General features: G+C 41.7%; 4 protein-coding genes and 2 long non-coding RNA genes across 6 annotated transcripts in view; 2 read left to right on the top strand and 4 right to left on the bottom strand.

Annotated features, from left to right (window-relative positions):
- Positions 1-12,626: 12,626 nt before the first annotated feature.
- On the bottom strand, positions 12,627-13,562 carry DEFA12 (Paneth cell-specific alpha-defensin 12). Its single transcript, NM_001166071.1, is given in 2 exon segments — positions 12,627-12,862; positions 13,391-13,562. Coding segments are annotated over 2 exon segments (288 nt in total). The 3' UTR covers positions 12,627-12,746.
- A 9,085-nt stretch (positions 13,563-22,647) lies between these two features.
- DEFA1 (defensin, alpha 1) lies at positions 22,648-23,599 on the bottom strand. Its single transcript, NM_001166088.1, is given in 2 exon segments — positions 22,648-22,889; positions 23,425-23,599. Coding segments are annotated over 2 exon segments (297 nt in total). The 3' UTR covers positions 22,648-22,767.
- Positions 23,600-39,056: 15,457 nt separating this feature from the next.
- DEFA5L (Paneth cell-specific alpha-defensin 5L) lies at positions 39,057-40,012 on the bottom strand. Its single transcript, NM_001166097.1, is given in 2 exon segments — positions 39,057-39,289; positions 39,838-40,012. Coding segments are annotated over 2 exon segments (288 nt in total). The 3' UTR covers positions 39,057-39,176.
- Positions 40,013-49,107: 9,095 nt separating this feature from the next.
- DEFA31L (Paneth cell-specific alpha-defensin 31L) lies at positions 49,108-49,910 on the bottom strand. Its single transcript, NM_001166090.1, has 2 exons — positions 49,739-49,910; positions 49,108-49,347 (listed from the first exon to the last, which is right to left on the bottom strand). Exons 1-2 carry the CDS (start codon positions 49,908-49,910, stop codon positions 49,295-49,297), a joined length of 225 nt encoding a protein of 74 aa, NP_001159562.1. The 3' UTR covers positions 49,108-49,294.
- A 9,171-nt stretch (positions 49,911-59,081) lies between these two features.
- LOC138920990 (uncharacterized) lies at positions 59,082-65,391 on the top strand. Its single transcript, XR_011433107.1, has 3 exons — positions 59,082-59,603; positions 64,371-64,455; positions 65,170-65,391. It is a non-coding gene; the product is annotated as an uncharacterized lncRNA (long non-coding RNA).
- A 5,024-nt stretch (positions 65,392-70,415) lies between these two features.
- The window catches only part of LOC106782675 (uncharacterized), a 5,957-nt gene continuing 4,283 nt past the window's right edge, over positions 70,416-72,089 (top strand). Inside the window, exon 1 of the long non-coding RNA XR_001379934.3 lies at positions 70,416-72,089. This exon is cut by the window's right edge and continues 899 nt beyond it. This is a non-coding gene — a long non-coding RNA (uncharacterized lncRNA).

Below are 72,089 nucleotides of genomic sequence, written 5' to 3'. Positions count from 1 at the left end.
CTGACAGCAACACCTGTGATGAATGCCGCTGAATGCACAGGACATGGAGTGGAGCTCCTAAGACTGGCAGGTCCCCTTCTGCAATAGCAGGACATGCTTATCTGGCCTAGAGGAATAGGCAGCATCAGCCAGCTGCCTTGGGAGGTGGATGAGGGGAGCATATTGGAGAAGTGAAATTTTGAGTTAGAGTAGACATGTGAACAGGTCATCTTAGAGTTGCAGCAATGCTCATTCCATCAGACAACATGAGTTCTGACATGACAATGCCTGCCAGCGAGGACCCGAGCCCTCATAGCCTTGTCTATCTGTGCTCAGGTCTGTAACCATACTTGTCCTCCCAGCCACTGCATCCATACGTTTTCACATATATGCAACTTTTGCCTTTTGCTCTGTATCCAGATATCTCCTGAAATAGATTAAGGTTTAGTCTAGAGGTCAATAAACTATGGCCCTTGAGCCAAGCAGTCCCCCTGACTGTTTCTGTAAAGTTTGATTGGAGCACAGCCAGGCTCATCCATTTCATGTTGTCCTTGGGTGCTCTCCAGTATTTTCCACATGTCCAGAGACTTTTCCACGTGTCATGATGTCAAAGCCCAAGGAAAAAGAAGACCCTTTAGAGATCATACAGGCCAATTGTTTGGGTCAGATGAAGAAACTGAGGCCCTTGAAAGTAAACAGGGAACTCACAGGGGTTGTACCAATCTTGAGACCAGAAGAGTCTCCTGGTTTCTCATTACAAAACTGATGCTGATATCTCTCACAAGAAGCCTCTTGAGCTGAGATTTTATCCTCCACAGAAGAGACAGTGACACCTTGGTCCTCTGCCCACTCCCTCTGGGTTGCACCTTTATCCTGGGGAATGAAGAGTAGGACAGATGTGAGGACAGCAGTGGTCTTCATGGCTGCAAGGGCCTGGAGATCCGGGACTCTGAAAGTGCTGAGGCAGCCCGTGTGACTCTCAGGTCGGGGGGATAAATCATTGTCTTTATATTTCTCTACTAGGAGATGGGAGAATCAAATACCAATCAGTTGGAGACACTGTCAGTACACATTCTGTGATTCCTGGTTCAGAGTCAGAGCCGAGTGGATACGCCATGTGAAATCCCCCTGCTGTTTCGAGGCAATGCTTTGAAGTCTGTCTGTCCTCACAATGGACAGCATTCTGAGGATGCCTTCAATGGGAAGTAGAAATGGTCAGTATGTCAATAGTGGATCCCAGTGCACTCATGTGAACTGTGCTATGACGCAACGGTTCCTCCTTTGATATTTGTCCTGCTTGAGCTGATTTGTACTTTACTTGGTCCTGAATCTGGCTTCATTTTACTTAAAGCATTACCGTATCATCATTCTCACATCTCTAGGTGATGCATGAGTATACTCTCCTCATCTGCTGGAGACCAAATTACAAAGAGTTAGCCCAATATTGTCAGTAGCAGGGAGGGACGTGTGTCTTAATGGCCATAAGCTTTGTTCTGCTTTGTTTTGGCCTACCAGTTTCATAGGAGGTGACCTGACGTAACCCCTAGGTCTAGGCCCTGATAGAACAGAGGGGATCCATGCTCAGGAGACACAAGGAAAGAACCCAGTTCCTCCTGTCTACTGGTGGGAGGAGAGCTCTGACCACAGAGCTCAGGGTAGAGGCAGCAGGACCAGCCTACATTGGGTTGGTTAATTCTTTGATATTGAAAGGACTTTTGCACACAGAAAAACATCTTAGCACTGTTTGCACTAAGTTTAATGCACAATTGATCAATGCTCGTGAAAATCAGTTCTTGAGTAGGAAATATTGATACCAATGTGATAATTTAAATGATCTGAACCATTCTACAATGAATTAATACATTTAGCATGCTTGATTCTTTTCCAACACATCGAATCTCCTCAAGAACAGACAAACATACTCAAGAACAAGGATCACAAACTTGTTCATCCCTTCCACCAGAACCACTAGAAAAGTGCCAATCTCATTGATTTAACTCTGCTTCTCTTTTGTTCTGCTATTCCTACTTCCCAGGATTTTTGTAATCTTCCCAGGCTCAGGAGGGGGTTAATGTGGTTTTACTTCTTATTGTCAAACTTTGACTCTCCATCCGGAAAAGGTGCTTGGTGAGTTTCCAAGTTGACTCAAACCTGAAATACTAGTTTTTATCAGGCTATACTTTTTTCTGCCAATGAAAATGGTTTCTTTTATCATGTCATAGTACTCAAATCTCTGCCTTTGATAGAAATGTTGAGTTTAGTGACTTGCCTTTCTGACAAATAAGGTGTTCTTTAAGTTTTTGCAGGATGGGAAGTGTAGGAATAATTGTGTCGTCATTATGATCAAATATTCACTAGTATCAAATGGTTCACTAGCATTTTTAGAAATATAGCATTTCTTGCTACAATGCTATTAAAATTAGTAGGATTTCATTATAATTAGCAGACTCAATGTTTTGAAGGCATAGAGAGTTCAGATCACATCTTTTGTTGGACATCAGACTAATGTACTTTTTGTGGTCCCTAGGGGGCCCATCTATTTCATTGATCATTGGTCATGACCACTTCTATTGACTCGCTTTTAGGCTCCATTCTATCTGGTCATTAATTGAGACCACTGATGCCAGTCAGTATTTTCAGTCTTTGATAAGTTCTTAGATTTTCCTTGTTTGTGGCTCACTGAAGATTTACTTCACTCTGTCTCATTGATACAGTTAGAAAAAAATATATACATCTGTACTTAGACATCTGTTTAAAATAAGAAAAATATTCCATATATTAATGCCCTTGCACTTCTTGAATTTAAGCAAGAAGTAAACATAGCCCATTGGATCCACTTTCCTTTTTTGTCAAAAACACCTTCTGATGTAAATCATAGTCATTTATATCTTTTGAGCATCATTATTAATGTATTGAATTTTGGAGATTAAAATTGTTGTAATTAACAGTGAGTTTTATTTTTTCTGCTTTTATTGTCGCTGTATGATGCTCAAGTTGTGCAGCACTAGGGTGCAAAGGTCAGTTAATGTAATGAGACCATTCTAGACAAACATCTCTATACAAATTAACCACACAACAAGCCATATTTAAAGTCAAAAAAAAAAAGAGAGGAAAAAATGCCAAACACACTGAGTTCAATTCTTAAAGTTTGTTTTGGAGAGAGAAATAAGAAAAAGGTGCAAAGTACAAAGAGAAACCCTTTTCAGGTCTTCAAATGGAATGCTGTACTGCTTTGGGTTTTAATCCACAAAGCTCAGGGATGACAACAAAGCCTGCAGAGGGCGCCAGAGAAGGTACTCTTGCAAGTCCCAGACTGATGCTCAGGTCAATTTGCAGAAGAAGCCTATGTATAAACACATCTTTTGTTTCTTACGGCCTGTGGAAGGAAGAGGAGAGTCAGGCACAGCCAAGTAAGGAGAGAAAAGTTATGGAGACAACCTCATGGAGATATGGTAAGAGGCAACGTGTCCACTTACAGTAGACAATACTAGTCATGTACGGGTGGAAAGAATTCACCTGTTTGTCATAAATCGTAAGAAATCTTACTGACTATAATTTGGTCATGCGGGATCATAATTTTTCTCTGATCTTACTCTGTCATGAACATGTTATTTCCTCCTCCCCTGGCAATCCACCTCTCAAATTCAAAGTTACCTACTCCTCACCCCACTTCATCCACACACCCAATTTGAGCCTGGCTTCTGTGTCCTGACAAGTCCTTCTAATGAGCCTGCAGATCCCAACAGCATGCTGGCTGGACTCTCACCTGAAGCCTGTTGAGTGGCACGTTCATCCCCCTCAAAGGAGATGATCATGCCCGGAACCTTGGCCCCAGGCTCGTCCTGGGCAGGAAGCTGGTCATCTCTCTCTCCCAGGGGCTTAGCCTGGGCCTGGAAGACCAAGAGGAGAAGAGTAGCAAGGAGGGCGAGGGTCCTCATGGCCGTCAGTCACCTGACTGAGGCCAGGGTCTGATGGGAGAGCAGGAGCCTGAGTGATTGCGGAGCCCAGAGTTCCCTGTATTTAAAGGAGAAGGATTGGAGGAAAGAAGGTGTTGCCCTGAATGTGTGACCAGGTGAGGGTGAGGTGGCCTAAGATCCTCCTGTCACCCTCAGAGTCACTTTGATGTTCTTCTGATCTAGCTGCCCCTCCCTCAGCATGCATCTATTTTCATGGTGTCCATGTTTGTTTTCCATATGTCATGATGGATGTCTGATAGGAACATGATAGCCTTCTCTGTTTCTCATCTGCCTAAATATTTACCAGGGAAAATGTGTGCTTGTTTGTTATAGGGCATCTAAGACATCAAGAGATGCTGGCAAAAGCATCTGAATAAGGGGCCGGCCCTGTGGCTGAGTGCTTAAGTTCATAAGCTCCACTTCTGCCGCCCAGGGTTTCACCAGTTCGTGTCCTGGGTGCGGACATGGCACTGCTCCTCAGGCCACGCTGAAGCAGTGTCCCAAATAGCACAACCAGAGGCAGTCATAGCTAGAATATGCAACTATGTACTGGGGGGCTTTGGGGAGAAAAAAAAAAAGAAGAAGAAGATTAGCAACAGTTGTTAGCTCAGGTGACAATCTTAAAAAAACATCTGAATAAGTGGCTAATGAAGGGCAATAATCAGACACATATGGGATTTCTTACTTGCTACATAGGACATTAGATTGAATTTTCACATTTCTGAGGGAAAATAAGTTGCATGTAGAATTCTATGCTGAAGTAATATATAATACCATTTATAGGGACAACTGGCTTGTTTTTGGATATTCCAGACTCAGGAAATTGCTATACTTGAATCCCTTTGGAAAGTTCTTCCTCAAGAACACACTCCAATAAGAGATAAAGGGATCCAAGTGAGAAGACATAAGAGTAACGAAACAGAGTTGAATACAAAAGACTCAGGACAACTGATTTCTAGTCTGTTTTAATTAATTTTCCATAAATGATTGATAAGACTGTACATCTTAAGGCTGTTTTAAGACAAGATTTTTAAACACAGAAAATAAATTACCATTTGGAATCAAAATTCCCAGGAAATTCAACATGATGTGGGAATTGGTCAAGAATGAAGAGAAGATGGGAATCATGGATAATGACCAACTCAGTATTCATAGGGAATTACTCATTTAAGTATATGTTTAAAAGATGTAATGTTTGTCACTGGAAGGATGTCTCAATAGAATAATGAACAAAATCGACACAATAGAAGGGAGGAAGAAGACAATTTAGTCTTTGTAATTAAGAAAGATGGGGCCACCCCCGTGGCCAAATGGTTAAGTTCGCATGCTTCACTTCAGTGGCCCAGGGTTCTCATCCTGGGCGCGGACATGGCACTGCTCATTAGGCCATGTTGAGGTGGCATCACACCTGCCACAACTAGAGGGATCCACAACTAAAATATACAACTATGTACTGGGGGGATTTGGGGAGAAAAAAAAGAGCAGGGAAATAAAAAACTGAAGAAGAAGATTGATAACAGTTATTAGCTCAGGTGCCAATCTTTAAAAAAACATAAAAGAAAGAAAGAAAGAAAAAGTCAGGAATCAGAACTAGAAGAAAATGCCAGCAAACTGTCAGAAAGGCCATTAGCCCAGCCTGCTTCTTGTTTCTTTTCTGTCCACACTCGCTGATGGAGAGCCCCGGAGGGCAGGGACCCCTCTGCCTAGGCCTTTGTGTGCATCTGGGAAGGTACCTTCCTGCCCCTCAATTTCTTCATCTTCATTGGGTTGTTGTGAGGATAAAACGATAAAGCCATGCAAAGCGCTTAGAGCCTAGCACATGGTAAATCTCCATAAATGCTCTTATTGTCATTTTGTGATTTTCATCATGATCACACGATCATATCAAATGATACATCCTAAGCACTTAGGATAGTGCTTGGTGTAACGTAAGTTCTAAAAACACATCTGCAACACCCATGTGTATTAGCAAATGAACTGGATGACCTTGGACTGAATTTCCCACATCGACGACTTTAGCTTCCACTGTGCAGTCCTCGCTCTGCCTGGGAGCTGTGTAGCACCAGGTTTAATCTCCTCTCTGTTCGCCCTGCCTTTCTCTCTCTCATGGAACATTCCTGAGCTTAGCATGTGGAGTTCCACTATTCCTTCGCAATCAGCATCCTTCTGGCATTTTCTCTCTGAATCTATAGAGAGGACTGCAGGGCAATTTGGGAAAACTTTGCTCCAGTTTTCCCCGTTCTGCGTGGATTCTGGCAGGTGCATGATTACCCAGTGTCCTCATTCATTGGAGGAATTTTGTCTTCAGCTTTTCTTCATCCTTCCTTAGCCCCAAAATCACTTGCGTGAGTGGAAAATCTGGAAACAGCCTGGCTGGTTTAAAAACTCGCATCTAAGCCCCAGAGTTACAGGCAGAGCTCAGCATTGCCTTGAACCAGAACATGCCTGGGAGCCCATTTGTCTGCTGGGTCTTGGCCCCACTCCAACAGCTCACTGCTTAGCCTGGAGTCCAGGGGGACCCTGCCCTCCAGTATCCTTTCCCTAGGCTTCTTTCTGGGAGAAGTATTTCTAGAAAATTCTACCGACATTATGGGAAATTATTGTAGATTTTTAATGTGTTCATACATAGTAATTTGGAAGAAAACACTTCCCTTTTCCTTTTTCTTTTCTTACTGCATCAAGTCAACATGTTCTATTGTCTTTTGACTTCAAACTTGCTGCCATTTCCAATAGAGGCTGAGGAGACGTTTTTCTCGTCTTCACTCTGAGTCTGATCCTGTTCTCCTATCTTCAAGACCAGGACAAACACAGTGCACACATCCACACCACGGAAACCTGCACAGAGAGGTGATGAATTCGCCTGAAACAGGAGTTGAGAATTTAACACGGGAATGAACTTGATCATGCCGAGAAGTATGGTGCAAGGGAAGTACCCTGAAGAAGATACCCAGTGTCTTAAGACGTCAACAGATCTGGTTTGGGAGAAAGGTTTTGTGTCCCAGGCTATTCCAGAGAGCAGATGATGTTGAGAGGTTCCTGTTACTGCTGGTGACTGTCAAGCAGATGGGGAGCAGGGAGGGCAATATGGGTCTTTGTCAATATGAACAGCAGGTGTTGGAGTGGAGCCGCTGGATCAGAGAGTCATCAAAGGTCTGGCCATCAAACGACTAGCCCAGCAGCATGCAGACATCACAGTTCAGGGTGGAGCCGTCTCCGCTGTTGACCACCCTCTGCTCCTGCTGCCCTCAGACTTGTATCCACACAGGGCTGGATGCCTCTCGCTCCCCAGGGAGGCCCAGGCTCCCGTCTCCCTCCTGGGTGCTCTCCCCCGCAGAAGGCTCCCAGCCATGAGGACCCCCTGCCTGTTGGCTTCCTGTGTCTGCTTCATCTTCAGTCGCTTTCTCCCTCCACTCGTCTGAGACACCTCCATGTCTAGCCACACGAGATTTAGGAACCATGGAAAATGATAAATTGTATGTACAGTTTAGTTAAAAAAGCTCTCATGAATTGACTATCTGAAATTTTTTAATCCAATTTTCAAAATTTGGAAATCTATGAAAATACTGCCAGAACAGGCATAGGTGATCAAAATGGATTTGAGAAATTTAATGTATCCTCAATATTTTTCAGAGCCTTCTTTTTATTTTTCTATTTGCTGCTTTATCGCTTCTATTTTCCTTATTACAAAAGCAATTTATTTTTAACATAGAAATGAAATCCAAATATATAGATTAAGAGAGAATTCTCAGAATCATCTGTAACCCAGTTCTTCTGAGAAAACTACAGTTTTGCCTATAGTCGTTGGCCCCTGTTCTGCATTTATTTATTACATTTAAATCAACGTGACATCGTGCTATGAACATTATGTTGTCACCAATGGAGATTTCTCCACTGCATTTTCTCTTATTGGATATTGGGTTTGCATCTTTTTAAAAATTTGCAGTTACTACAGCTAGGACAGGAAAGACTGACTGATAACAAATGAGACACCAAAGAGCAAAGGGGAAATAAAACAGCAAAACACCTCAAAATTCTAATAAACAGACAAAAATAGTTAAAAATTCAGTTAAGCAATAAAACTAGTCAATGGTGCACCAAACTTTATCAAGGCTGGATAAACTAGGGCCTGAGGGCATATTTTCTGACCTAATTGTCATTTGAGCCAACTGTTTTGTTCAGATTGCTTTTGTCTCTCTCTATCTATTTAAGCATGCTGTCTGGTTCCAGCAAGCGAAGTGTCAGTGTGGTGGGAAGACTCATTTTCCATGCAGGGCCCTCCAGCTCCAGAAAGTACAATGTCCCTCTTCTGTGACACATGACACCAAGAGCATGTCTCCTTTCTCCTGCTCCTCATTCATCTCACCCATATAGCCTCAGTAGAACATCTGACATGTTTGTTTGTTTTAGCATAAATCTATGTTATGGGCAAGTTTGGCCTTCTCCAAGAAGCTCTCATTGCATTCATTCCAATTTGGGAGGCCCTGAAGGGAGCTAGGAATGCCCTCGTTGGTATCATAAAAGGAAATAGATCTTCCTCTTCTCCCCATGCAGCCCATGCTTTACAGGAAGGGCAGATAAAAGAAGCCAAAAGCTCCCCTCCACAGTTTCAAGGTGCACTGCAGAGGCTCCCAGCCCAGAGAAGGCAGAGACGATGCCCAGAGGCATGTGGAGGCGGCTCAGGAATGCAAATCACACTATGTGCTTCTCCACCCGCTCTGGGCATGTGCACATGGATAACATCTCACAGAAGTGAGAATCAGTGCCACCCTTGAAGGGGAAAATGAATCATTACATGGCTTAGGATGTGTCTGGAGGGAAATCAGCGTACTCCAGTTGGGGGGATAATAATGTTTATGGTGCCATTTCTTACACACCTACTGCACCTTCTCCCTGGGGCGTGCTCTGAGCTTCACGACATTGCAGGAAGAAGTTGATGATACTCACATATGACACTAGTGTTTGTAGAGAGAACATCTAAATAAATATGCTGCCAATTCTCAGACTTGGAGAATTCAGGAAATCCTGACATCAGGAAATACAGTCAGTATCTGTGTTCCCTAGCAGCAAGTAGCAGGAACCTGGTCACTTAGTGGCTGTCCAGGGCAGGCCCACATTTTGGACAGGCAGGTGTAAAGAAAGGCTCAGATTTCAAGACACAATAGAAAAGATCTGCGAGTGACCTTGAGGACTGGTTTGGTGGCAACCATGACATGACTTTCCGTAAGGCCCGTCTGCAAGTCAAGGAGAGAGGCCTCAGGAGAAACAAACCCTGCAACACTGAATTGTGAAGTTTGAACCTGCAGAACTGTGAGAATAAATTTCTGTTCTTTAGGCCGCCCAGTCTGTGGGATTTTATTACGGCAGCCTTAGAAATCTCATACCAAAAGGTCATAAGATTTTGAGAGCAATGGAGAGCAGTAAAACAAGGTAAGGGGCATGAGTGGGGAGGAGGCAGGCAGTGCACATCTCTGGGAGAAGAGATGGAAAGATAACTGATAATGAATGCATAGATAGAGAGATAGATCAACACACTGACCTTCAGTATTGTTTGTTCATTTATACTGTTTTGAGTCTGAGACCAACATCCTTCTTTGAATTCCCCAAGTATTTACACCCAGCATTTGGTTTAAGACAGTTTTAGTCAGAAATCTGTGGCTGGATTTTACATTAGTCCCAACTGATACACACATCAACCATCAAAAAGCAGAAAGGCAAGCTTGTTGTGAAGACTTTACTTGGGGTGAGGAAAGGAGCTCAGGGACAGACACAGGAGGTACCAACTGGTCCCTCCAGGCCTTTCATCTGGATCTTGAACATTTTCTGTCTCAGCTGAAGAACCTGAGCAACAACAGCACCTGTGATGAAACCACTGAGAGTGGAGGCCCTGGAGAGGTGCTCCTGAGATGGGCAGGGTCCTCTTCAGCAATAGCAACACATGCTTGCCTGGCCTGGAGGAAGAGGGAGCATCAGCCCCATGCCCGGTGGTGGTGGATGGAGGGAGAATCTTGAAGAAGTTAAGTTTTTAGTTAGATCTTGGGTGTCAGCAGGTTCAATCAGAGCTACAGCAAAGCTCACTGCATCAGATCTCGCATGAGTTCTAACTGGTCCATGCCTGCGAGTGAGGACATGAGTCTTCACAGTCCTATCTATCCGAGCTTCCTGCTTTCACCACATTTGTCCTCCCCACCCCTACACCCTTACACATTCACAGACTTGCCCCTCTTGCCCTTCCCTCTGTATCCTGGTATTTCCTGAAATAGACTAAGGTCTAGTCTAGGGGTGACTAAGCCATGGCCAGTGAGCCAATGAGACCCTCCAGTTGTTCCTGTAAAGTTCTGTTGGAATGCAGCCTGCCTTGTCCATTTCTCATTGTCCATGGCTGCTCTCCAGCCTCAGAGACTACTCTGCATGTGTTGTCACCTAAATTCTGTGGGAAAAGAAGTTCCTATAGAGATCATTGAGGCCAAAACTTTCAGTGTTTGGATGAAGAAACTGAGGCCCTGGGAAATAAAATGAGATACTCCCAGGAACATGGTTGGTTGTGCAATTTGAGACTGGAAAAGAGTCTCTTGGTTCCTCCTTAAAAAGTGATGCTGTTATCTCTCACTTGAAGCCTCTTGTGCTGAGTTTTTCTTTCCATGGAAGAAATGGCAGCAACTTTGTCTTCTGTTCCTGGTCCCTCTGGGGCTACAACTTGTCAGCTTTCTCTGTAGGAGATATTGAACAGTTTGGAGGTGGTGGTTTCCAGATCTTGAGACCATGGGATTTGGAGTCAATAGACCCAAGACTAAAGACTTGTCACCATGTACTGGGTCTCCCTTCCTCCTGTCTCAGATCTGATGATCACCTCTCTCCAACCTGATGGTGTGACAGGTGAGGCAGTCAGTGTGAGGCCTGACTCAGTGAAGGGAGTAATGGATATTAACCAGCATAATTGTATTTTCTTGGTTCTAAGATGGTATCAATTGCATAGTTACAGATGCTTATCAACAAGAGCATATGCAAACCCACTATTACATGCTATTTACATGTAGATAAAAGATGCATTTAAAGTTTCAGGCTCATGAAATGTGAAAAGAAAATGTTATAGAAAATATGATGGAAAGAAAATATACTATATAGCCCTTCTGAAGAATGGCAACAAGGTCGGGTTTGGGAGACTTAGAAGATTGTCCAGGAAAACTGAAGGTCCAGTGGGATGGTTACCATTACGTGCTAGCTTGGCTAGGCCAGTGTCCAGATACCAGACCAACCATTACTCTTGGCGTTTCTGTCAGGAATTTTGTCCATGTGATTAATATTTAAATCAGTAGACATTGAGTAAAGCAGATTGCCCTCCAAGAAGTGGGTGGTCCTCACCCAATCAGTTGACGACTTGAATAGGACAAACGCTGCCCTCTCCTGGGCTAGGAGGAATTCTGCTGCACACTGCCTTAAGGCTTCAACTGCAGCACTGACTCTTCCATTGGTCTCCAGCCTGATGGCCCACTCTGCATGTTTTGGACGTGCCAGCCTCCATAATGATAATTCCTTAAAATAAATCTACCTGTATATGCACATCTTATTTGTTCTGTTTCTCTGGCAAATCGGACTGTTACATGTACTTTAGACAGATACCATTGATTTGTGTGGTCACCTGATTTTCTCCAGCAGTGCAGGTCTGGGTGACTAGTCTGACTTTCCACAAGGAAAAGGCGCTTGGTGTGTGTCCAAGATGAAGCATCTGGTTATTATCAGGCACAGACATTTTTTTGTAACAAAAATGGTTTCTTTTACTATGTCACAGTACTCTTAAATCCCTGCCTTTAATAGAAATTGTGAGTTTAGAGACTTTTCTTTCTGACAAATAGTGTTCTTTAAGTTTTTGTACAAAGCTAAGTGTATGAGCAATTGTCTCATCATTATTATGTATTGACTTTGCTCATTAGCATTATTCGACACATAGTATTTTCTGCCGGGATTTTATTAAAATTAGCATGGATTTGTTACAAGGAGTAGACACAATGTCTTTGAAGAGATGGAGAGTTGAGACCAATGCTTTCATTGGACATTGGACTAATTTACCTTTTGGGGTCTAAACGGGGACCAGTTTTTCACTGGTCACTGGGCATGACCACCACTAATGAACAGCTTGTGGACTCCCCTCCTCTCTGGGGGTTAAATGAGGACACTAATGCTGATCACTATATTCTGTCTTTGCTAAGTTCACACGTTTTACCTTGTTTGTGACTCACTGAAGCATTGGTTCACTCTATCTTGTTGATACAGTCAGAAAAATAATAGATATCTGTTCTTAACACATCTGCTTAAAGTAAGAAAAGTATCCATATATATCAATGCCTTCCCACTTTTTAAATTTAAAGAACAAATAAACATAACCCATTGGATTCACCTTTCCTTGAGTCAACAACACCATTTGGTACACTTCATAGTCACTTCCTTCTTTAGAACATCATTATGGATGGATTGAATGTTAGAAATTAAAACTGTTGTAATTAATTATGTTTATGTTGCTGTTTTTGTTATTGCTGTATGAGACTGAAATTGTGCAGCACTGGGATACAAAGTCCAGTTAACTTAAGGTAGACCATCAAAGACAGAATTCTCAATGTAAGTGACCACATAAAAAAGTTAAGTGGAAAGGCAAAAACAAAAAAAATGAGATAGAAGAAAAATGCCAAAACTACCGAGTTTAATGCTGAGAGTTTATTTTGGAAAGAGAAATAAGAAAAGGTACAAGTTATAAAAAAGAAACCCTTTTCCAAGTTATCAAATGGGATCCTTCACTGCTGTGGATCTCAATCCACAACGTCAGCGACGACAGCAGCGCCTACGTTGGAAGCCCTTGCCTTCACAATGCCCAGAGGGACTCTCACCAGAATAGCAGGTGAAGGGTCTGCAGTGGCAGGTGGGTGTTCCCTGAAGTTCTGTGGAAGGAAGGGGTGTCAGACACCACAGAAAGGAGGGAGGGAGGAGAGGCAGAGCCACCTCATAAAGATATACTAAAAGGGGACATGACTATGTATGGTCAACATTACCAAGCATGTTAGGGTGGAGAGAATTCACCTTTTTGTCATAACTCACAAGAATCTTACTGGCTTTGTGTTGATCACGCGGGTTCATAATTTTTCTCTGATCCTCATCTGTCATGTTCTTGCTTATTTCCTGCCCTTCGTAACAATCCACCTCTCAAACTCAGGGTTATCTACTCCTCACCCCAACTCATCCACACACTCATTTTGAGCCTGGCCTCAATGTTCTGAAGCCCTTATAGCAGCCTATTTAATCTCTGCAGCTGCAGCCAGTGGGTTGCACACGCCCATGTTGAGGACTCAAATCTTATTAGGCTCAAAAGGTCTTGAAAACCACTGCCCTCATTTTCTAGTGATGTCCTGGCTAGTTTGTGGTACACTGGGACTGCAGACACCCCTACATACTGCCAGCTGGTTTCTCACCTGCAGCATATGGAGAAGAGGGTTCGTCCCCTGCAAAGGAGATGGTCATGTCCTGGACCTCAGCCCCGGGCTGGTCCTGGGCGGGAACATGGTCAGCTCTCTCTTCAAGGCTCTGAGCCTGGGCATGGAGGACAAGGAGGAGAAGGGAAGCAAGGAGGGCGAGGGTCCTCATGGCTGTGGGTCACCTGGAGGTCAGGGTCTGGATGGTAGAGCAGGAGCCTGAGTGAGTGGAGAGTGCAGAGTCACCTGTATTTATGGGTCTGAGAGGAGGAGGCTGAGAGACAAACAGTGCAATGAGATAAGGGGGGCATTTGCCTGGGGATGGGGCCCAGGTCACTGTGCCCTCAAACCTCTCTGATGTTCCTCTGTTTCAGCAGCTTTCATCAAGCACGAGGCTGTGTGTTTAGTGTGTGCACTTGTTTCAAGTTGATAATGATGATAAGGAGCCTGCTATCTTCCCTGTTTCCCATATGCTTGATTGTTTACATTTTAATGTTCACGAAAGACAAGAAACAGTGCTCTCATTCCAGTTGTTCAGTGAGGAAATGCCTCTTTTTTCCTCAAGATGGGTCCTGCTCATCTCTGGAGGTCTAGACCCTGGGGCAAGACCTGGATCCCAGTGGAGTGGAGGGTTAATGGGTTACAGGATTCAGGGGCATCACTGTCCTAAGAAGGAGCCTTTTGGGGTTCTGGGTTGAGTAGGCTCCTGGATGTGGAGAAGACAATGACGAGCAGGCTCAGGGGAAATGGGCTCAGTGGGATTTCAGGTCACATGTTGGTCAGGCTAAAACCAAAGGACAGATTTATTTCAAGGAGCAGGTGTGATCTAAGCACATCACATAGAATGTACACCAGTTACACTTCTCCACCTTGAGAAATATAAAAAAATATGATATCCCCACATTGCCCTGCTGAAATCTTTGAGTGTTTTTAGTTGACAATATTTTAATTCCTACACAAGAAACATAATTCATAAGGTAGGGGGGTAATGAGCGAAAAATGCCATCTCTCCTCTCCCTGCTCCAGCCCTCAGCCTTCTCCAGGAAACCCCCAGTGTTAACACATTATTTGGTAGTTTGCTTTGCTCCCCTAATGCTCTAGCTTGAACACTTTTATATCAGCACATACAGAACACCATCATTATTTTTAATTTATTTTATATACTAACTTTTTTATGCCATCATTAAACTATTTTCTTGTTGATAAAAAATTGTAAAATTGCTACAATTTGGTCGTTTCTAAACTTTTGCAGTTACAAGGAATGCTGCATTGAGTATCTTTTTGTATAACATCTTGCTGATAAGTGACTACAGCTTTTAGACAAATTTCTAGAAGGAGAAGCTGGGTTGAAGCACATGTCTTATACACTTACAGGTGTTACTCCATTGTTCTCCATGGAGGTTGTCCCAAGAGCACTCACAGAAATACACCAGCCCGGATGCTCCCCATCCACAATGGAGTGTGTTTTAGAAGCCCTAGGATTAGCCGGTTTCCATCATCCTTTCTTCCTGCCTAGGACCTTGTCAGCTATGTGCTCACTAAAAATAAGCCATGTTGCAGACTCTCTTGCAGATCAGAGTGGCCCCTGATGAGAATTCTTACCAACAAAGTCTAAGCCTTAGAAAGGGTAGCTTTTTAAATAGTAAAATAAATTGTTCTTCTTGTTTCATCTCTGTTATTGTGGGATCGTTTTTTGTTTCCTCCCTCTCTCTGATTGGATGGCCAGAGCACTTGGAAGTGCAGAAGCTGTGTTTTGATCATGAAGAGGGCAGTTCCTCCAAATGGGTGCTGGAGCAGGTGCACGTGATACTGGGGACTTGAGGACATAGTTGACCCACCTCATCCCCTCCTGCACCGCCCACTTTCAGATTGTTGTTACTTGGAAAACATGCACTTTTTTCTTTCTAAAGCCACTGTTTGTTGCGTCCTGGTGTTTGTGGGTGAAAGCAGACAAGCACTGCAATGTAAACACAGCATCCATTTCCAATGCCTCTTTATCTCTGATCTTGCTCCCAAGTGACTTGTGCACCCGTGGGGCTATATCTACTTCCCGCTCCAAGAGACTCAGCATCATGCTACCCCACAGGAAGTGCTGAATCTTAAAATGGATCACTGACTTGAAGATGCGGACTTGTTTCTCTTTCTACTACCATGTATTGGAGACTTTGATGGGTTTATTTTGCTAGTCATTATACTGTCAGACAGCCCAATCTATGGACAGGTAGACAATACTTCCAACACCATGTTGTGAGAACAATTAAATCTTTTTACTAAACAATGATTTTACTTGTGAATTCTGGCTGATGATTTCTGGCAATAGCTTCTCTTTTGCAAGTGGAAGAGTATAAAAAAAAAATGAGGTCCCAGGGATCACACATCAAATTCCATATGAGAGGATTTACGAAGACATATGCTAAGGAAAGTCCATAAAAGCTGGTCAAGATCATCAGCCAGCAGATATCTGATGACCGGCAGCCTTCAGGTTCTGGGCTCAGAAGACAAATAACCCCCAACAACTTAGATTAGTCAGCACTCTAGAATTCAGAAAGATAGAGTGCACGGAAAGTAAGTCTATGAGATTTGGTATCACACTGTTGCTTAATCTGTTGTATCTTTGAGTAAAATACTTAACTTCTCTAAGCTTCATTTTCCCATCTACAAAAAAAAGGTTAAAAATAATGTCTAATTAATAAGGTTACTGTGGGAATTATCAGAGTGGATGAAGAGTATTTCGTAATCAATAACTATTAGCTACAGTTAGTTCAGTAAATACTTTTGAGTATCCTGAGAACACTACCCAGCATAGAGTAGTTACTCAATAAATAGCACTTCTGTGAAGTCACACAAGGCTATCTTCATTCCACAATGCATGGAAAGAATATATTAGTACTCTCATTTTGCATAAGAAGATATTGAGACACATAGGATTTTAATGACGTATCAAAGAGTAAACAGCAAGCGCTTATTAGAGCTGCTTTGGAAACCCGGTTCTTCTGTTTACAAAGACCTCAAGCAGTTTGCGGCATTGGTGAGTTCTAATTGAAAAAAGGTCACAATACAAGAAGTGTTTAGACTTAGTGCATTACTTAGGTAAAATGACACCATGGTACAGTAAATGCTTCAAGTCCTGGAAGAAGGAACAGGGTGTGGAGAAGGAGAGAGGCAAGAGAACAATTTCCAGTCTGGAGAATGGAGTGAAGCAAAGTGCCAACAATATTGAACATGGCAGCATGGAGACAGTGATGACTCAGAGAGGAGCTTGTGAGGATGGAGAAATGCAATGAGTTTGGACTAGATATAAGACTGACAAGCTTCTTGGAGACCTTGTAGACAAACCTCTTTATTTGAGGACAAGGACCTAAGGATGGAGGAGGGTAAGTAGAAATCGAGCTGTCACATGAACCCAGGACTTCTGAATCCAGCCAAATTTATACTCTTTCCTCCATTATCTCACGATATGTAAGTAGTTCAGAACTATGCTAGCGGCACCTTAAAATGGGAGTGCAGTAGAGTTGCAGGATAGGAGCCAGCAAGTATTTCTTTCAACATGGACTCTCTGTGATGAATATGATGTTTTGGGAAGATTTTTCTGTGGCATCCATAATGTGGGTTTTCATGACGCCATAGAGTGCTGGATGGATATTCTTCGTGTCCTCTGTTACAATGAGTGATGATGACCTGGCTCACATAGTAGACCCCAGAAAAGTGCTGATGGGGAAGATGTGGCTCAGTGGGGACATCTCCTTTAACTTCCCTTAAGCCAGCAGGATTCTCAGTTTTTGTGGAGCTATTGGTGATTCTGTGATGTTTGTCCAAAGTCAAATAGGAAAATCATTTCATTTGTTGTGGGTTAAAACAACGTAGGGAACTCTTATCCATGGGACAAAAACATCTTCCCTTCCATAGGATCCAGAAGAGTATATATCTCGTACATATCTCTCAGGTCACCAAAACTTTTAAACCAATGTGGGAAGTGTTATTTTGCACAATTATCCTGTCATGTTTCTGAACAATTCTTTTCCTTATCATTTTCTCTTCCGAGTAGACTTCCCCTTCTCTCTCACTCCCTTGTCCACTTGAACACATGAAAACACATTCGTTTCTTTCATCACTAAAGCATATTCTATTCTTTTTCATATCAGACAAGGTTTTCTATTCATGTCTGTACTCAGCACAGGAAGCGGAAATATCTCCTTTATTTAAAGCCGAATCAATCTGAAACACCTCCTCACATCACGGTTTTCTTTGCCTCCTATCACTGTCCTCCCTGATGACTAAGAGGAACAGAAACATCTGCTGGCTTCTGAGTCACCGTGGCAGAATCCTGCCTGCCTGTGGAGACCACATGAGAGGTCCTGAGACTAACGGAGGAGAGGGGCCCAGCTGAGCCTCATGGTTCAAACAGCCCGCCGTTGGGCTGGGCATGTGATTGATACCATCTTTGCTCCTCCAGCCGGACCAACAATTGACCCCAGTAGACATGCAGAAGACTCTCCCAGTCAAGTCATGCCCAATTTCTGACCCAGAAGATTGTAAGATGTAATGAAATGGCTGTTATTTCAGGTTGATAATTTGTGTGGCTTGTTTTTTGGTGCCTGGAAGTGAGGCGCTACTGGAAATAAAACCTCAAAGCTGTGGCATCACTGTAAGGACTGAGCAATGGACAGAAACCTCATCCAAAGACCTGATGGTAGAAGCTGGGAGAGGTTCATGGAGATGTTAGTAAAAGCTTGAAAATAAAGCTGTTTCTCATCTTGAATCATTTGAGGCAAAATTTCATAAAAAAGTAGTGCCACAGGGCAAGATCAAAATGAAAGTATTCTCATCAGATATGACCTCAGGGTAGATCTCATAGCTGTGGCTGTAAGGATGTTTGTGGCAACCTTGGAAAATTAATGCGTTGGTGGAGAAGATGCCTTTCATCTAGACATATGGCTCCTATGAATCTTAATGGCTTTCCAGCACCTTAACCTTCAGCTCAGGAGGGAAGGGCCTGTCTTTGAAGAAGTACGGGGTGACTTTTGTCTAGTAAAGTGGATTATAACTTATACACAGGAAACTCGTCAAGTTGTTAAAGAAATTATACAGATCTGAACTATAGGAGACAGAGCAGTAGAAAGGAAAAGAGGCTTTTGGATGCCCAATGTCCCACAGGTGGGACCCCATCTGAGGAAACAAAGCTGCTGCAAGCACAGAGCCCCTGCTTAGGGAACAGGGAGAATGACTCAGAGGGGAAACTGGAGGCTGAAGGTGTGTTTTTAGATGCTGTGAGGTTTTAAGAGAATTTCAGCAACTTTAGAGAAACTGAGGAGAATGAAAATGGCAGATTTTGTTTGAGGGTTTGGGGCATGTGTTGGTCATGTACCCAGCCAAATTCCTTTTAATTTATGACAACATCTTGCTCAATTAACTTCTTACTCTATATTTCCAGATGACAAAACAGGACATGTCATTGTGTAAGTGTGATACAATTTTTGTTCTGCTTATCATATCTTCGGAGACAAGATCACCCTCATGTTAGTTACAGGCTTCAAGTGGGTCAGATGTAACCCCAGGACTTAGAGTAAGGTGTGTGATTGGGTTCTCTTCCAGGGGAGCACTCCCACACTGTGGGGGTGGAGATAGTGGGTTTTCCATGAGAAAGAAGGTATTGGGACCATCCGAATTAGGGTCTAACAGTGATTATGGTGTTAATACAAGGAATTGACTTCTTGAAAGTAAAGTTGAATTTAATGAAAGCAGAAAGAAAGATGGTTAGTTAGATAGATATATAGAACAGATACATAGACAGACAGAGAATATATAGAGAGATAAATACATAGACACCCAGATAGACAGACAAATAATTGATAGATGGATAGATAGACAGGTAGAACTTCAGTATCATTTGTGCACTTATACCACTCTATGTCTGAGGTCTGCACCACTCTTTGAATTCTCCAAGTATTTAGAGCCAGTATTTTGTTGAAGAGAATTTTCCTCAGAAATCTGTTGCTGGCATTTACATTAGTCCCAACTGATACATGTATCAAACATCCAAAAAGCAGGAATAGAGGCTTATTGTGAAGATTTGGGATTAGGGAAAGAACTGAGGGACAGACCCAGAAGATACTGACTGTTGTCTCCAGGCCTTCAATCTGGATCTTGGGCTTTTTGCTTCTTGGTTGGAGAAACTGAGGGACAACAGTGCCTGTGATGACAAGTACTGTGATGACAGTGCCGGCCCTGGAGCGGAGCTCTTGAGATGGCGGGTTTCTTCCTCAATATCAGGACAGTCTTGCCTGGCCTTGAGGAAAAGAGAGCATCAACCACAGGCCCCGGGAGGATTGGAGAAGTTCAATTTTGAGCTGGAGTAGACACATCAATAGGTCAGATTAGAGCCACAGCAATGCTCATTTCATCAGACCACATGAGTTTCAAATGGACCATGCCTGCCAGCGAGGACCCGAGCCCTCACAGCCTTATCTATCTGAGCTCCATGCTGACACTTGTTCTTGCTGCTACCACATCCATACACATGCATATACTTGCCCATTTTGCCCTTTACTCTGCATCCAGATATCTCCTGAAATAGACTAATTTTTGGTGTAGGAGTCAGTAAACTACGGCCCATGGGCCAAGCAGGCTCTGACCGTTTCTGTAAAGTTCTGCTAGAGGACAGCCAGGCTAGACCATTTCATATTGTCCATGGCTCCTCTCTGCTCTCAAGGACTTTTCTACATGTCATGAAGTCAAAGCCCATGGAAAAAGAAGATGCTTTATAGACTATCAAGGCAAACTCTTTTGGTTTTCAGATAAAGAAACAAGGAACCAAGAGGGTCATAACTGGTTGTATCAATCTTGTTACCAGAACAGTCTCCTGGTTCCTCCTTGTAATAGTGATGCTTACATCTCTAACCTGAAGCCTCTTGAGCTGAGCTTTTATCTTCCACAAGGAGACAGCAATAACTTGATGGTCTGCCAAGTCCGTCCTGGGCTGCAGCCTCATAAGTTGTCTCTGTAATTGGCAGCAACAGGGTCTGGAGGACCAAGAGCAGGACAGCTGTGAGGACAGCAAGGATCATCATGGCTGTGAGGGCCTGGAGATGAGGACCTCCAAAAGCACTGAGGAGGCTGGGATGACCTTGGGGGCAGATCCGTCCTTGTCTTTATGTATGTCTCTTAGGAGATGGGCCAATCAAATATCAATCACTTGTAGACATTCTCAGCACACAGTCTGTCATTCCCTGGCTCAGAGGCAGAGTGGAGTGGGTGAGGCATGTGAAATCCTCTTGCTCTTTCCACACGATACTTTGATGTCTGTCTGATCTGGGGACTCCTGAGAATGGATGGCATTCTCAGGGTGCCCTTGAGTGGGAAGAAGAAATAGCCAATATATTGATTTAAGGTCCCAGTGCACCCGTGTGAGCTGTGCTGTGAGGCAGTGGTTCCTCCTTGGTTGTTTGCTCAGCTTGAGTTGATTGGTACTTTACTTGGTTCCAGATCTGGCTTCATTTTACTTAAAGTAAGGCAGTGTCATCATCCTGACAACTCTCGGTGAGGCACGAGTATCTTCACCCAAGGACCCAACTTCAAAGGGCAGCCTGACATTGTCAGTAGAAAGAGGGGCCTCTGTCTTAAGGCCACATGTTTTCTTTTGCTTCCTTTTTGTCTACTAGTTTTGGAGGAGGTGACCTGATGCACCACCTAGGCCTACGTCAGGATAGCAAGAGCAGAAAGAGTTCCTATTCTGGAGAAGCAAGGAGTGAACTCAGCTTCTGCTGTCTCCTGGTGGGAAGAGAGCTCTGATCTCAGAGATCAGGGAAGAAGAAGCAGGACCAGCCTGCAGTGGGTTGGTCAATTTTCTCTTATAGGAAGGGCTTTTGTGCACAGAGAAAAATCTTACTCTTCTCTGCATTGAGTTTAATGTTCGATCACTGCATTTGAAAACCTGTTCTGGAGTATAAATATTGATGCCAGTGTGACCATTTAAATGATCTGAACTATTCTACATTGAGCTGATACATTTATTATACCTGATTCTTCTCCAACACTTCCAACACCTTCAACAATGCGTAAACATACGCAAGAGCAAGGATCACAAACTTGGTCATCTATTCCACCAAAACTGTTAGAAAAGCGCTGTTCTCATGGATTTCACCTTGTTTCTCCTTTGGTCTGACATTTCTACTACCTAGGATTTTTGTAATCTTCTCAGACACAAGAGGAGGCTCAATGAGGATGCAGATCCTGGTGTCAAACAGCTGACTCTTCCCATGGAAAGGCACTTGCTTGTCTCCACATTGATTCATACCTGAGCTTCTGGTTTTAACAGGCCAAGACTTTGTTGTGTAATAAAGATGTTTTATTTTATCATTTCATGGTACTCTTAAATCCTGCCTTTTATAAAAAATTTGAGTTTAGAGACTTGCCTTTCTGCTACATAAAGTGTTCTTTAAGTTTTTGCGTGACAGTAAGTGTATGAGAAATTGTCTTGTCATTCTGATGTATTGACTTAGTTCATTAGACTACTGTAAACATAGTAATTATTGCTAGAATTTTATTAAAATTAATATTGGCTTATTATAATTAGGAGACTCATTATCTTTGAAGAGTTGGAGAGTTGAGACCAATTCCCTCATTGGACTTTGGCCTATAGACCTTTTGATGTCCAAAGCAGGACCAGTATCTCACTGGTCACTGGACATGACCACCTCGACGGACCAGACTCTGGACTCCATTTCTATGTGGGCTTTAGTTGAGACCACTGATGTTGGTTAATATTTTCTGGTTATAGTAGCATTATTACTTTTTACTGATTTGCAGCTCATGAAGCACTTTTTCACTCTCTGTTTTTGATATGGTTAGGAAAAAATATATCTATACATAACATTCTTGGTTAAAATAAGGAAAATATTCATAGATATCAATGCCTGTTCACTTCTTAAATTTAAGAAACAAGTAAATAAAACCTATTGGATCCACTTTTCTGTGAGTGACAACACCTTCCGGCACTCTTCAATGTCACTTCCCACTTTTGAGTATCATTATGAATGGATCAAATTTATAGATATAAACTTGTTGTAATGAATCATTATTTTCACTTTTGCTGTTTTTGTTATTGCAATATCCTGTTCCAGTTGTGCAGCAGTGTGATGGAAAGAGCAGTAAACTTAAGGAAGACCATTTTGGACAGAATTCTCTACACAAGTGAATCATAGAAATATGCCATATGAAAAGGCAAAGGAAAGGAGAAGAAAAATGCCAAACACACTAAGTTTAATGCTTAAAGTTTATTTTGGAGAAAGAAATATGAAAAGGTAGAAGGTACAAAGAGTAAACCCCTTTCCAGGTTATCAAGCGGAGTCACGCATTGCTCTGAGTCTCAATCCACAAGCTCAGCGACGACAGCAGAGCCTGTATGTGGAGCCTTTTTGGTCTATACACTTCCCAGAGTGGCGCTCACCCCATCTGCAGATCCAGGCACGTCTGCAGGTGCAGGAGGCTGTTCCTATAAGGGCTACAGAAGGAAGAGGAGGATCAGCAAAGGGGAAGGAAGAAGGGAGATAAGGTAGAGCCAGCCTCATGGAGATATACTAAGAGGCGATGTGTGTACTTACAATAGATAATACCAGTCATGTTCGTGTGGAAAGAATTCACCTTTTTGATAATAATTCACATGGAGTCTTACTGGCTTTGTTGGTAACAGAGGATCACAGTTTTTTTCTGATCCTAGTCTATTATGTTCGTGCTTATTTCGTGTCCTCCACAACCACCCACCTCTCAACTCAGGGTTACCTACTCCTCACCCCACCTCCTCCACACACCCAGTTTGAGCCTGGCCTCCACATACTGAGGCCCTTGTAACAGCCTTTTAGTCTCTGCTGATGAGGCTGTTGTGTTGCACATGCCCAAGTTGGACTCAAACCCTTTGGTGCTCAAAGAGCCCTTGAAGAGCCTCTCAATCCAAAAATCTCCAAGTTCTAATGATTTCCTGGCTAGTTTGTGGTACATTGGGACTGCAGACCCCCATAGTAAGCTGTCTGATGTCTCACATTTTGAAGCCTCTCGAGCAGAGCGTTCATCCCCTGCAAAGGAGATGGTTATGTCCTGGGCCTCGGCCCCAGGCTGGTCCTGGGCAGGAACCTGGTCGGCTGTCTCTTCAAGACTCTGAGTCTGGACCTGGAGGGCCAAGAGGAGAAGTGCAGTGAGGAGGGTGAGGGTCCTCATGGCTGTGAGTCACCTGGAGGTCAGGGTCTGAATGGGAGAGCAGGAGTCTGAATGAGTGGGGAGCACAAAGCCACCTGTATTTATAGGTCTTAGAGGAGGAGGCTCAGAGACACACAGCGCAGTGAGAGAAGGGGGGCATTTGCCTGGGGATGGGGCCCAGGCCGCTGTGCCCTCAAGTCTCTCTGATGTTCCTCTGTTTAGATAGCTTTCGTCAAACAAAAGGCTGGGTTTAGTGTTTTCTCTTGTTTAAAGTTTATGATGATGATTTCAAGCCTGATCTATTTTCTGTTTTCCATCTGCTTGATTATTTACCTTTTAGGGCTCAGAAAAGACTAGAAACAATGCTCTCATTTAAGAAGTTCAGGGAACAAATGCCTCTTCTTTTCTAAAGATGGATCCTGCTCATCTCTGGAGGTCTAGACCCTGGGACCAGTCATGGAACCCAGTGGATTAGAGGATTAATGGATTACAGGATATACGGGCGTTACTCCCTTAAGAAGTTGTGTTTTGAGTTTCCAGGGTGAGTAGGCTCCTGGATGTGGTGAGGACAATGACTTAGCAGGCTCAGGGGAAATGACCTCAGTGGGATTCCAGGGGAAGTATTGGTCAGACTAGAGGCAAAGGTCAGATTTATTTCAAGAAGTCAGTGTGATCTAAACACATCACATAGAATGCACACCAGTTACACCTCTCAATTTGGAGAAATATCAAAAACACTGATGTCCCCTATAGCACCTTCCTGAAATATTTCAACTTTTTCATTTAAAATATTTTAATTCCTGCACAAGAAACAAAATCAAAAGGTAGAGGAGTAATGAGTGACAAACACTGTCACTCCTCTCCCTGTCCCAGCCCTCAGCCTTTCTCCAGGAAACCCCCACTGTTAAGACATTATTCTATAGTTTGCTTTACCCAGCTAATGCTTTAGCTTGAACACTTTTATATGAACACATACAGAACTCTATCATGATTATTAATAGCTTTATACTATCTCATTCTTTTTATATGCCATTGTTAAACTCTTTTCTTATTGATGAAATTTGATTATTTCTAAACTTTTGCAGTTACAAGCAACACTGCATTGAGTATCTTTTTATGTACATTATCTTGCTCACAAGTAGCTATATATTTTAGATAAATTTCTAGAAGTAGAATTGCCGTATTAAAGACCATGTCTTATACATTTACAGTTACTCTATCCTCCATGGAGGTTGTCCCAACAGCACTCAGAGTAATTCACCAGCCTGAATGGTCCCCTCTCACAATGGAGTGTGTTGTAGATGCCCTGGGATTAGCCAATTTCCATCATCCTTTCTTCCTGCCTAGGATCTAGGCAGCAATGTGCTCGCTAAAAATAAGTGATGTCCTAGTCTCTCTTGCAGCCCAGATTGGCCAATTACAGATTTGTGACCAATGAAATGTTATCCCTATGAATGGAACCCTTTTTAAATAATGATATAAATGTTTCTTATTGCTTAACCTCCATGTTATGCAACTGTTTCATACTTCCCCCTTCTCTCTGCTTGGATGACAGTAGCACTTGGACTTGCAGCAGGTGTGTCTTGACCCCAAAGAGGACACTTACTTGATGTGGATGCTGGAGCAGGTGCACAGGAGGTGCTGGGTCCTTGAGGTCATAGTTGAACCACCTTCTCCCCTCCCGGACTGCCCACATACAGATTTTTGTGACTTGGGGAAAACAAGCTTTTTTCTTTGTAAAACCCCTGTTTATTGGGTTTCCTGGTGTTTGTGGTTGAAAGCAAGCTGATCCACAGACAGTGAGCCTTTCTGGTCTTTCCCAATCTGATAGGTAAGAATTGAGATCTCAGTGTCTTCTTGGTTTGCGTTTCTCTCGGGAATCAGGGTCCACGTGTTTTCATGTCTTGGAAGTATTTGTCTTTATTTTCTCTGGAATGTCCTTTCTTCTTTGCCTGTATTGGGAAATGGAATTATTGGCCTATTTATTTGTGTTGATTTGTAGGATAGCCTTGTAAATTCAAGAATTAGCTGTGTGGTATAAGTACTGGAAATTGTTTCTGATTTGTCATTTTTGACAAATGTGAGCTTGTCATTTTCACTTTTTCTCTTTTTTGCTGTGCAGAAACTTTGGATTTTTATGTCGTAAAAAATTCTTTCCCACTTAAATTTGTAAAACTCAGTCTTCCATGTGTTAGTGCTTTTTTGGAATGGAAATGACTCCTCATTTCTGGTGCTAGGAGTCAGAGTATCCATCCGACTTGCTGAGCCCTCTTAGGGGAGCCCTACGTTCCCATGGGGGTGATCAGGATCCTTATCATTTTGATGTAAGAATGGTACATATAGACACCCAGAAGTAGAGAGGACAGGTGGACAGGGGTGGGGCTGCTAGATCAGAGGAACATCTACATAACTTTAGAAAACGAGGGAGGCTTTCTATTCTTTCTTCTCCTCTGTCCATCTGTGCTGCAGTATTCCCCAAAGCATAGCCATATATACAAGCGTTGCAATTTAAACACAGCATCCATTTCCAATGGCCCATTATGTCTGCCCTTGTATCCAACCAACTTGTGCACCTATGGGGCTAATTCTCCTTCCTCCTATTAGAAACTCTGCATCCTCCTAACCCAGAGGAGTAGCTGAATCTCATATGGATCACTTCCAGGGGGTGAGGTCTTGTCTCGCCTTCCAGTACCATGCATCCTGGAGACTTTGATGCATTGGTTCTGCCGGTCATTATATTATTGGACAACCCAGTCTATAGACAGATCAAGAGTACTCCCAGCACCTTGTCCTGAGAACAGTGAAATCTTTATTTCACAATTATTGCAAATGTGAATTCTGGCTGACGATGTTTGATAGTATGCTTTCCTTAGCCATCAAAGGGTGAGAAAAACTCAGGTCCCAAGGTCTTCACATCAGATTTCAAAGGAGAGGGTTTACAGAGTCATATACTAAGGTGAGGCTATAAAAGCTGATCAAGTCCATCAGCCAGCAAACATATGGTGACCAGCAGCCTTCAGGTTCTGGATCCAGAAGACAAATAACCCTCCAAAACTTACATTTGATGATGTGTATAGAAACTAACTTTCTGAGATTTAACATCACATTGTTTCCTAATCTCTCATGACTTTGAATGAAATAACTTCTCTAAAATTCGTTTTCCCATCTGCAAAACATAGATAAATAAATGGTTAAATATAACATCTACTTAATAGGGTTATTTGGGGAAATAATTATGAGAGTGGAGGAAGAACACTTAGTAATCAAAAAATATTAGCTAATGTTAGTTCAGTAAATGCTATTCTGTATCCCAAGAATGCTACCTGGCATAAAGTAGTTACTCAATGAACAGCACTTCTGTGAAGAGACACCAGGCTGTCTTCATCCCACTACATGGAAAGAATAAACCATATTTTCACTTTGCGTAAGAAGCTATTGAGACCTATAGGATTTCAATGATGTATCCAAGGGTAAACAGCAAGCACTTACTAGAGCTGGTTTGGAAACCCAGGTCTCCTGTTTACAAAGCCTTCAAGCAGTTTGTGACATTGGTGATTTCTCTATTGATAGGAGGTCACAATATAAGAAGTGTCCCAAGTTGTGCGTTACTTTGGTAAAATGAAGCTGGGGTACGATAAAGCCTTTAAGTCCTGGAAGAAGGAAAAGGGTTTGGGCAAGGAGAGAGGGGAGAGATTCATTTCTGTGTCTGAAGAATGGAGTGAAGAAGGAAAGTGCCGACAACATTCAATATGGCAGCATGGAGGTGGTGATAACTGGGAAAGGACCTTGTGAAGATGGAGAAAAGCAAAGAGTTTGGATTGGATATTAGACTGGGAAGTTTCTTGGAGACCTTGTAGACAAACCTCCTTAACTGAGGATAAGGACCGAAGGATGGGAGAGGGTAAGTAGAAATCGCACTGTCACATGAACCCAGGACTTCTGAATCCAGCCAAGTTTGTGCTTCTTTCTCCATTGTCTCACACTCCATAAGGAATTCAGAGCTACACTACAGATACCTTAAAATAGGAGTGTATCAGAGTTGGGCGATAGGAGCTAGTATGCATTTCTTTCCCTCAAGCACTTTCTGTGTTCAATATGATGTTTTGGGAAGATTTTTCTGGACCGTCCACAGTGTGGGTTTTCTTGACACCCCAGAGTACTCAATGGACATTTTTCATGTTTGCTGTGACCATGAGTGTTGATGACCTGGCTCAGGTAGTAGACCCCAAAGGCAGTGCTGGTGGAGAAGATGTGGCTCAGCATGGACATCTTCTATCATGTCCCCTGATGCTAGAAGAATTCTCAGCTTTTATTTTTGCAGCTACTGATGACTCTCTCTGACACTCATCAAAGGTGAAAAGAGAAAATCCTTTTAATCTGTTTTAGATCAAACCAAAGCATGAGGCCCTTAGCTATTGGACAAAAATATGTTCCCTTTCATAGGATCTAGAAGAATCTATGTCTCATACAGGTCATCAGAACTTGTAAACAAATGTGGAAAGTGAGATTGCACACACTTACCCTGTCTTCTTTCTTCAAAATTTCTTTTCTTATCATTTTTGTCTTCCAAATTGCCTTTCCCTTGTCTCTTATCCTCCTTCTCCTTTGAAATACATGAACATATATTCATTTCTGTACAGGTGTTTTCTCTTCCTGTCATTACTCAGTCGGTAGGTGAAATGCCTACCTTTCATAAGACCCAATGAAGTCCAAAGAACCTCCCACATCAGAGTTTTCTTTGCCTCCCACCACTGTCGTTTCTGATGATTAAAGGACCAGAAACTTCTGCTGGCTTCCGAGTCACCATGGCAGAATTCTGCCTGCCTTTGGAGACCACCTGAGAGATCCTTAGACTAATGGATGAGAGGGACCCAGCTGGGCCTTATGGTTCAAAGAGCTCACCATAGGGCCAGGCATGTGAATGGCACCATTTTTGTCCCTCCAGCTCAGCCATCAAATGACCCCAGTAGACGTGAAGAAGAATCTTTCAGTCAAGGCCTGCCCAATTCCTGACCCACAACACTGTAAGATGCAATGAAATGGCTACTGTTTAAGGCTGATAATTTCTGGGGCAATTTGTTCAGTGCCTGGAAGTGGGATGTTGCCATAACAAACCTCGAAGCGGAGGCATTGTTGTTGGGACTCAGCAGTGGGTAGAAGTCCCACCAAGGGACCTAGTGGTGGAAACTTAGAAGAGTTCATGGAGATGTTAGTTAAACCTTGAAAATGAAACTATTTCTCATCTTGAATCTTTTAAGACAAAATTTCACAAAATAAAAAGTGACCATAGGGCAAACATAAAATTGAAGTTATTCCTATTTAACTATGGTTTCAGGGTTGATCTCAAGGCCATGCCTGTAAGAACATTGTAGCAACCTTGAAAAAGTTTTAACTGCCAAGAGGAGATTTTTTTCATCTAGAAATAAGGCTTCTGGGGCTGGCCCCACGGCCTAGTGGTTAAGTTCGCGCGCTCCGCTGCAGGCGGCCCAGTGTTTCGTTGGTTCAAATCCTGGGCGCGGACATGACACTGCTCATCAAACCACGCTGAGGCAGCGTCCCACGTGCCACAACTAGAAGGACCCACAACAAAGAATATACAACTATGTACTGGGGAGCCTTTGGGAGAAAAAGGAAAAAAAATAAAATCTTAAAAACAAAAGAGAGAGATAAGGCTTCTATGAATTTTAATGGCTTCCTAGCACCCTAATGTTCAGCTCAGAAGTGAAGGGTCTGTCTCTGAAAGAAGTGTGGGCTGGCTTTTTTCTAATAGGGTTGATTATAACTTATACACAGGAAGCCCATCAAGTTTTTAAAGAACTTATACAGAATTGGACTGAAAGAGATACAACAATACAAAATGAGAAGAACCTTTTAGCTGTTAAGTTCCCACAGGCAGAACCCTATCTAAGTAAAGAAATCAGCTGTAAACACAGGTCATTTTTGTGTGTGTATGTATGAGAAAGATTGGCCCTGAGTTAACATCTGTTGCCAATCTTCCTCCATTTTATTTTCTCTCCCCAAAGCTCCAATAAATAGTTGTATATCCTGGTTGTAAGCTCTTCTAGTTCTTCTATGTGGGACGCTGCCACAGCATGGCTTGGTGAGCAGCCTGTAGGTCCACACTCAGGATCCTAATTGGCAAACCCTGGTTCCCCAAATTGGAGCATAGGAACTCAACTACTATGCTACTGAGCCTGCCCCAGCACAGGCCACTTTTTATAGAAAATGATAAATAGCTAAGAGGGGAAAACTGGAGGCCAAAGATGTGGTTTCCAGATGAGGTGAGGTTTTAAGAAATTTCCACAACTTTAGAGAAACTGAGGAGGATGAAAGTGGCAGTGCCTTACTCAATTGTCTTCTGACTCTGTATTTCCAGATGACAATACAGGATCTCTCATTGCATAATAGTCATATCTCCCCATTGCCTGAAGGGTAAAATACATCTTTTGCCCGTCTTGGTGGCATTACCTGATGCTCTGTTGGCTGAAGACTTGGTGTTAATTTAATAGCTGGGGGTCTAAGGAGACATTCATTTTATTTCTTATTGTAAGTTTTAGCCAGGGCAATTGAGAATGGGGTACTCTCCCCCAAAACCTTGAAATCCTACTCCATGGAGTTTCTTTAGACCCCCTGAACAGTGCTCTAAGAGAAACGAGAATCTTAACCTTAAGGGGAAACTGGTCACTGAAGGGATCTGTCTAGAATCCTAGAGGTGTTTATGTTTCAGCTCCTCTGAGTGAAGCAGCATAGCCCTTCATGGACCTCGTCATTGTAGCTGATGAGTATATAGAGGCATATTAGGAGCAGGAGAGATTATCCAAAATAATATGACACTTTCAAAGTAAGCACATTCATACCTTAGAATGGCAAAAATCCAGAACATCGACAACACCAAATGCAGGCAAGGATATGGAGCACCAGAAACTCCCATTTATTGTTCATGGGAATGCAGAATGGTTCAGCCACTTTGGAAGACAGGTTGGTGGTCTCTTAGAAAACTAAACATTCAGCAATCACGATCTTTGGCATGTACCCAAAAGATTTGAAAATTTATGTACACAAAAACCTTCACAAGAGACTGGGTGGATGGGGAGCCAAGAGTCATCCTGTATTTATGGAAGAAAGATTGGAGGAAAGAAGGTGTTGCCCTGAATGTGTGACTAGGTGAGGGTGGGGTGACCTGAGATCCTGCTGTTGCGCCCAGAGTCATTTTGATGTTCTTTTGATCTGGCTGCCCCTCCCTCATCATGCATCTGTTTGCATTGTGTCCCTGTTTGCTTTTCATATGTCATGATTGATGTCCAACAGGAACACGACAACCTTGCCTATTTCTTATCTGCCTGAATATTTACCAGGGAAAGTGTGTGCATGTGTGTTATAGGACATCTCAGACATCTAGAGATGCCAGTACAAACTTCTAAAGAAGTGTCTAACGAAGGGAAATAATCAGATCTATATGGGATTTCGCACTTGCCACATACGGTTATGATTTCATTTTCATACTTCTGAGGGAATAGAACTTGAATGTAGAATTCTATGCTGAAGTAATATATAATACTAATTATATGGACACATGCTCTGTTTTTGAATGTTCCAGACTCAGGAAACTGTTAAGCATGAATCCCTTTGGAACAATATTGTGCAAGGAAACAAACCAATAAAATACAAAAAGATCCAAACAGGAAGACATGAGAGTAAAGAAACAGAGTTAAAAAAAAAAAAGACTCAGTAAAACTTATTTATAATCTGTTTTAATTAATTTTCCATGAATGGCTGATAAGACTGTATATCTTAAGGCTCTTCAGAAAAGAGTATTAAACAAAGGAAAATAATTACCATTTGGAAAAACAATTCCCAAGACATTCAACAAGACTTGGGAATTGATCAAGTACAAAGAGAAGGTGGGGATAATGGATGATGATCAACTCAATATTCACAGGGAAATACTCATTTAAGTATCTGTTTAAAAGATGTAATATTTGCCACTGGAAGAATATACCAACAAAATAATTCAAAAAAACAGACACAATGGAAGGAAGGAAGAAAAGAAGAAGACAACTTATTCTTCTTAAGTAAGAAAAGAAGTCAAGAATCAGAACTAATAAAAAATGCCAGCGATAAGTCAGGAAGGCCATTAGCGTGGCCTGCTTCTTGTGTCTATTCTTTCCCCACTCGCTGAAGAAGAGCCCTTGAGGGGAGGGACCCCATCTGCCTCGGGCCTTTGTGCCCTGTGTGTGTATCTGGGAAGCTACCATTCAGCCCCTCAGTTTCTTCGACTTCATTGGGCTGTCGTGAGGATAAAATGATAAAGCCATGCAAAGTGCTTAGAGCAATGCCTGGCACATGGTCAAAACCTCATAAATGTTCTTATTGTCATTTTATGATTTTATCATCAACACACGATCATATCAAATGATACATCCTAGGCAATTAGGATAGTGCTTGGCATAAAGTAAATGATAAAAACATATCTGAACATCCATGTGAATTGACAAATGAACTGGATGACCTTGGACTGAATTTCCCACATGGATGACTGCAGCTTCCACTGTGCAGTCTTCTTTCTGCCTGGGGGCAGAGTAGAATGGCCTGTCTATTCTCCCTGCCTTCCTGTCTCTCATGGAACATTCCTGAGCTTGGCATATGGAGTTCAGCTATTGCCTCCCAATCTGCCTCTCTCAGGTTTTCTCTCTGGATCTGTAGTGATGACTGTGGGGCAATTTGGGAAAATTGTTTTGTTTTAAACTTAAAACTTCTTTCCAGTTTTAACTTTTCTGTACGGATTCTGTCATGCACTTGATCACCCTGAATCCTCACAGAGCTGGGCATTGCCTGTGACCCAGAACATGCCTGGGATGCCAATCTCGGGACCAGGACCCCTCATCCAGCTCACTACTCAGCCTAGAGCACAGTGTTACCCTGCCAACAATCATCTTTCTCCTAGGCTTTCTTCTGGAAGCAGTATTTCTAGAAAATTCTACTGACATTATTGGAAGTTATTGCAAATTTTTAATGTGATCGTAAATAATACTTTAGAACCAAATAACTTTCCTTTTCCTTTTTTTTTCTTACTGTATCAAGTCACCATTGACTATGGTCCTTTGACTTCAAACCGCCTGCCATTTACAATGAAGCCTGAGGAAACGTTTTTCTTGTCTTCACTTTGAGTCCGATCCAGCCTCTCCTATCTTCAGGGCAAGGAGAAACACCGTGCACACATCTGTAACATGGAAACCTGTGGAGAGAGGGCATGAATTCCCCTGACCTATGAGTTCAGAATTTAACATGGAATGAACTTGACCATGCTGTAAAGAATGGTGCAGGGAAATGAGCCTGAAAGCAGATATCCAACTTATTAAGGCATCAACAGATCTGGTTTTGGAGAAAGGTTTTGTGTCCCAGGCTATACCAGAGAGCAGATGATGCTGAGAGGTCCCGGTTACTGCTGGTGACAGCCAGGCAGATGGGGAGCAGGGAGGGCAATATGGGCCTTTGTCAACACAAATAGCCGGTGTTGAAGGGGAGCCGCAGGATCAGAGAGTGATCAAAGGTCTGGCCGTCAAAGCCCTAGCCCAGCAGCACACAGACGTCGCATGTTAGGGTAGAGCCTTCTCCGTGGCTCATAACCCTCTGCTCCTGCTCCCCTCAGACTTGTATCCATACAGGGCTGGATGCCTCTCACCCTCCAGGGAAGCCCGGGCTCCTGTCTCCCTCCTGGGTGCTCTCCCCCCTCAGGAGGCTCCCAGCCACGAGGACCCCTGCCTGTTGGCTTCCTGTGTCTGCTTCATCTTCAGTGCGTTTCTCCCTCCACTCATCTGAGACACATTTCATATGTACCCACATTAGATTTAGCAATCGTAATCCAGAAATTGATAAAATGTAAATACAATTTACTTAGAAAAACTCCTACGGAGGGACTACTTGAATCTTTTTTTTTCAATTGAAAAATCTTTGAAAATGCTGCCAGAATAGGCATAGCTAACCAAAATGAGTTTGAAAATTTAAGGTATCCTAAATATACTTTAGATCCTTTCTTTTATTTTTCCTTCTATTTTTTCTTGTTACAAAATCAATTCATGTTTAACACAGGAAAGAAATCCAAAAATATAGATTAAAAGACAACTCTCAGACCCAACTGTAACCCAGCCCGTCTGAGAACTACTGTTTCCTGTAGAGTCATTGGCACCTGTTTGGCATCTATTTATTATATTTAAATAAAAGTAATATCATGCTATGTGTAGTTTATTGACAAATGGTGATTTATCTGCTGCATTTTCTATTATTAGATATGTGGTTTGTATGCTTTTTAAAAATTTGCTGTTTTGACAGCTGGCCCAGGAAAGACTGACTGATAAAGAATGAGACATCAAAGAGCAAAAGGCAGAGGAAAATAGCAAAACACCTCAAGATTCTGAAAAACTGACAAAAATGGTTAAATACTGTGATAAGGTGATAAAACTAGTTAGCATGTTTCACAAATGCTAAGGCTGGAGACATTAGGGACGAGGATGTTTGTTTCTGACAAATTGTCACGTGAGCTGACTTGTTTTGTTCACATAGCGTCTGTCTCTCTCTCTATGTTTAAGCAGGTTGTCTGGCTACAGACTGGTGGGAAAACTCGTTTTCCAAGCAGGGCCCTCCAGCTTCAGAAAGCAAAATCTCCCTCATCTGTAGCAGATGAAACCAAGATAATGTCTCCTTTCTCCTACTTATTCCTCCCTCCCGTCTGGCCTCAGTTTATCAAGGAACATTGTTTCTTTATTGTTGGTTTTTGCTTTGTTTTATTTTTTAGTATAAGTCTACACTCTGGGAAAGTTTGTTCTTCTCCAAGAAGCACTCGTTGAGCTCATTCTCAGTTAGGGTCCCTGGAGGGAGCTACAAATGTCCTCTACGATATCGATATCGTGCAAAGGAGTCCCTCCCCTCCTCCCCACACAGGCAGGTCTCAGAGGAAGGGCATTTGAGAGGAGTGAAAGGCTCCCACACACTTTCAAGGTGCACTGCAGTGGCTCACAGCCCAGAGAAGGAAGGGAGGATGCCCAGAGGCATGTGGAGGCAGCTCAGGAATGCAAATCACACCATGTGCTTCTCCACCCACTCTGGGCATGCACATGTGGATACAGTCTTACAGAAGTGAGCATCAGTGACAACCTTGAAAGGGAAAATGAATCATTACAAGTCTTGGGGTGTGTCTGGGAGGAGTTTCAGAGCACTCCAGTTGGGGTGGTGCCATTTCTTACATACCTACTGTACTTTCTCCCTGGGGCTGACTCTCAGCCTCACAAAATTTCAGAAAGAAGGTGATGGTGCTCACTCATAGCACTAATGTTTGCAGAGACAATGTCAGAAGAGATATCCTCCGTGCTCACTACATCAGGAGGGCTGGGTTTGTTCTGATAACTTTGCTAGGTCCAGCTACAGGTGCGAGGATGAAGACCATCCCTGGCATCAAAATTTGATGTCTGGCAACCACAGGTAGCTGTGAGCCTAGCAAAGGCTAGACTTACAGATATACACAGTAAGGGGTATTCCCAGCTCCTCACACCTTGGAAATTCAGGAAAACCTGGCGGCAGGCAACCTAGGAAGTCAGTGTTGGGGTTCTCTGACAGCGAGCAGCAGGAACGTGGTCACTGAGCTGCTGTCCAGGCCGGGCCTACAGTGTGGAAAGGCTCACAGGCGGGTGCAAACAAAGGCTCAGATTTCAAGACACAAGGGAAAAGATCTGAGGGTGACCTTGAGGGCTGGTTTGGTGGCGACCATGACGTGACTTTGAGCCTGAAAGCTTGGGGTCTGAGGTTTTTAAAATTAATGTTTAGAGGATATTTTTTATTATAAGGGAAATAAATGAAAAAACAATAACTTAATCTTATTTCTCACCTTTAGGTAATTTGGTGGATAAGTTAAGAAAAAAGGAATGATATATTTCTTCAACAAATATTTATTGAGTTTCTGGTTTCTTCTACGTTCCAAACACTATTCCCAGCACTGAGGATACAGCAGCTAACAAACAAGACAGAAATCCCTGCAACACAGGGCTCACTTCCTGGTGTCTAAGAGGGAGACACGAGTTGAGAGAAAAATATAAAATCACAAAATAGTATTATAGGCTGAATCGTGTCCCCTAGACTTCACAAGTTGAAGCCTTAATACTCAGTACCTCATTTAAGACAGTATTTTGAGATGGAACTTTTAAAGAGGTGACCAAGTTAAAATGAGGCCATTAGAGTGGGCCCTAATCCACTCTGAGGGTGTCCTTATTAGAAGAGGATATTTGGACACACAAAGGGACAATGACAATAGACAATGAAAGGGTAGAGAGATAGAGAGAGAGAGATCGCCAGATCTACCTTCAGTATCATTTGCTCAATTAAACAATTTTGTCTCTGAGGCCAACATCACTCCTTGAATTCCCTAAATATTTAGACCCAGAATTTTGTTTAAGCTAGTTTTAGTCAAAAATCTGTTGCTGGCATTTACATTAGTCCCAACTATACATCTATCAAACATCAAAAAAGCAGAAACAGAAGCTCGTTGTTAAGAAATTCTTTGGGATGAGGAAAAAAGCTCAGGGACAGACACAGAAGGTGCCTACTGTTCCCTCCAGGCCTTCGATCCATGTCTTGAATTTTTGTGCATCAGTTGAAGAAGCCAGGTGACAACAATGCCTGTGATCGACACCACTAAGAGGTGAGACCCCAAGAGATGCTCCTGAGACTGATAGGTCCTCTTCTGCAATAGCTGGAAACAGGTGGCCTGGAGGAAGAGGAAGCATCTGCCAGGTTCCCGGGGAGGTGGATGAAAGGAGAATTGGAGAAGTTAAATTTGAGTTAGAATAGGCACATCAAGAGGTCCAGATAGGGCTATTGCAATGCTCATTCCTCAGACTGCAGGAGTTCTGGCTGAGTGATGCCTGTGAGTAGGACCTGAGCCCTCACAGCCTTATCTATAAGAGCTCCGTGCTGTAACCACACTTGACCTCCCCATCCCCACATCCACACACATTCACATACTTGCCCCTTTTGCTTTTGCTCTGCTTCCAGATTCTCCTGAAACAGAGTAAGGTCTAGTCTAGGGGTCAGTAACTTATGGTCCATGGGTCGTGTCTGACCCTCCAACTGTTTCTGTGAAGTTCTACTGGAGCACAGCCAGGCTCATCTCTTTCATATTGTCCATGGCTGTTCTCCAGCCTAAAAGACTTTTCCACATGTCTTGAAGTCAAAATTCTACAGAAAAAGAAAACCCTTGAGAGGCCATTGAGGCCAAAACTTTCAGTTTTCAGATGAAGAAACTGAGGGCCTGGGAAATTAAATGAGGTATTAGCAGTGACATAGTTGTGCAATCTTGAGACCAGAACAGTCTCTGTTCTTCCTTAAAACACTGATGCTGATATCTCTCACCTGGAGCCTCTTGAGCTGAGTTTTCATCTTCCTCATAAGAACGGTAGCACCATGGCTCGCTGTTCCAAGTCCTTTCAAGGCTGCAACCTCATCAATTTTCTCTGAAGTAGATTTTACACAGTTTGGAAGTGATGGTGTCTAGATCATGAACTTTTGAGTCAACAGATCTAAGACTGACTACTGGTCACCATGTACCGGGTATCCCTTCCTCATCTCTCAGATCTGAAGTTCATCTCTTTCCTACCTCCTGGTGGGACAGCTGAGGCAGTCAGAACAATGCTGACTCAGTGAAGTGAATCATGGATATTAACCAGTATCATCCTATTTTCTTGATTCTAAGATGGTATCTATTACACAATTATAGATAGTTATCAAAATAAAACAAAGCAAAACCTCTATTGCATGACATTTCCATGTAGATCAAAGACATCTTTAAATTTTAAGCTCATGAATTTTGGAAAAAAAAATATGATAGAGAATACAGTGGAAAGAAGATATTATTGCACCCCTCTGAAGAATGAGAGCAAAGTCGGACTTGGGGGACTGAGAAGATTGCCCAGTACAAATGAAGGTCCTGTGTGGTGGTTAAGTTTATCTGTCAGCTTGGCTAGGCCTCAGTGCCCAGGTACTTGATCAAACATTAGTCTAATGTATCTGTAGTGTGTTTTGTGAATGAGATTAATATTTCAATAGGTAGACCTTGAGTAAAGCAAACTGCCCTCCATAATGAGGGTAGACCTCATCCAGTCAGCTGAAGGCCTGAATAGAACAAACACGGCCCTCCCCTGGGCTGGACGGAATTTTGCTCACACACTGCCTTCAGACTTGAACTGCAGCGTCAACTCTTCCCTGGGTCTCCAGCCTGATGGCCCACCCTGCAATTTTGGACTTACCAGTCTCCTTAATCACAATTCCTTAAAATAAATCTCTCTGTATATACACATCCTGTTGGTTGTATTTCTTTGGAGAATCTGACTAATGCATGCAGTTTAGACAGACACCATTGATTTGTGTGGTCACCTGATTTTCTGCAGCCGTGCAGGTCTGGGTGTCAAACAGCTGACTCTCCATCACGAAAGGTACATGGTGTGTCTCCAGGATGATTCAAACTTGAGCCCCTGGTTATTATCAGGTGGAGACCTTTTTTGTAATAAAATGTTTTCTTTTATTATGTCATGGTACTCTTAATCCCTGCCTTTTATAGAAATTTTGAATTGAGATAATTGCCTTTCTGATAGATAAGATGTTCTTTAATTTTTTGCATGACTGTAAGTGTATGAGCAATTGTCTCATCATTATGATGGATTGAGTTGGTTCATTAGCATTATTATAAACATTTATTTCTTGCCAGAATTTTATTAAAATTAGTAGGGGTTTATTATCATTAATAGTCTCAATGTCTTTGAAGAGGTGAAGAGTTGAGACCAACTCCTCCGTTGGACATTGGCCTAATCTATCTTTTGGGGTGCAAAGGACAATCCACTATTTCACTGGCCACTGGGCATGACCACCTCTACGGACTAGCTTCTGGACTCCTCCTCTGTCTGGGCATTAATTGAGACCACTGATGCTGGTTGGTATTTTGTGGTTTTGGTACAGTTCTTACTTTTTCCCGACTTGTGGCTCAGTGAAGCTTTTGTTCATTCTCTCTTATTGAAACAGTTAGAAAAGAATATGTATCTATACATAACATACCTGCTTAAAGCAAGAACAATATTCATATATATCAATGCCCTCTCACCTCTGAAATTTAAGGAACAAATAAACATAGCCTATTCGATCCAGCTTTCCTTGAGTAAACAACATCTTCTGGTACTCTTCATAGTCACTTCCTTCTTTTGAGTACCATTATGAATGAACCAAATTTTACAGATAAAAAATTGAAATTAATAATTATTTTCATTTTTGCCATTTTTGTTATTGCGGTATGATGCTCTAATTTTTCAGCACTGAGATTCAAACACCAGTAAATTTAACGAAGACTGTTTTGGGCAGAATTCTCTATACAAGTGAACCATAGAAATAAGCCATGTGAAAAGGCAAAAAAAGGAGAGAGTAGAAAAATGCCAGATACACTGAGTTTAATGCTTAAAGTTTATTTTGGAGAAGGAATTAAGAAAAGGTGGAAGGTACAAAGAGTAAACCATTTTCCGGGTTATCAAATGGAATCTCGCGCTGCTTTCAGTCTCCATGCACAAGCTCAGCGACGACAGCAGAGCCTGTAAATGAGGCCTTGACTGTCTCTACAGGTCCCAGAGTGGCGTTCACCCAAACGACAGCTCCAGGGGCGTCTGCACGTGCAGACGATTGGTCCTGGAAGGCATCAGAAGGAAGGAGAGGGTCAGGCAAAGGGGAAGGAGGGAGGGAGTGAATGTAGAGCCAGCCTCATGGGGATGTACTAAGAGGCGATGTGTGTGCTTACAACAGACAATACCAGCCATGTTAGGGTGGATAGAATTCAACTTTTTGTCATAATTCACATGAAGTCTTACCGGATACATATCAGCAGCACAGGATTTCAATTTTTTTTCTGATCCTTGTCTATCATGTACATGTGTATTTCCTGCCTTCTCCAACGATCCACCTCTCAACTCAGGGTTACCTACTCCTCACCCCACCTCATCCACAAACCTAGTTTGATCCCAACCTCCATGTACTGAGGCCCTTGTAACAGCCTGTTTATTCTCTGCTGATGAAGCTGCTGTGTTGCACATGCCTGAGTCATGGACTCAAACCCTTTGGTGTACAAAGAACCCTTGAAGAACCTCTGAATCTAAAGTGCTCATTTTCTAGAAATTTCTTGGCTAGTTTGTGGCACATTGGGACTGCAGACCCCCATGGTAAGATGGCTGGTGTCTCACTTTTTGAAGCCTCTCGAGCGGAGCGTTCATCCCCTGCAAAGGAGATGGTCATGTCCTGGGCCTCGGCCCCAGGCTGGTCCTGGGCAGGAACCTGGTCGGCTGTCTCTTCAAGACTCTGAGTCTGGACCTGGAGGGCCAAGAGGAGAAGGGCAGCAAGGAGGGTGAGGGTCCTCATGGCTGGGAGTCAACTGGAGGTCAGGATCTGGATGGGAGAGCAGGAGCCGGTGTGGGTGGGGAGCACAGAGTCACCTGTATTTATAGGTCTTAGAGGAGGAGGCTTAGAGACAAACGGTGCAGTGAGAGAAGAGGGGCCTTTGCCTGTGGATGGGGCCCAGGATGCTGTGCCCACAAGTCTTTCTGATGTTCCTCTGTTTAAATATCTTTCATCAAACAAAAGGCAGTGTTTAGTATTTTCTCTTGTTTCAACTTGATAATGATGGTTAGAAGCCTAATGTATTTTCTGTTTTCCATCTGCTTGATTACGTTTTAATGTTCAAAAAAGACTAGAAACAATGCTGTCATTCAAGAAGTTCAGGGAGCAAGTTCCTCTTCTTTTCTGAAGATGGGTCCTGCTCATCTCTGGAAGTCTAGACGCTGGGACCAGTCATGGAACCCAGTGGACTAGAGGATTAATGGATTATAGGATACAGGGACGTTACTCCCTTAAGAAGTTGTGTTTTGAGTTTCTAGGGTGAGTACGCTCCTGGATGTGGAGACTACAGTGGCTTAGCAGGCTCAGGGGAAATGAGTTCAGTGGGATTCCCGGTAAAGTGTTGGTCAGACTAAAGCCAAAGGTCAGATTTATTTCAAGAAGCCAGTGTGATTTAAGTGCATCACCTAGAATGTACACCACTTACATCTCTCCAGCTTGAGAAATACCAAAACAATTGAGATGCCTGAAGCCCTGAAAGCTTTGAATTCTTTTAATGCAAAAAAATTAATTTTTTCACAGGGAACAAAATGCAAAAGGAAGCATAGTGAGTGACATATGGCAATCTCTCATCTCCCTACTCCAGCTGTCAGTCTTTTCCAGGAGACCCTCACTGTTAACACATTATTCTGTAGTTTGCTTTATTCACCCAGTTATTTAGCTTGAATCCTTTTATATCAATCCGTACAGTACTCTATCATTATTTTTAATGGTTTTATACTAACCCACTGTGTTCATATGCCAGTGTTAATTTCCTTATTATTAAAACACAGAAAATTGCTGCAATTTGGTTATTTCTAAACTGTTGCAGTCACAACAAAACTGTAGTGAATATCTTTATATATATGTTATCCTGACCATAAGTGATTAAGTCTTTTAGATAAATTTCTAGAAGTAGAATTGCTTGGTCGAAGAATGCATCTTATACGTTACAGACGTTACTCCATCCTCCATGGAAGTTGCCCCAACAGCACTCACAGAAATACATCAGACTGACTGCTCTCTGCCCACAAGGGAGTGTGTTGTAGAAGCCCTGGGATTAGCTAATTTCCATTATCCTTTTTTCCTGCCTAGAATCTTGGCAGTGATGTGATGGCTCTAAATACCTAATGTCTTGGACTCTCTTGCCACCCAGAGTTGCCCCTAAAGAGAGTCCTGACCAATGAAACGTCATTGCTAGGAAGGGCACCCTTTATGAGTAATAAAATAAATCTTTCTTCTTGCCTCACATCCATTGTTGTGCTATTCTTTATATTCTCCTCCCTCTCTCTGCTTGGATGACAGGAGCACTTGGACCTGCAGCAGCTGTGTTTTGCCCACAAAGAAGACAGTTACTCCATGTGGATGCTGGAGCAGGTGCACAGGAGATGCCATGTCCTTGAGGATGTAGTTGACCCACCTCACCTCCTGCTGTACTGCCCACTTTAAGTTGTTATGACTTGGAAAACCCAGTCTGTGTTCTTTCTAAAGCCGTTGTTTATTGAGTGTCCTGGTGTTCGTGGCTGAAAGCAGGCTGATCCGTGGACTGTGAGGCTTTCTGGTCTTTCCCAGTCTGAGAGAGAAGAAATGGGATCCCAGTGTCTTCTTGGTTTACATTTCGCTCAGGAATCAGCGTCCATATCTTCCCTTGCCTGAGAAGTGTTTGTATTTATTTTCTCTGAAATGTCCTTTCTTTGTTACCTATTTTGGGGAATGGAATTGTTTTTCTATTTATTTGCATTGATTTGTAGGAGCTCTTTATAAAATCGTGAAAGGAGTTTTTTGTCACAAGTATTGGAAATCATTTCCAGGTGTTGTCATTGTGGCTTTTGCTTTCTTTTTTGCTGGCAGAAACTTTGGAGTTTTATATCATTTAAAAAAATTTTGAGGCAGGCCCCGTGGCCGAGTGGTTAAGCTTGCCTGCTCCACTGTGGCGGCCCAGGGTTTTGCCGGTTCGGATCCTGGGCGCAGACATGGCACCACTCATCAGGCCACGTTGAGGCGGTGTCCCATGTGCCACAACTAGAAGGACCCATAACTAAATATACAGCTATGTACTGGGGAGTTTGGGGAGAAAAAGCAGAAAGAAAAAAAGTCTTTCACCATTTATGTGTTTTGTGTCTACCCCTCTTAAATTTGTAGAACTCAATCTTCCATGTGTTAGTGCTTTTTTGGCATGAAAATAACTCTTCACATCTTGTGCTATGAGTCAGAGTGTACACCAGACCTACAGCCCCCTCCCAGGGGAACTGTGGATTCTCAGGGGGGTTGTCAGGATCCTTATCATTTCGACGTCGCAATGGTACATAAAGACATCCAGCACGTAGGTAGGACACATGTCCATGGGTGGAGCTGCTTGATCACAGGAACAACAAAGTGACTGTAGGTAACAAAGGAGCTCTGCTTGTTCTTCCTTCTCTTTAGTCCCTCTCTGCTGCTTCTTCCCCAAAACATAAGCATATCCACAAGCATTGCGATGGAAACACAGATAATCCATTTCCAAAGGCCCATTAACTCTGATCTTGCAAGAATTGACTTTTGCATCCATAGGGCTATTTCTGCTCACTCCTCAGAGACACTTAGCATCCTGCCATCCCTCAGGATGTGTTGAACCCCAAGATGGATCACTGTCTTGAGGATGAGGACTTGTTTCTCCTTCTAGTACCATGCATCCTGGAACCTTTGATGAGTTGATTCTGCTGGTCATTATATTGCCAAACAGCCCAGTCTGTGGACAGGTCGACAATACTCCAAGCCACCATTGCATAAAGTCAATGAAATCTATTTACTCTACAATGATTGTAAATATGAATTCTGGATGGTAATGTCTGGTAATAAGTTTTCCTCCACTGCTCAAGTATGAAATAAAAATGAAGTCCCAGGGGCTTCACATCAAACTTCAAATGAGGGTATTTACAAAGGCATATATTAGGGAGAGGCTGTAACCCTGTTTGAGATCATCAGATGACAAATGTCTGATGACCACTAGCCTTCAGTTTATGGTCTCAAAACTCAAATAACCCCAAAACTTACGTTGGTAAACACTCTAGAATTCAAAAAGATAAGAGAGTGTAGAGGGTAGTGGTTACCTATATGAGATTTGGCATCATTTTGTTGCTTAATCTACTGTGACATTGAGTAAGACACTTAACTTCCCAAAATATCATTTTTCCTTCTGCAAATAAAAAAAAGCTTAATGATAACATACTTAATAAGGTTATTGAGATAATTGCTTATTACAGATGATGAAGAGTACTTAGTAATCAATAAATATTAGCTAATGTTGGTAGAGGAAATGCTTTTCTGTATCCTGAGAACACTACCTGGCATACAGTAGTTAGTCAATGAACAGAACTTCTGTGAAGTCACACCAGGCTATCCTCATCCCACAATACATGGAAAGAACACAATTGCATTCTAATTTGACTTGAGAAGATATTGAGACCCAAAGGATTTCAATGGTATATCCAAGGGTAAACAACAAGCACTTATTAGAGCTGGATTTGAAACCCAGTTCTCCTGTTTACAAAGACCACAAGCAGTATGTAGAGTTGGTAAGTTCTGTATTGATATAAGGTTACAACTTAAGAAGCATTTGAAGTTAGTGCATCACTTAGAAAAATGGCACTATAGTACTGGAAAGGCTTCAAGTCCTCCTCAAAGGAGGAACAGGGTTTGAACAAGGAGATAGGCAAGAGAACAGTTTCCACGTATGGGGAATGGAGTGAGGAAGGAAGGTGCCAGGGTTGAATAAGGCAGCATGGGGTTGGTTAAGACTGGGAGAGAAGCTTGTGATTATGGAGAACAGCAAATGAGTTGGTCTGGCTATAAAGGTGGGAAGCTTCTTGGACACCTTGTAGACAAGCCTCCTTATTGGAGGATAAAAGCCTAAGGACGGGGTGGGTAAATAGAAATTGAGCTGTCACATGAACCTGGGACTTCTGAATCCAGCCAAGTGTATACTCCTTCCTCTGTTTTCCCAGCTTTGTAAGGAGTTCAGCGCTACATTACAGGTACATTAAAATGGGAGTGCAGACGAGTTGCACCACAAGAGCCAGCAAGCATTTCTTTCGATATAGTCTCTCTGTGATCAATATGATGTCTTTGGAGGTTTTTCTGGGATGCGCATATTGTGGGTTTTCGTGACACTATAGTGTGCTTGATGTACATTCTTCTGTTTGCTGTGACAGTGAGTGGTGATGACCTGGCTCAGGGAGTAGACCCCAATGGCAGTGCTGATGGAGGAAATGTGGTTCTGTGGGGACATCTCCTTTACTGTCCTCAAGCCAGAAAAATTCTGATCTTTTATGTAGCTACTGATGACTCTGTGATGCTTGTCTAAGCTCCAAAGGGAAAAATCATTTGAGTCTGTTTTGGGTTAAATCAAAATATGGGACTCTTATCCATGGGACAAAAACATGTCTCCTTTTATAGGATCTGGAAGACTCTATGTCTCATGTAGTTTACCAAAACTTTTAAACCAATGTGAGAAGTGACATTTTTCACTATTACTCTGTCTTCTTTCTTTACAATTCCTTGCCTCATCATTTTGTCTTCCAAATTGGCATTCCCATGTCTCTCAGTCCCTTGTAGACTCAAACACATGAAGACACATTCATTTCAGTCATGAGTAAATGTGTTTTCTCTTCTTGTCGGTACCAGACCAGGTTTTCTCTTCACATCTGCCTTCAGCTCAGAAAAGCTGAAATCCCTTCTTTTTCATGCAGCCTAATCAATTCCTAACACCCCTTCAAACCATGGTTTTCTTTGCCTCCCACTCCTGTCATCCCTGATCAATAAGAGGACAAGAGCTTCTGCTGGCTTCAGAGTCACCATGGCAGAATTCTGCATGCCTTTTGAGACCATATGAGAGGTCCTGAGACTAATGGGTTTGAGGGTTTGAGTTACGCATTGTTCATGTAATGAGTCCAAATCCTTTTAATTTGTAACAATACCTTACTCACTAGAGTTCTTCCTCTATATATCCAGATGAAAACACAGAACATGTCATTGTATAATTGTCATAGGCTCTTGTCTGCTTATCATATTTTTGGGGACACCCTCTCCCCCATATTAATGAAAGGGTTCCAGTGGGACTCTAGGGCTTTAGAGAAAGGTCTGTGATTGAGTACCCCTGCAGGGGACCACTCCCACATTGTGGGAATGCAGACAGTGGAGTTTCCATGAGAAGGATGGTGTTAGGTCCATACAAAACAAGGACTAACAGTGATTATAGTTGTTAATGCAAACGGATTTTCTTCCTTGGAATAAAGTCAAATTTAATGAAAGAAGAGCCTAAGATGTTTGGTTACATACATACATACATACATAGACAGATAAATAAATAGATTGATTGATAGATAATGGACAGATAGATAATAGCTAATTAATAGATAGACAGATATAGAGATAGATGGACAGATCAAACTTTAGGATCACGTGCATTCACACCACTCTGTCTGAGGACATCATCACTCTTTGAATTCCCTAATTATTTAGAGACAGTATTTTGTTTAAGAGAGTTGTAGTCAGAAATCTGTTGCTGGCATTTACATTGATCCCAACTGATACACATATCAAACATCAAAAAAGGATAGACAGAAGCTTGTGGTGAAGACTTTATTTGGGGTGAAGAAAAGAGCTGGAGGGATGCAGGGAAGGTAACAACTCTTCCCTGAAGGCCTTCAGTTTGAATCTTGAAATTTGTGCATCTCCATTAAAGAAGTGAAGCAAAAACAGCACCTGTGATGAACACCACTGAGATTGCAGGCTCTGGAGATGAGCTCCTGAGACTGGCAGGGTGCTGCAATAGAAAGACATGTGGACCTGGCCTGGAGGAAGAGGGAGCATCAGCCAGTTGCCCAAGGAGGTGGATGAAAGGACAAGTGGAGGAGTTAAATTTGGAGTCAGCGTAGGCACATCAGGAGGGCTAATTAGGCCTACAGCAATGGTCATTGCATCAGACCACATGAGTTCTGACTGGGTGGTGCCTGCCAGTAAGGACCTGAGCCCTCACAACCTTATTTATCTGAGCTCCATGCTGTGACCACACTTGTTCTCCTGCCCTGGCCACCATACACTTTCACATATTTACACATTTGACCTTTTGCTGTGCATCCAGATATCCCCTGAAATAGATTAAGGTCTAGTCTACTTGTCAATAAACTATGCCTCTTGGGCCAAGCAATCTCCCTGACTGTTTCTGTAAAGATCAATGAGCAGAACCAGGCTTATCCATTTCATGTTGTCCATGGGTGCTGTTCAGCCTCAGAGACTTTTCCACATGTCATGACATCAAAGCCCATGGAAAAAGAAGACACTTTAGGACCATCCAGGCTAAATCTTTTCAATTCAGGTGAAGAAGATGAAGCCTTGGGAAGCAACTGAGGATCTTCCAGGGACAAAATTGATTGTACCAATCTTGAGACCAGAATAGAAACTTGTCCTCATTATGACGCTGGTGCTGACCTCTCTCCCCAAAAGTCTCCTGAGCTGAGATTTTATTTTCCACAGAAGAGACAGCAACATCCTGGTTCTCTGACAGCTTCCTCCAGGGCTGCAGCCTCATCAGCTCTCTCTGTAACTGGCAGCCACTGGGTCTGGAGGACTAAATGCAGGACATCTGTGAGGACAGCAGGGGTCTTCATGGTTTCTAGTGCCTGGAGGTGAAGAACTCCTAAAGCACCGAAGCAGCCTGTGAGTCTCCAGCTGCGGAAGGGGTCCATTCCTGTCTTTGCATTTGTCTGTTAGGAGATGAGAGAATCGAATATCAATCACTTGGAGACACTGTCAGCATGCATTCTATGATTCCCTGGCTCAGAGGCAGCGTGGAGTGGGTGAGCCATGTCAAGTTCTCCTGCTCTTTCCAGGCGATGCTTTGATGTCTGTCTGATCTGGGTCTCCTCAGAATGGACAGAATTCTGAGGGTCCCTTCGAATGGGAATTAGAACTGGTCAATATGTCGATGGAGGGTCCCAGTGCACCCTTGTAAGCTGTGCTATGATTCAATGGTTCCTCTTTTGATTTTTTTTTCCAGCTTAAGCTGATTTGTACTTTACCGGTCCCCCTGATCTTGCTTCATTTTACCTAAATCACGACAGTGTCATCATCCTCAAATCTCTATGTGAGGCATGAATGTGCTCTCCCCATCACTTGGGAACTCAATTCCAAAGGACAGCCCAACATTGTCAGCACCAGGGATAGGCCTGTGTCTTCACAGCCACCTGCTTTGTATTGTTTCCTTTTGGTCTACCAGTTTCAGAGGAGGTGACCTGATACACTACCGAGGCCTAGGCCATGATAGCCAGAGCAGAAGGGATCCCTGCTCTGGAGAAGCAAGGAGAGATCCCAGCTCCTCTTGTCTACTGGTGGGAGGAGAGCTCTGATCATGGAGCTCAGGGAAAAAGAATCAGGACTAGCCTGCACTGGGCTGGTTGATTCTTGGACATTGGAAGGGCTTTTGGGCACAGAGAAGAATCACCAATGTTTGCACTCAGTTTAATGCTCAATCAATGAAAGCTTGTGAAAACCAGCTCTTGAGTATGAAACATTCATACCAACATGATAATTTAAATAATCTTTACCATGCTACAGTGAGCTAATACACTTAGCATGCCTGGATCTATTCCGACTCGTCATACCCCTTCAACAACAGATAAATATGCTCAAGGACAAGGATCACAAACTTGTTTATAAATTCCACCAAAACTGTTAGAAAAGTGACAATCTCATGGAGTTACCTTTGTTTCTCTTTGGTCCTGATATTATTCCTGCTCAAGGTTTTTGTGATCTTCCCAGACCCAGGAGGAGGCTCAATGAGGTTTTACTTCTTGGAGTCAAACTGTTGACTATCCATCAGTAAATGGTACTTGGTGAGTTTCCGAGTTGAGTCAAAGCTGAGCTACTGCTTAATATTAGGCCCAGGCTTTTCTTTGTGATAGAAATGGTTTCTTATTTCATGCCATGATAGTCTTAAATCTCTGCCTTTTATAGAAATTTTGAGTTTAGAGACTTCTCTTTCTGACAAATAAGTTGTTCTTGAAGTTTTTGCAGGACAGTAAGTGGGTGAATAATTGTCTCGTGATTCTGATGTATTGAGTTGGTTCATTAACATTACTACAAACATAGTATTTCTTGGTAGAATTTGATTAAAACTAGTAGGTGTTCATTATAATTACTAAATTCAATATCTTTGAAGAGATAGAGAGTTGAGAGCAACTCTCTCATTGGACATTGAACTAATTTACCATTTGTGGTCCCAAGGGAGACCATGAATTTCACTGGTCATGGGGCATGCTCACCTCTACTGACCAGCTTCTGGGCTGTCCTCCTCTCAGGCCAATTAACTGAAACGACTACTGTTGGTTGGCATTTTCTGTTTTTGGTAAATTTTTAGATTGTCCTTGTTTGTGGCTCACTACAGCTTTAGTTCACCCTGTCTTGTTGATACTGTTAGAAATATATATATATGTATATGTACTTAACACATCAGATTAAAATAAGAAAAATATTACATATATCAAATCCTTCTACTTCTTAAATTTATGCAACAAGTGAACATAGCCCGTTGGGTCCACCGTTTCTTTGAGTCAACATACGGTATACTTCATAGTTTGTTCTCTCTTTTGTGTATCATCCTGAATGGATTGAATTTTGTAAGTTAAAATTGTCATTAACAGTCATTTTTATTCTTTCTACTTTTATTGTTGCTTCATAATGCTCAAATTTTGCAGCACTGGGATACAAAGCTCAGTTACTTAATGAGATCATTCTGGACAGAATTCTCTATACAAGTGTCCACACAAACTAGCCATATGAAAAGTCAAAAGCGAAAAGAGAGGAAAAACGCCAAATCCACTGAGTTCAATGCTTGAAGTTTATTTTGGAGAGAGAAATAAGAAAAGGAAAAAAGTACAAAGAGAAAACCCCTCTTCAGGTCTTCAAATGGAATCCCGACTGGTTTGGGTCTCAATCCATAAAGCTCAGAGATGACAGCAAAGCCTGTAGAGGGCGCCAGTGATGGTACTGTTACAGGTCCACGACTGATGCTCAAGAATCGGAAAACTTTAATTTGCACTTGCATTTTAGTTTTCTCTTACGGTCTGTGGAAAGAAGAGGAGGGTGAGACACAAGGCAAGGAGGGAGAGAAAAGAAGCAGAGCCACCTCATGGAGATATGTTAAGAGGTGACAAGTCTACTCACAGTAGACAATTATCAGTCATGTTAGGGTGGACAGATTCACCTCTTTGTCATAAATCACAAGAAATATTACCAGCTATGTGTTGGTCATGGAGGATCATGATTTTTCTCTCATCCTACTATATTTGTACCTGTTTAATTCATATTCCCCCCAACAATCTACCTCTCAAACTCAGAGTTACCTATTCCGCACTCTCTCTCATCCACACACCCAATTTGAGCCCGGTGTCCTTGTACTGAAAAGTCCCACTAATGGGCCTGCAGATCCTAACAGCAAGCTGGCTCGTCTCTCACCTGAAGCGTCTCGAGTGGAACGTTCATCCCCTGCAAAGGAAATGGTCAAGTCCTGGACCTCAGCCCCAGTCTGGTCCAGGGCAGGAACCTGGTCATCTCTCTCTCCCAGGGTCACAGCCTGGGTCTGATAGGCCAAGAGAAGAAGGGCAGCGAGGAGGGCGAGGGTCCTCATGGCCGTGAGTCACCTGGAGGACAGGGTCCAGATGGGAGAGCAGGAGCCTGAGTGAATGCGGAGCCCAGAGTCAGCCTGTATTTAAAGCAGACAGATTGGAGGAAAGAAGGTGTTGCCCTGAATATGTGACTAGGTGAGGACGGGGTGGCTTAAGGTCCTCCTAGCACCTCAGAGTCACTTTGATGTCCTTTTGATCTAGCTGTCCTTCTCGCGTCATGCATCTGTTTGCATTGTGTCCATGTTTGCTTTTCACATGTCATGATAGATGCCCTATAGGTACATGATAACCTTCCCTATTTCTCACCTGCCTGAATGTTTACCTGTGAAAGTGTGTGCGTGTGTGTTATAGGGCATCTCAGACATCAAGAGATGCTGGTAAAACTTCTATAAAGGAGGCTAATGTAAGGCAATAATAAGACCTGTATGAGATTTCTCACTTGCCATATTGGATACTGGATTGCATTTTCATATTTCTGAGAGAAAATAACTGGAATGCAGAATCCTATGCTGAGATAATATACAATATCACTTATAGGGACAAATGCTCTGTTTGTGGATATTCGAGACTCAGGAAATAGCTATGTGCGAATCCTTTGGAAAAATATTGCTCAAAGCAATGCTCCGACAAATGAATAAAAGATCCAAGTGAGAAGACATAGGATTAAAGAAACAGAATAAAAAAGACTCAGTAAAACTTCTTTGTAATCTGTTTTAATTAATTTTCCGTGAATGATTGATAAGACTGTACATCTTAAGCCTGTTGTTAAGAAAAACCTATTAAATGAAGGAAAATAAAAAGAAAATATTTTACCATTTGGAATACAAAATCCCAAGAAATTAATCAAGACATGGAAATTGATCAAGCAAGAAGAGAAGATGGGGATCATGGATAATGACCAACACTTAATATTCAAAGGGAAATGCTCAGTTAAGTATATGTTTAAAAGATGTAATGTTTGCCACTAGAAGGATGTCTCAATAGAATAATTAACAAAACAAACACAATGGAAGGAGGGAAGAAAAGAAGACAACTTATTTTTCATAATTAAGAAAGAAAAAGTCAGGAATGAGAGAACTAGAAGAAAATGCCAGAAATCTGTCAGGAAGACCATTAGCTTGGCCCGCTTCTTGTTTATCTTCTGTCCCCACTCTCTGAAGGAGAGCCCTGGAGGGCTGGGACCCATCTGCCTGGGCCTTTGTGTCCTGTGTGTGTGTGCATCTGGGAAGTTACTTTTCTGTCCCTCAGTTTCTTCATCTTCATTGGGTTGTTGTGAGGATAAAATGATACAGCCATGCAAAGCACTTAGAGCAACGCCAAGCACGTGGTAAAAACTCCATAAATGCTTACTGTTATTTTCTGATTTTTATCATCATCACACAATCATATCAAACGATACATGCTAAGCACTTAGGATAGTGCTTGGTGTAAAGTAGGCGCTAAAAACATCCCTGCAACACCCGTGTAATTCGCAAATGCACTGGATGACCTTGGACTGAATTTCCGGCATCAATGACTTCAGCTTTCACTGTGCAGTCTTCGCTCCACCTGGGGGCCATTGGGCACCAGGTGTAACATCCTCTCTGTTCTCCCTGCCTTACTGTCCCTCCTGAACATTCCTGAGCTTGCCATGTGTAGTTCCACTATTGCCTCCCAATCTGCCTCCCTCTGGCATTTTCTCTCTCTCTATCCATAGAGATGACTGCGGGGCAATTTAGGAAATCTTTGTTCCAGTTTTAATCTTTTTGTGTGGAATCTGTCATACGTTTATCCCCCAGGGTCCTCAATTATTGGAGAAAATTTTATCTCTAGCCTCTCTTGAGCCATTCTCAGGCCCCAAATTACTCACATTAGTGGAAAATCTGGAAAGAGAATGGATGGTTTAAAAAATCACCATCCAGTCTCTGGAGTAACAAGCAGAGCTGGGCATTGCCTGTGCCCCAGAACAAGCCTGGGAGCCCATTTGTCTGTTTGGGACCAGGACCCCCTTGATCACTTCACTGCTCAGCCTAGAACACAGGGTGACCCTGTCGCTGATCATCCATTTTTTAGGTTTCTTTCTAGCAGGAGTATTTCCAGAAAATTCTAGTCCTATTATGGGAAATGATCATGGAATTATTGTGTTTGTAAACAGAATTTAGAATCAAACATCTTTCCTTTTGCCTTGTTTTTTTTCTTATTCTACCAAATCACCATTGACAATTGTCCGTTGACTTCAAAACTGCTGTCATTTACAATAAAGTATGATGAAACATTTTTTTCTCTTCACTCTGTGTCTGAACCAGTCTCTCCTACCTTCAGGGCCACAACATGGAAATGCGCGGAGAGAGGGCATGAATTTCCCTGACCTAGGAGCTCAGAATTTAACATGTGGATGAGCTTGACCATGCTGAAAAGCATGGTGCAAGGGAATGAGCCTGAAAGAAAATGAATACTTGATATCTTAAAACATCAATAGATCTGGTGTTGGAGAAATGCTTTGTGTTCCAGGCTATTCCAAAGAGCAGGGGATGCTAAGAGGTGCTGGATACCCCTGGTGATAGTCAAGCAGATGGGGAGCAGGGAGGGCAACATGCGCCTTTGTTAACAAGAACAGCAGGTGTTGAAGGGGAGCCGCTGGATCAGAGAGTATCAAAGGTCTGGCCATCAAATGGCGAGCACAGCAGCACACAGATGTCACCTTTTAGGACGGAGCCTTCTGTGCAGCTCATCACCCTCTGCTCCTGCTCCCTTCAGACTTATATTCCCACAGGGCTGGATGCCTCTCACTCCCCAGGGAAGCCCAGGCTCCCGTCTCCCTCCTGGGTGCTCTCCCCCCTCAGGAGGCTCCTGGCCCCAAGGACCCCCTGCCTCTTGGCTTTCTCTGTCTACTTCATCTTCCGTCCACCTCCCCCTGCACTCACCTGAGACACCTTCATGTCTAGCCACACGAGATGCAGGAAACTTGGTGCAGTGCTTATTTACGTGGTGAAGCAAAATTACCATGGCTGAATAAACCAGGGATTAGGGCCATTTGTTTCTCACCTAATTGTCATTTAAACCAACTATTTTGTTCACACTGTGCCTGCCTCTCTCTGTATTTAAGCGCATTGTCTGCTTTCAGCAAGTGCAGAGTCAACACGGTAGAATGACTCATTTTCCAGGCAGGGCCCTCCAGCTTCAGAAAGTAAGAAGTCCCTTGTCTGTAACAGATGAGATGAAGAGAATATCTCCTCTCCCCTCCTCCTCATTCCTCTCTGCCATCTGGCCTTCAGCATAACAGCCAACGTTGTTCTTTGTTTGTTTGTTTGTTTGTTTTTTTTTAGTATGAATTCTATGTTCTGGGGAAATTTCGTCTTCTCCAAGAAGCACTCATTGAGTTCATTCTAATTTGGGGCCCTAGAGGGAGCTAGAAATGCCCTCTATGATGTCATGCAAGGAGGAGCTTCTCCCCTTCTCCCCATGCAGGCAAGCCTCAGAGGAAGGGTGGATGAGAGAAGTGAAGTGAAAGGCTCCCCACACACTTTCAGGGTGCACTGCAGGGGTTCCTAGCCCAGAGAAGGCAGGGAGGATGCCCAGAGGTGGTGGAGGCAGCTCAGGAATGCAGATCATATCGTGTGCTTTCCACTCACTCTGGGCATGTGCACATGGATAAAGTCTTACAGAAGTGAACACTGGTGGATTTCTTGAAGGGGAAAAATGAATTACAAAGCTTGGGGTTTGTCTAGGGGGGGTTCAGAGCACTCCTGTTAGGACAGTAATAATGTTTATGGTGCCATTCTTATACATCTACTTCACTTTCTGGGGCTGACTCTCAGCTTGACAACTTTGCAGAAAGAACGTGATGATGATGGCGTATGGCACAAGAATCTGCAGAAAGATTGTCAGGAGAAATATCCTGCCTGCTCACTATGTCAGGACGGCTTGTTTTTGTCCTGATAACCTTGCTGGGTCCAGCTACAGGTATGAGGATGAAGACCAGCCCTGGCATCAGAATTTGATGTCTGGCAACCACAGGTAGCAGTAGGCCTAGCAAAGGGTAAACTTACAAGTATACACAGTAATGGAATCTTCCCAGCTCCTCACAGCCTTGGAAAATTCAGGCAAACCTGGTGGCAGGAAACCCAGGAAGTTAGTGTTGGGGTTCTCCAACAGTGAGCAGCAGGAACCTGGTCAGTGAGCTGCTGTCCAGACTGGGCCTACAGTGTGGAAAGGCGAAATAGCAGGTGCAAAGAAAGGCTCAGATTTCAATACACCATGGAAAAGATCTGAGAGTGACCTTGAGGGCTGGTTTGGGGGTGGAAATGATTTTGAATTCCAATATTTTGGGTCTGAAATTTTTAAAAATAATTTCTAGACAATATTTTTTATTACAAGGGAAATAAATGCAAACAATAATTTAACCTTAAATGAAACCGTTAGATAACCCAGTGGATAAGTTAAGGAAAAAAGGAATTTTATATTCCTTCCACAAATGGTTTTTGAGTTTCTGGTTACTACTACATTCCAACCACAGTTCTAAGCATGGGGAAAATCAGATAACACACAAGACAGAAATCCCTGCAACACAGGGCTCATTTCCCAATGTCTGAGAGAGTGACAAGAATAAAAAACTAGTTAAATGGTGCAACAGTCTGAGGGGCAGAATTGTGTCCTCCAGAATTCATAATGTTGACTCCTGAAGCCCCAGTACCTCAGAATTTGACCGTATTTTGAGATCGGGTCTTCACAGAGGTGATTAAGTTAAAATGAGGCCTTTAGAGTGAGCCCTAATCCAATCTGACTGTGTCCTTACGAGAAGAGGGAATTGGGACACACAAAGGGACGTAGGAGCACAAAGCAAAGACCAGGTAAGGACACAGCGGGTAGGGAGGCCGTCTGCAAGCCCAGGAGAGAGGCCTCAGGAGTAACCAACCCTTCGACACTTTGATTCCGATCTTCTCCAGAATTGTGAGAAATAAATTTCTGTTCTTTAAGGCACTCAGTCTGTGGTATTTTGTTATGGCAGCCTTAGAAATGTAATACAAGCAGTTCATAAGATGTTAAGAGCCATGAAGAACATTAAAACAAAGTAAAGGGCATGGGTGGGGAGAAGGCAGACCATGCACATCTCTGGGGGAAGAGCATTCCATGCAGAGAGTGCCAGGGTCCACGGTGGGGAGCTAGGAGAATGCAGTTACAGCTGGTGGGGCAGTGCCTGTATAGGCAGAGGTGTGTGTGTAAAGATTTTGGATTTACTTTGGGTGAATTAGTTTTTCTAATTAATGAAAATCCTGTTGGTTTTCTTTGTTGGGTTTGTGTGATAGATGGATAGGTAGATAGATAGATAGATAGATAGATAGATAGATAGATAGATAGATATTAAATTTAGGAAAATTTGACTTTCAAAATAATGTTGGGTTTCTCAATCTCTGAATGTGGTACCCCTTTACATGTGTTAAAATCTTATTTTTTTCTCTCTAAATTTTGAAAGTTTTATTCATACAACTCTTACACACCCAGTAAGTCTTTCTATTTTCTTTACTTGTTGATATCGTAAAGGGTATCTTTTCTCCATTATAATTTTAAGTAGTTTAGCTTTTTTTTCCCCTATTGGTTCCCTATAAGGAGCAATGATATGATTAACAATTTTCACTTCCTCACCCCTGCCCTTTATTACCCAATTTTAGTTGTGAATATCCCTTTTCTTTTACTTAAGTATGTGTTAATTGATTTGTCGTATTTAAATGATTTCTTTTTGATTTCCAAATATAAAAGCAGAGGGGAAAAGTATCAACTGACATTTTCACCACCCTTTCTTCCCCTTCCTTCCCATCATTCGTTAGTTGTGCAATTTTCCATTTTTGTTATTTGTAGCATTTACGTTGGGTTCTGTATCCATCATCATTCCATTTCTCTCTTTAGTTCTACTTTAAATCAGTTTCATATTCATTCCCAATACTTGTATCATGGACCACATCCTTCTTGCCATTGGCTGAAATTAGTTCTCTAGCTTTTTTTGTTCCCCCGGGAGAGCTCCTCACTGGAGCCATGTTCCCTAAGTGCCCTCATGTTTGAAAATGGCTGTTGCCTTTATAACAGAAGGATAGTTGTTTGAGTAAAAAATTATGGCGCCACATCTCCCGTTCTTGATGGCTTTGCTGGAATTGCTCATTGTCTTCTAGTTTTGAAGGTTATTTTGCATGTCTGAGCCTTCCTGATATTATAGGCAACTTGACTGTTTTTCCTTATTATTCCAAAGATTCTTTCTATTAAAAATCCAGAAATTTTATTGAAACATTAAGATAGAGTTTGTTATTGATTATTATGTGTCAAATTTTCTTAGGACACTACTACTTTAATTTAGTAGGTTAGAACCTTATTATTATTTGACTATTCTTTTAAAAACTGTATATTTAAATTTTTCCCAGTTACCTCTTAGAGATACCAGTCATATAAATTCTGAATCTTTTTTGTGCCCACCACATCAATCATTTCTGCCCCCGCTCTTCCACATCAACTTTGACTTATCTCTATGACATTTACTCACTTCACTTCATCCAGTCCTTATTGTTCCCATCTCTGTTTTCAGAAATGTGCAACCTCATTCGTGTGCCCCTAAATGGGCCTTCAATTTTGTCATGGTTTATTTTCTTCTTTCACTTCCTACTATGGTTCTATGAATTCAGGTTTCTTCTCCTTTTTGATCTCAAAATATCTTTTCTGAGTTAATACATCTATGATTTGCATTTTGTCTCTGTTTCAAAAAATGTGATTCTTTCATCATCATTATCAGCAACTTATAGTGCTCTGGTAGGTCATAATTTTTATCCATTTCATAGCGAAATTGTCAGCTGAGGGTTTCTATTCTACTAATTCTATTTTGCCCATTATTTTTCCTGTTCCTTAGTCATTTTTTTATAAATATCTTTGGAGAGATGCTGTGCGGTTTCTGGTTGATGATGACTCATCTTTGTGTAAGTGAAATATTTCAGCACTATGTATTTTAGAGAAGCTTTTGTAGGGGAGTAGACAAAACTGGGTTCTAGGCTATAGGGAATTCTCCCTATGATGCAAGATTGTTGGAACGAATACTTTGTTTTAATGGCTATTCAATGAGAATGATACATTTTGTGCCATCAAAATTCTCATAACCAGATTTATAACTGCAGCCTCATAACCAGATTGCTTCTAAGAAATATGGACTCCCATGTGATGGTTAATTCAACATGTCTTTTCTCCTTCTTGAAATGTGGTGCCAGTCTGGGTTCAAAGAACCTCACACTACCCGCTCATTCATCTGACCCCACCGTTTCATATAAGGGATTGTTGGTTTGTGTCTTAGGCTGCAGGAATGATTCGGCAGAGTTGTGCTCTGGCAGCATTGTCTGAGCCCTCATTCATACCAGCTTTTCTTGTTTCCTTTCCTACCTCCACGTCTCTGAATATAATGACAGTGTATTATTATATATTCTTTTTAGGGTCATAAATGTGTATTAATTTGGCAAATGATGAAGTTTATAGTTTTATAGCTTATTTTCTTGCTTTGATTTTGGAGAGCTCCTGAGAAGAGAAGGGAGAAATCACATTTTTACTTTCCCACTTTAAAACTGGAAGTCTCTGGTTTATATTAGTTCCTCACTTGGCTTTCCTGAATCCATCCTACGTCTTGCCATCGAGTTACTTCCAAATTGTAAATTTGACAATATTATTATTTCATTTAAAATCCTTCAATGTCTTCTCTTTCCTTACAGGACAAATTCAAAGATCCAAGGTCTGCTCCTATGGCTCCTATTTCCTTTTTCCTGTATCTTAGCCAAAGGAGACACTCACGATTTCCCAAATTCATGTTGAAATCTATGTCTCGATATCTTTGCCCATGAACTTCTTTTTCCCTAGATTAGTTTTGTGTGTCTGCCTCATAAATGTCAATTCTTCTGTTAGGACATATATCAGGTGTTAACTCCAGAGCAAAAATTTCCCAATTTCTCCTCCCTACTCCCCACCCTCACAATATAGAAACAGCAACAATGGTTCCTCCCTTTAAGATGCCCTGTGCTTACTAGATCATACAGCAATGAACTAATGCAGAGTTAATCTATTGGATCAAGCTGAAGACCCCCCGCTGAAGATCATGTTGGTTTATTTTATACCCTGGTTCTGTCTAAGTAACTGGCAAATTGTAGGAGCAGAGGAAATGGTTTCTTTGATGAATGGTGCTGAGCCAAGCATGCCACATCCTTGGAAATGGGGTGAGGAGAGCGATAGAAATTGAGAACCAGGCAACATCTAAAAGGACCAATCTCACTAATTTCCTATCTCTGTATAATTCCTCTCACTTGAGTAATTTTCTTGCCCCTATGAATTTGCCCAGAATTCCAAAGATGTTAGATTAGTGTCCTGCCCTAACAAAAGGCAGATAAGTCTACCTTTTGTATAACTCACTTCCTTTTATTAAGCAGGAGGAGCAAAACACATTTCCCTGGAAGCAGATAATACAGCTTTTACATAGTGTGGGAGATAGCTTTTTGCTGAGAACTCATTCATGGATGCCTCCTGTCACCAGGTGCAAGAATTGGGCTCAAATGTTGTCACGTCTCAGAGTTGAAGGAAACTTAGAGATCATCTAATTTAGCCTTTTTATTTTCCAGAAGTTACTGCCCGGGGGTTCATAAGCAAGTCGTATCTCTGGAGCCTCAACACGGGTCTTCTGACTCTGGTGCTTTCTTGGTTAATCCAAACTTGACTCAATAATAATACCCTCTCATAGAAGAAATCTCTAGAGTTCTGGTTAAGAATTAGAAGAAAAATTAAAAAATAAAATAAGAGAAAAATGTGAAATTAAGTAAGAGTACGATATTTCCTTTTAGCAGCATTTTTTAATAATATCCCCAAACGATTTTTGTGGTTTCCAACCCAGACCATTTTTTATCCACTTATTTCAAATGCACTGTTATGGAGCACTCTCTGTGGACTTCCCAGGGCACTGCAGATTCCAGGACTCTTCTCCTCTTCTCAGTGGAATTAGATACTTCTCTCTCCACTGCTCACTCAGTGGCTAAAGCACAGGTTCAGTTATCATTTAATGATTTGTTTCGATGTCTGTCTCCCCCAGACGTATTTTATTTCTTTTTGTTCCTAGAATGTTTCACTGTTTCCTCTTGATTGACTCCCTTCTGCACAGCGATCTTACATTTTCCATTTGTTTATGATCTTAGCCCTAATGAAGTTCCACAATTTCACAGAAATTTATTTTCCCAATCCTCTCTTTTCCATGTCTTCCAGTTCTCATGGTCTCAATTTCCCCACTTGAAACATGCTCTCTAAGGCAGCACTTAGATCCTCTGACACACTTCACATCTCATCCATCTGTGTGCCTTCTTAGCTCTTGGTGGTGAAAAGAAACTTCCCTGTGACCTTCCTGGGAAGCAGTGACTCTGCTGGGCACTCCCGCCTTTTAGTAGGCTCCTGTTAACTGAATCTTCTGCCTATTAGGCAAGCCCTCTGCAAGGAAAAACACATTTACCAATGCTAACAGGGGTGCCTGCTGCTAACCTTGGGTCACTGCCAGAGGCAGCCGCTTGTCTGGAAATTGCCCACTTAATGGTTTCTCTGGTTCACTAGCACCAGTGTGATCAGAACGTGGTCAGGCCATTAGCGGCACCTCCAGGAGCAACCACTGAAGAATGAAGAGGAGGCTGAGCGAGCCGCCCTGCTGCCCACAGGAGAGAGAGGAGGTGAGTGAGCACTCGGCAGTGTGCAGATCGGGGAGGATTTGGGACTGGGCTGTATTTTCAAGACCAGCTGTTTTTAGTTCCTATATTCTTAGGCAGAAGATCCCATTAAACTGAGGCAAGCACTTCATTCTCACTCACATTTCATGCCCTCTTCCCTTTGGCACACACACACCTCTCGGAAGCACCTAGAACCGCAAATCTCAGAACTGATGAGGAGACTTTGGCATGTCACCTCACCCAATTCTATCATTTCTCAGATGAGGGATATGAGGCCTAGAGAGGTGATGTGACTTGTAAGTCAGAGGCAGAGGCAGAACCAGAATCTAGGTATCCAAAATCTTAAAGCACCGTTTATTTTTTCTGCGTAATATTCTCAAGGTAATTGAAGCTATTTCCATGTAAAAGTCTATGCTGCATGAAGTGATATTGTACGGTGGCTATGCACGTAAGTTTGATTCACACTTCAGTTCAATTGCTGCTTGACCACTGTGTGGACCTGTTGCCTCATCTGTAGAACAGTAGTTCTTAGAACCCATGTCTAAAGATCATTTTGAAAATGAAATGAAATGATCATGCAGAGCACTTGGTACAATGCTTTGTACATAGCAGAGTCTTGATGCCTGATATCTACCACTGGGCACAGCTGATGCTCATTTTCAGGTTTATAGCTGTGTTGTAGAAGACCAAGAGCCACCTATCTTCATATGTAAGAACATGCATTTCACTTAAATTGACCTAAAGTAAAATATTGGGTGCTTCAGAGGACACCTTCCTGGGTTCTCACTTGAAGCAGGACATTGGCAAATGGGAGTGCATTCAGAAGCGGGCAACCGAGCTGGAGAGGGACCCAGATTCCCCGTCTGAGGAGCAGAGCTCAGAGACTCTTCAGAGCAGAGAAGGGAAGGCTCAGATGGGTGAAAGCATAGCACAAAGAAGAGAGAGGAATTCCAAGTTTCTAGGCTTTTGTGAAAGGTGTTTCCTATGTTTAGGCTAGAGTTATTCTGTTTGATTCATATGGAAATGATCAACACTGAGGAGACAAAGAGAAAAGAGACCCATCTCAGGTTTTCAAGACTCCTTAGTGTCATAGGTCAGCAGGTAACGGGATACCCAACTGGTTCTTGGTGGCAAGGAGATAATTCTACTTTTCTAGTGAGAGAGAGAGGGTTCATTCCATAAGACCTGTCTAGTCAGAGATGGTGTTAATAAGCTCAGGACTCTGTAGGCCAGAGAGTTGAAGTGGGAACAGAGCAGCCATCATTTTGTTTTCTCAGTGGAAAGAAGAGAAATGAAGTATTGACCTAGGAGCATCTGCTCAGTGGCCTGCCTTTCTGGAATGTTTCCTGTCAGGGGAGCAGACTCTTTCTCTCCCTCTCAATCTCTTTCTTTCTCTCCCTCCCTTCCTCCTTCCCACTCTACCATCCTTGCTGTCTCTCTCTTTCTCTCTCTCCCTCCAACCTTCCTTCCCTTTCTCTCTCTCTCTCTCCCTCCCTCTCTCTCTTTCATTTTTATTTTCTTTCCTCTTTCCCTTCATTTCTATTTTCTTTACTTAAGAATATCAACCATCCTTACATTTGAGAACTTTTCTCACCTTCTCTACATTCTCTGGAGATTTCTCTCTGGGCTCATCAACAGTAGTAGCCCAAATTCCTAGATCCAAAGTGGATTTTCTCTGGCTCTAATTTGTCAAATGGACATCTGGGTGTGAACTACCTCACCTTAATTTTGGACTCTAAAAAACAGATTCAGTCGAGGGGTCACAGGGGCACCGGGTTTTTGTGCTGTCATTAAACAATTCTCTCAGTTCCTTCACTGGGCACAGAGTTGTCTCTGATCCCAAGGATGACTGGGCTGAAGCCACAACGTGTGCTTCATGCATGAGTTGGAATTCTTCATCAAGTTCTGGAAGAAAAATCAAAGGCTTTTGCAAAAGAAATCACATATAGCAAAAAAACTACTGAAGCATTTCTTTTTTAAAAACTTATAAAACAGTGAGTTTTGAAAAATCTTGTTTGGTTTTGGATGTTAAGGAAGTTGATCTTTGATATGAAAAGGTCAGAATAAGAGGAACTAGAAAGAAGAAATGGGGGAAATGGGAGAAATAAGGTAATTTTTGCATGGTGGTAACTGGGAAAGAGTTCTACAAAATAAAGGCCATTTGACACAGGCTCACTCTGTGAGGTTAGTGACCTTTCTTGTTTGGCCATAGTCTGTTGCTCTGTAAAGTGAAGAGATTGGGTCAGATGATCTCTGAAGGCTCCAGTAATTGTTAATCAATGCATTCTATGAGAGAAGAAAAAAACAAGTCTGTACATCAGAATCAAGGAGGCTAAATGATAAGTATTACAGATCATGATTTTATGACTGAAAAATCATTGAGAAGTGATCACACAAAATCAAAATCTACAAGAATCAACATGTTTGCTGATGACAAAACTATTACACAAAATCAATAGCTTTCCCTATACAAAGCATAGCCAATTATAAAATATAGTGAAAGAAGAATTTGAAACAAATAGAGAGAGAAACCATAAAATATCTAGATTTTAAGTTACAAAAAACGTTCTAGATCTATGCAAAGAAATTTATTGAAGGACACGAAAAGGTTATATTAAAAGAAGACAAAAATATGTAAAGCAAAACTTGTTCTTCGAAAAACTCAATGATCCATATGTCATTTTTTTCTTAAATAAAACCTGTCCTTTTTATGCAGAATCAGTTAAAAAAGCAATAAAATCATTTTTAAGTTGATGAAGTAATTTAAAATTTCTTTGGTAAGAGGGAATCATTGAGAGCCGTGAATTCTGAAAAAGACTGAAGAGTGAGATTTCACTACCTTGAATGGTAGGCGCTTTGCGATTAAAATCATGTAGTGCCGGCTCTGGGAGAGTGGATAAGAATGGAGTCCACGCTGTGAACCTGGGAACAGCTAGGCATTTGATACCTGAAAAGGTTAGGATTTAAATGCTCTGATGAGTATGCAAAATGTCCCCTCTGTTCCCTCCAGGATGTCCTGCTCATCAGGGTGGGTTGGATGGTCTTCAATTCTTTCCCATCACGTCTGATTTTATTTCTCTTCTGTGCAAGACTCAATTTTCTAAGAGAACAGAGACATAAAATCAGACGTGTGCCTTTTACATGAGATCGCGTAGGATTAGACAGTGATGGCATGTCTGTGGGTTCATGTGAATTTTCACATGTCTGGGTGGGGCAAGAAACAGTTTTCATGTCACCGTTGGGAACTCAAGTCTGTCACAGGTTTTCAGAACAGTCTTCATTGCAGGGCTGAAAGAATGAAGGACAACACTGTTCCCATGGCAGACAAAATGAGGTAAACACACGAAAAACACAAATATCTTTCAGGAAAACCGAACATGAGCAAAGCAAAAAGTAATCACTGAGAATAGTCATGAATTTTGGCTATTGGATCAGCGAGCACAGAGTAAAAAGCAAGCCAGAAATAATTTTTGCAATGCATACAATAAACAATTAATGATCTTAAATGCTCATCGAGTTCTTAGAAATCAGCCAGAAAAGATGAATAGAAGAATGGAAAAATGGGTAAAGTGCATGAACAAGTAATAATAGATGAAAATAATCAAAGAACATTAGAAAAATAACCACATCAGAAACAATTTTAAAGATATATTAAAACAAACAGGAAATATTATCATTCACTCAAATGTTTTGCAAAGATTAAAACAGTTGATAATAACCGGCACTGATAGGAATATTGACAGTCAAAAACACTTTTATACATTGTTAACAAGAGGACACAGTAGTACACCAGTTTCTAGAGTGATCAATAGGGTGATTTCCCTAAAACTTGAAATACACGTATATGTTGACATTCTATTTCTAGGAATTTATACAAAAGTAATAGTTACATAAACTAAAGATGTATGCATAGTCATACAAATATATGAGGGATATATATTTGAATAGATACTAGAGAATTTCCAGGACAATATTTGAGAGAAAAAAAATCACACAGTGGAGCTGCTAAAGAAGTAAGATTATATATTTTAAATTTAAAATAAATATTTACATCATTTTATTTACAAAAGAAAAGAACTGAAATACTCTGAATTGTAAATAGTAGTTATAATTGTAGGGTGGGGCTATGAGATTTTTTATCTTCCATTTTTTTACATTTCTGTATTATTTGGAATTTTCCAAGGTGTAATTATTTTTTATAATAAGAAAAATAATAGACTTCAATGAAAGTAAATGATAAAATTCAAATCTAGGAATAATTGGGTATATTTTTGCACTAGCTTTTAACCAATATGAGCTCTTCCTTCCTCTAGTATGGATTCTTTAGGAAAGTTATAACTAATCCACCACCATTCTGGAAATTCTTTGTAAGGAACCCTGGAAGATCCCATCAACTTGCCTCAAAATCTTTTCTAATGAACTTTCTCACCTGTGAGAAACCATCCTTATTCTCCTTTTGTAACAACTCAACTCTGGCCCTACCACTCACCTTCAGATGCCCCAGTCTCTGCTTCATCCTGATGCCACCTTCATATGATATGGTCATACAAGAGTGCCTCAACCCAAAAGTTGAGAGAAAAACAAAGCAAGCAGCAGCTGGGGCTCCTGGAGCAAAAAAAGGACAGTGCTGTTATGGCCACTCCTGCTGAGGGAAGAGCAGAGTCTTGGGCAGTGAGAAGTTACTCTCTATACTAACCCCTGGGCTGCTGTGAGTTCCCCTGACAGGGAACCTTGGGCTCCTAACTTTGTCCTCTGGATTCTTACCATCAGGTCTTTGGGAACCTCCATTCTGGAACCATGAGATTCCTCCACATCTTCCTTACTGCTCTCTTTACCATCTTCCAGGTACTACCCGGTAATTACCAACCATGATGCCCTTTCTGATCATTATCTTGTTTTTTCCTTTCCCTCAGTCAACCAAAGTGAGAAAGTAAAGTATTAGGGAGCTATTCTGAGGTCATCTCTATACCCCAGCACAACTTATTAAGAAGTTAAAAAATTCCTCTGAAAGCTAGTTGTTGTGTCTTCATGACATTAAAAGTCTTGTTAGGTAGTAATCTTTTACTCCCTCCCCTTTCCCACTAGTGAACTGGATGATTGAGAACCAAATCAGTTGAATCACCTGCTTAGTACAAGTTGGTGTGGAGACAGAGTCTTTATATAAGCCCCAACCAGAGATCTCTTGCCACTTGTATGACAGTGGTGACCTTGAGTTTAGCTGGACAAGGCTTCCATCTGGTGAGACTGGAAGAATTGGGATGGGTTTTGTGTGATGGGGAGGTCAGGTGATTGATGAGATGCACTGGGCAATAGTTACTGATTGAGCAGCACACCTGACTCTCCAGTTAATGCCCAGTTGTTCCTATGGCAGGAAAGACAATTCAGCCAATGGTTCTATCAACAACAGTGACATGGCAGAATAAGAGGGTGAAGAGAGGAGAGAGTGAGTCTTTCCCTGATTGATGTTGGTGTCTAGCAGGGAAAGATGGGGATTCCATCCAGATGGTGGGATCTCCAGCTTTCCTCATCAGACTTTCAACTTCATGCAAACATTTTTTTTATTTCTCAGACAGTACTTGGGCACTCAATTTTGAAAGACCCTGCTACCTTCGGGGTGGAATCTGCCTGAAGCAAGGGACACCAAGGTGTGAGCCCTTCAGAGGACCCTGCCGAGCATTCACCGTTTGCTGCAAAATAAAGAGGAGCTGATAGAAGCAGCCTAGTCAACGAACCCCGGCAAAGGATATGAAGCATGGCTCCGCTTGTCCAAATAAAAGCAAACAATATTCAAGTCTAGCTAATCAATTATTTTATCATTAAGATTGATTAAAGGAACAGCTGTTTTCCATGAAGAGGTAGTCAGTGGGATGGAATCAATTATAAGAATTAAATTTATATCATGCTTCAAATTTTGCAAAGCATTTTAATTCACACAATATATGTAATCTTTAAACCATTTTTGTTTATCAACCCCATTTCACAGGTGTAGAAACCAAAACTCAGCTTGCTTAAATAACTCACCAAGGATGACACAGTCAGTAAACGAAGGACCACAGTCTAAGACTCCTCTTTTGGTCATTCTATGATATTCTACCCACATGGAAGGGAAGTCATGATTTCCTTAACAATCTCAGGGAGGCTGGATGTGAAAGAATTCACTACAGTGGGACGAGATGATGTGAGGACAGGGCGTGGTCCTGGATCTACTGTTGCAGTGGGTAAAATGCTGAGTGGGAAGAAGCTGTTGAGGGAGCACAGTGCTAAGGGGTGTTTTGCTGTTGGGGACACACAGGACACAAGCACATGTGTACAGAGAGACTACTCAGAAAGCGATTTCAATTGCAGGTCAGAAGGCTTACACTATGAGACGGGGGATAGGTGTGATTATTTTGTGTCTTCCTTGTTCATTTTTCTTGTCCCGGTCATGACATCAGCTGCAGTATCCTGAGTAAGTCATCTTTCCTCTAGAAGAGTCACTGTCCCCTCAGCTGAGGGAGGAAGCCTAGAGATCGCCTTGACTTTCTGCAATTTACAACACAAGTTTTGCAGAGAGAGAGGGGGCAGGAATTTGTACAAATTGCTTAGGAAGTTGGGGGACAAAGAGGAAAGATAAGATACACTAACATTCTTCCAAAACCTGAACAATCCCATGGAAAAGAAAAGAGTGGCTGGCCTTACAAAGAAGACTAGCTGTATAATTGAGTCCAAATCAATGAATAACTAAAGAAAATTCAATGCAGGTTTACAGGTGAATGACAGACGATTGTCAGCTAAGAAGGTTTTTTAAAGATATTCAGGTACAGACGCATATGTTAGTTTCTCTAATTGTTCTTAATTGACACTGACTTCCTATATAGTCTGCCAACAGAGTTATCAGGATTTTGAGTATTCCTGATATTTGGGATGTTAGTTGCCAGGGTGCTGTGTCAGAACCGTTTATCCATTCATTAGTAGAATGGTCTACTACCACCCAGAGAAGCTAGGAACCAAGGAGGAATTTTAAAGTAACTAATTTCCTTGTTTGTAGTTCTTCACCATAAACTTCAAACCTTCTTTGCCTTCCCATCTGCTTCTCCATCATTCACAGTCTCACTGACATCTCTCTCTTCCAAACTCTCTGGAAAACCCCAGCCATTGCCTTATGCCTCTATTCCTTGATCTTCCTTTTCTTTTCTTCTTGATTTAAGCACAGACGACTGGCTTGATAGTAGTAGAACAATCTCAGAATGGAGAGGAGAGAAAGCAAGGAACCCCAGTTGGAAGTCTGGAACTTTTTGTCATGGGTGAAGAAAAAGAAATGGGAACACCAAACGTAAATTTTGCTTGTGCGTGTCGTCACAACTCTGATGTTCTTCTTCACAGTAAATCAGTAAAGTGACATATTCCAACTTGACTGCCCATGTTGCTTGACTACTCAGAGAAAATTCATCAATTATGTCAACTTTTATTCATTCATTTTTTTCAACAACTATTTATTGAGCTGTGAACAAAACAAATATTCCTACTTTCATGATGCCTATATTCTAATGGAGGAGATAAAGAAAAGAAATAAGTAACACATTTAATACATTAAACATTTATAAGTGCAAAATTTGAAAACAGTATCAGGGAAGAGGGATATTAAATATTGAGGGGTATGTGGCATCCAGGGAAATCCGTGAGTGATAAACTCGTCTTTCAGAATCTAACTCTGCCTTGTGTGGGTGTTAGTCACTTGGTTCTTCTGAGTTTGAGGCTGTGCTTACTCTTGGGCATCCCTGAAAATTGTTAGGGTTTTTAAAATAAAGAGGCAGATTCTGGAATGGGCTGACCTGAAGTCTTGCCCTAACCCAATTGGCCCACGTTAGATAACAGTACTGCCATGCCTACCATTTTAATTTTTCTCTCATTTATTAGCTAGTGCAGTATCTCTACAGCACAATTTCCTACTGTAATACTTGTTTACATTTTTTATCTCAGAGGCTACTGCTGAAAATAATTCATTGCAATCTTAATCCCAGGGTGCTAGTTTCACAGTGACTCTATTTCTATATTTCCTAGATTCTGGAAGATGCTAGGACCCCTAAGCCCCTCAGAAGGATGTACAATAAGTTCTTTAACACATCAAAGATGATACTCTGTAAATTGGCATCATGCTTTTCGGGCAGACATTCAAGTGGAAATACTAGCTTTCTCTTACTCTGGGACATATGTCCAACAGTCTGTGCTATGAGCTCCAGAATTACAATAAGAAATTTTTCAAGGAAATAGAGCCCTCAGTTCTCTGGCCTTCTGTTCACAGTTATCCACCACTTTTGGTTATGCTAAGCTAACTTGTATATTTATTTGCCTACACTTAGTGACGCTAGAGACCAGCGTACTTGAAAAGAAGTTTCTTTCCTCACAAGGACCAAAGTCACTAGTACCCGGAGGACAGGACAGGTAGGACATGAAAGAATAGTTATGGAAACCTGCCTCCCACCATAGGAATGCTCCAATTCTATCTCAGAGAATACTCAGGGAAACATGCACCCTATTTCTACCATGGAAGGGGTCAACAGGATTCAGTTGGTGATGTCCAGGCCAGATTGATATTCTTAACAACTTGCTTGCTCACACTAGAGACCAGGAATGTTGCACAAAAGCCCAGATGGACTGTTCGTTTGGTCCCAGAGTCTCCACCCCTTTGCTTTGTTCTATCCTCTCTATTTTCTCTACAACTGCCTGGCTCCTGAATCCATGTTCTCCGAGTGGAACAGTCAGTCGATTTCAGGGACCACCCTCCAGGAGAAACATGACCACGAGTGGAATTTTCCAGAGGAACCAGATATTAATGGGGTCTACAGGAGTCTGTTAAGGAGCCTCATACTTCTGGTTCAGATTTATCCTCTCTCCTTAAAGTGTAGGGTTGGGAGAGGAGATAGAAAGAAATTTATTTTATCAGAATTGGATTCAGATAGGATTAAAGAAACAGACATTTTAAATGTCTATAATAATTATTAAAATAAAATTCTCTTCAAAAGCTATCCTAATTGGGATGGTTTGATGGATTGGAGACGTTAAGAGAGTGGTGAGACTGTCTAAAGAAGTGAGAGGCACTCTGCTCCCGATGTTCTCAGTATGCCAAGGAAGGCTGACAATGAGTTTTAAGGATAGAAGAACAAGGGTCTAGGTCTTCTAAGTGCTTAGTTCCTTGTTATCACTATCACATAACCTGTATCTTTCCAGACACAGAAGAAATACACCAATAATGTCATCATAAAATCAGAGAAATGAGGTATTCTTGTAGGAACAGGCTTCTCTCTTTTTAAATCCTTTCAGTCTCTGTATTTGTTGTATGCATACACTACATTTTTTTATCCATTCACCTGTTGCTAGACACTTAGGTTGCTTCCACGTCTTGGCTATTGTGAATAATGCTGCAATGAACATTGGAGTGCAGATATCTCTTCAAGATCATGATGTCAATTCTTTTGGCTACATACCCAGAAGTGGATCATATGATAATCTTACTTTTAAATGTTTTGAGGAAACTCCATACTGTTTTCCATAGTGGGTGAGCCATTTTCCCCCTTTTTATCTTGAAAAAATGATCAGTTCACAGAAAGTTAGAAAGTACAGAACAGTTCTGTTTACCCTCACCCATTTTCCCCAGTGGTTATTTCCGCATCTATATAACTCTAGCCCGATGTTGAAATCAGGGAAATGACCTTGGTATAACATGTGGATGAGTGTATATATAGCTCTAAGTTATTTCATCACAGGGGCAGACTGAAACCTACATAACTATAACACAATAGCAAAGCCAGGACATTGACAGAGATATGATGTGTGTATGGTTCTATGTTATTTTATCACAGGGACAGATTTGTGTAACCCCTACCACAATCAACATACAGAACTATTCCATCACCACAAAGACCTCCTTTGTGCTATCCCTTCATAGTCACATTCACTCTCCCAACATACTATCCCTAACCTCTGAGAACCACTTATCTATTCTCCATCTCCATCATTTTGTTATTTCTAGAATGCTGTATAAATGGAATCATGTAGTATGTGACATTTCAAGATTTTTTTCATTCAGCATATGCTCTAGAGATCCATCCAAGCCATTGTGTGTACCAACAGTTCATTTCTTCTTGTTGCTGAGTAGTATTCTGTAGTATAGATGGACTACAAGTTTCTTTAGCCCTTCATCTATTGGAGGATTGTTGTCGTTTGCAGTTTGGGGCTATTCCAAATAAAGCTGCTATACCCTTTTGTGTGGATATGAGCTCCTGTTTCTCTGGAATAAATACTCAGACATGTCGTTGCTGGGTAGTATGATAAGTGTTGATTTAGTTTTTCAAGAAACTGCCAAACCAATTTCCAGAATGGCGGTAGCATTTTACATTCTCCATGATTGTTTTTTTTAAAAGGTGGGGAGACATAAAGCGTGTTTTTTCCTCAGGTTTATTGAGGTATACTTAACAAATAAAAATCATATATATTTAAGGCATATGACTTGATGTTTTGATATATGTAGACATTGTAAAATGATTATCACAATCAAGCTAATATATTCATAACCTCTCCTCATGACCTCTTTGAGTGTGGATGTATGTGGAGAGAATACTTAAGATTTAGTCTCAGCAAGTTTCAAGTGTACAGTACAGTATTGTTAGGTACAGTCATCATACTGTACATTAGATCCCCAGACTTATTCATCTTGCATCACTGAAACTTGGTACCCTTAGATAAATATCTCCCCATTTTCTCCATCCCCCAACACCTGGCAACCACTGTTCTTCTCTGTGCTTCTATGACATCAGAGGAAGTGACCAGAATTAGTGTTTTAAGGTCCTTCTATTTATGGAGAGAGGATAATGTATTCACTTTAGATTTTGTTAAGTTTGTCTTGTAGAATTTCAACTACCTCTAAAAGAATAGAAATCTAGTATTTAACTTTCAAGCCTAGAGGGAAAAAATGGAACCAGAAAACAAAAAAAACAAGGACTCAATTAACAAAGGCACAAAAGGTGTTAAGGAAACATAGAAAAAGGAAACAAATAGTAATAAAAAAGTGCGGTGTTAGAAATAAGTCCCTATATATTAGTAATTACAACAAATGTTAGCAGACAAAACCTGGCAATTAAAAGAAGTGATCAAATTGGATAAGAGAATTCATTCGAACTAGATGATATTTAAAAGAAAATCAAAGTTCGAGGACTTATAAAGCTTAAAAGTAAAGGATAGAACTAGATACTAGAAGCATCACAAACGAGGGATAGCTAGTATAATTTTGTTCTTTATCAGGGAAAATAGACATCAAATCAAAAAAAAAATGTTAGGTAAAGAGAGGGTTACTATATAATGATAAGCATTTCAAATAACCAGAAAGAGAATAATTTTACATTTGTATGCACTTAACAAATGCTCTCAAAGTATTTAACAAAAATTAGTACAGCTACGGGAAAAGTGTTACAAATTCACTATCACAGGTAAGATTTCAAACACTTGTATCAATCATGCATATGTTACATATCTTGTATTCGTTATATGTCTTAGTCCATTTGGGCTGATATAACAGAATACCATAGATTGGGGGGCTTATGAACAGCAGATATTGATTTCTAACAATTCTGGAGGCTGGAAGTCCAAGATCAAGGTGCTGGCAGATTTGGTGTCTGGTGAGAACCTTCTTTCTGGTTCACTTATGTTTGTCTTTTTGCTGTGCCCTCACATGATGGGAGGGATAAGGGAGCCTCCTGGGATCACTTTCATAAGGCCATTAATCCCATTCAGGAAGGCTCTGCCCTCATGGCCTAATCACTTCCTAACACCATCACACTGGGAATAGGCTTCAACATATGAATTTCAGGGAACATAAACATTCAGTCTATAGAGGTATGTATAATATTTTACACTAAAAAGTCTAATATATTTAATCCTTCTGACATTTTATTAATTTTAATAATAAATATTGTCATTTAATTTTTAATTTATAGAAATAATGCACACGCTCTTTGTAAATCATTCAGAATCTAAAAATTAGGTAGAACAAACATTATAATCCATTTTCATGCTCCCTCTTAGAATACAGAATAGTTTTTCTCCAAGTGGATAGTCAATAACTCTGCAAAATTCATTAGAAAAATAGTCCACTCTCCTCCCTCTGTGTTCATGTAGAGGCCACCTTTATCATAAACTAAATGTCAGGATCTACATGGTCTGTTTGTGGCTTCTCTGTTTTGCCTCTTTTTACTCCTGGCCCAGTGCCATATATTTCCAGCCCAGCAATGTTATAAATCCTACTGACAGTGAAAGTCATCATGCTGCTGTTTGTAAAAATAATCTTGTTTATTCTTGCACATTTTCGCTAAACAGTGAACTTTTAAATCAGCTAGTTAACATCATAAAAATCTTTACTTTTAAATCCTAATTTCTAAATTATCACTAGTCTATGGAAAGTTATCAGCCAACTTATCACTCTTTTTGAATGTATAATAATTTTCACTTGGTTCTAAT

The sequence above is a fragment of the Equus caballus genome, chromosome 27, assembly GCF_041296265.1.
Source record: "Equus caballus isolate H_3958 breed thoroughbred chromosome 27, TB-T2T, whole genome shotgun sequence".
Classification (NCBI taxonomy): Eukaryota; Metazoa; Chordata; class Mammalia; order Perissodactyla; family Equidae; genus Equus; species Equus caballus.
Note: the sequence above shows the minus strand (reverse complement) of the source record. Positions and strands in the feature narration are given on the sequence as shown.

Bases quoted from the DNA above. Each gene is read 5' to 3' on its own strand.
- DEFA31L (NM_001166090.1), bottom strand. From the start codon at position 49,910: ATGAGGACCCTCGCCCTCCTCGCTGCCCTTCTTCTCTTGGCCTATCAG. The intron at 49,348-49,738 runs GTGAGAGACGAG...TTCTTTCCACAG, and splicing joins TTCCACTCGAGACGCTTCAG to ACCGTAAGAGAAAACTAAAA.